This window comes from Petaurus breviceps, unplaced genomic scaffold, assembly GCF_028583685.1.
Source record: "Petaurus breviceps papuanus isolate PSGF00001 unplaced genomic scaffold, PetGlider_PUasm1.0 90444, whole genome shotgun sequence".
Taxonomy (NCBI): Eukaryota; Metazoa; Chordata; class Mammalia; order Diprotodontia; family Petauridae; genus Petaurus; species Petaurus breviceps.
The window spans coordinates 2,512,647-2,584,735 of record NW_027187256.1 but is presented as its reverse complement, the minus strand read 5'-3'; the positions used below and the strand labels follow the sequence as shown (position 1 = coordinate 2,584,735).

Sequence of the window (72,089 nt, the reverse complement as noted above, 5' to 3'; positions counted from 1 at the left end):
CCAACATTTCCCCCTCCCTCACTTTCTTAGGAAGTCATTTTCCTGACTTAGACTTTAAAACTTCTTTTTGTATTAATTCTCAAGTTTTCTAGAAACTGCAAAGGCTAATCGATTTGTGCCATGGGTAGCATTGCCCTTGCTTATGTTCTACCTGGTTTTCTTCCATCTTAAATCTCTCGCTCAAACACACACACACACACACACACACACACACACACACACACACACACAAAGTAGTTTACTAACTTCTCAGAGCTATTCTTTTTGAATTAACTTAATAAACATTTCTTAAGCTCTTACTCTCTATTTAAATTATTGTATGCTTCTTTAGATTTTCATTCTTCTTCTGACATTATCCCTTCTTGGTTCAGCACCTCATCACCTCAAACCTGGACTAATGAAATATCCTGATAATTGAATTCTCTGCCTTTGTTCTTACCCTTTCTGACCCATCTCTCAGATTTCAACCTGATCTTCCTAAAGCACTGGTCTGATGACATCATTCCCTTTTTAATAAAGTCTCTCTAGCCAGTGGCTTTTTTTAACTTCTATGATCAAATATAAATTCCTCTTTGGAATTCAAAGTGTTAATTGATCCCTTTCTTCTTTCTAGTTTTTTTATGCCTTATTCCCCTCCTCATACTCTCTAATCCAATGATACTGGTGGCCTTCTTGTTGTTCCCTGTCCAAGAAAATCCATCTCCTAACTCTGCATTTTTACTGGTTGTCTTTCATGCCTAAAATTCTCTACTCATCTCTGTCTCCTGTATTCTATGGTTTCCTTCAAGTTCCATCTGAAAGTTCACCTTACACAAAAAAGTTCTTCCTGATCCCCATGAGTACTTGCATCTTCCCAGCATCCCTTATGTCTCATTTATCCTGCAAATATCTTGTTTTTACATCATCGTTTTCATGCTGTCTCCCCCATTACACTTGAGTTGATGGATGTTATTTTTTCTTCCTTTGTATTCCTAGCATTTAGCTTAGTGCCTAGCATACAGTAGGCACTAAGTAAATGCTTATTGACTTTACTTGACTTGTTAACTTGAAAATAGAAGAAACAGCTAGGGACTAAAAAGGCCAAATGAATGAGAAAAGTTGCAAAGTAATTGATTTATTATGAAATTCAATATGATTATCACAATGTAATATTTATTTAAATGAAAATTAGAGTTAGGACTACAATCATGTTGCGTTTAAATCCAGACATATATCTCAGTTTTAACTTCATACATCTAGAGTTTTTTTTTTTAAGTCATTGTAATTTATGTAATTCACTATCAATGATATTGCACTTTTTCACACTTTGGGGGGAAGAAAGATTAAATTATATACAAAGGTGAGGCATAATTAGTACTATTGAGGAAGGAATTTCTGGGTCCTCCTATACATTTTGCTTTTTTAACTTCTTGAGGATGCGCTGACGAATCTGCTTGGTCTTGACACTATATACAATAGGGTTCATGAGTGGAGGAACAAGAAGGTAGACATTGGCCATCAGTACATGGACTATCGGGGAAGCATTCTGTCCATAGCGACGGATCATGGACAACCCAATCATGGGTGTATAGAAAGTGAGCACAGCACAGATATGGGAGATGCAGGTGTTTAAGGCTTTAATACGCTCTGACTTAGAAGCAATGCTTAGTACTGTGGCCAGGATGAGTATATAGGACAGAAGAAGCAATATTGAGTCTAGGCCCATGGAGAAGATGACCACCATGAGGCCATAGATACTGCTAATCCTCCGACTGGATACTGTCATCTTAATGAGGTCCTGGTGCAGACAAAAGGAGTAGGAGAGGGCATTGATGGGTTGGTATTGTAGCCTTTTCAAGAGGAAGGAAGCTGGAAAGACCAAAGTCAGTGCCCTTCCAGCAATAGCCAGCCCAATTCCAATAATTACCCCATTGGTGAGGATGGTTGAATATCGCAAGGGTTCACGGATGGCCACAAAACGGTCAAATGCCATGGCCAACAACACAGCAGACTCAATGATGGAGAACACATGGATGAAGTACATTTGTATCAAGCAGACATTGAAAGGGATCTCCCGGGCATGGAACCAGAAGACACTCAACATAGTAGGCAATGTAGTGGTAGATAGACCCAGGTCTGTCATAGCCAACATTGACAGAAAGTAGTACATGGGCTGGTGGAGTGAGGGATCTGTCCGAATGACAAAGAGGATGGTGGTATTTCCTGCAATGGAAATAATGTATACCAGGCAGATCGGAATGGAGATCAAACCATACATGGCCTCCAAACCTGGGAAACCTGTTAAAAGAAACCTAGGATAGAGGACAGAGGAATTGAAGACAGACATGATGCTCACTGGGATGAATTCTTTTCCTGAAATGAAAGAAGATCAAATATTACTAGGTCTCTACTTACTGATCCCTAGTGAGTATAGTGAACAATCATTATCATGATTTACAATCATCATACTTATTTATCATCACCACCACCATCATCATCAATAGCATATTGATCTTTATATCTCTATGTCCATAACTATATATCTTTATGTATATATATATATACATATACATGTGTGTGTGTCGTTCTCTCTGCATAAATGTACATATACACACATAAAAACATGCATATATACATCTTAATATGTATACAGTATCTAGCTATGTATCTATTTATAATTTGTTGCTGTTCAGTCATTTTCAGTCATGTCCAACATTTTATGACAATATTTGGGCTTTTCTTGGGAAAGATACTGGAGTGGTTTGTCATTTCCTTCTCTAGCTCATTTTAAAGATGAGAAACTGAGGGAAACAGGATTAAGTGACTTATCCAGAGTCACACAGCTAGTAACTGTCTAAAATGAGATTTGAACTTAAGAAGATGAGTTTTTATGACCTCAGGTCTAACTATCCATCCACTCTGCTACCTAGCTGCTATCTATCCATCCATCTATCTATCTATCTATCTATCTATCTATCTATCTATCTATCTATCTATCTATCTATCTATCTATCTAAGTATCCATATACATATATCTATCTATACATACACTTTTGATAGATACATACATACATACATCCTTATACGTATGTATGATGAGCCTCTTATAATAATGTAGCATATTGCTGGGCATTGTACTGTATAGCAAATACAGTTATTTAGTGTAAGAAAAGCAAGTTAGGGAGATAAGATATTAATGAATGAAATGTTTTGGATCTTCTTCTTTGCTTTATAAAGAGGAGGAAAGAAAATGCCCCAGAAGATATTGGTGGATGCAATAGGCAATAAAACTTGGGGCAAGACATCAGCACAAAGAATTTCCATGGCATTTAAATCATTTATGTTGTGATACCTGCTCACTCCCACAGCCCAGAGCCATACAAGGTTAATGAATAAATGGGCATGGAGTAACAACTGAGTAACAATCTGGTGTTAAAGTCCTTGAGTCCTGACTTGTGTAACCTTCAGTAAATCACCTCATATCTCTGGACCTCACTTTCTTTATTAGTGGAAAGAGGAGAGCAATTACTAGATATTAAATTATTTTCCAATTCTAATCCCTGTGATTAAATTAATATTCCTGAGATTTCTACACTCACAGCTTACTCCTTGACAGGAAAACCAAGAAGCTTGTATGGATGGAGAGTAAATACTTATGTGGATGCAAGATTTCCTGGCAGTATAAAATCTAGTACAATTTTTTTTTACTTTTGAAATTGACCAAATGATGCTATAGTATTTTCTGTCCCACCCACTAAAATATAGCTGTTTTTGAGAAATCATCTTTGTTCAAACTCCACCTCTAATGTGTGCTGGCTTTCTGGGCCTGGGTAAATTACTTAACACCTAATTGACCTGCAACAACTCTCTAAAACTGTATGTAGCAGATCATTTCAGATATGTATTGATAGAAGGAGTATTCTTACTGAGAATCCCCTACATCAATGAAAATCCTGGTCTGATCACACACACACATACACAAATGCAGCTCTTCTCACTCACACACTCCAACAAACCATCACCAATGCCAATGAAATTCTAAGATTGTCTTCTATATGTTAGCCTCTCATTTCTATTCTGAAATTAGGGCTGTGCTGGTAACAACTGGATCTCCAAAAATATATAGTAAAAGTACACATTTGAGACACTTTTAAATCGAATCTGCATTATTAACTTTTTCTTCTTCACTTTGTTAAGTCTAAACAATCAACAAAACAAGAAATCAAACTTTGATTCATAGTGTTTAGCAAATTTCAAATTCTATATGCTTACACTGAAAATTCAACAATCAACTCTCAAGAGCCTATAGGAGCTGGCTTTAGAACGCTCATTACTGAAGCCATAACTAAAGGCAATTCAGACTATTGATAAGACTACCCCTTATGTATTTTCATTCTTATTTCTTTGTTCCAGTTTTGTACTGAAGGTGTGGTTACCTTTACCTCCAACAAGTGTGATATGCTTTAGTTCTGGACAATATGTCCTTTGCACAGGATGCTGTTAATTTTTCAGAGAATCACACCGACTCATAACTGGAAAGGACTCCAATAAGTATTTAATCCAAGGCATATATAAACAAAAAGTATGTATAGAACATAACTGATAAGTAGAATGCTACCTTGAAGAATTTCAGTGATTTAGTAATTACTGCCCTTAAGGGTAGTTTACTGTAGGAAGCCAAAAAGATCTGATCTAGGATTCCTGTAATTCTTGATAGGCAGCTCCAAGGATGTCCCCTGTGATGTGGCCTTTCAAGCTGCTTCCTGATTCTTGTTTGTGATGCTGCTGCATTTAAGAGAACTTACCTGATTGCTGAGATAAAAGACTCTGTGCTAGGATTTTAGCCAGAAGGTGTTAAATCATTATTAGATTAGACACATTCTGTTATATCCAGTAAACTACCTAACTTCCTGAGCTAGTACAGGAGGTTACAGGAAAACTAGATTTACACTCTTTTGTCTCTTTTGCGCTACAAAAATCTTGTCCAAAGAATCAACAAATGAACTTCTATCTGGAACTACTCACATGGTTCGGTTCATTCTTTATCATATCTCTGCCCACACTTGGTGCTGGCACTAAGTGGCTCCCGGCTGTTAACTCTAACTTTTAACATCTTGCTCCTTGAACTCAAAGGCACAGAATAAATCACATGGGTAGGGTGTTTATAGCCAAGTTAGGTAACACAATGATCAAAGGAGACAGATCCCTCTTCCCCTTCTTAATGACTTCAAGTCATTTACTTGAAACCACATCCAAGAGTGGAAGGAAAACAAACAAAAAACTGGGTAGATGTGATTTCCCAACCTAATGTCAGTGATTTTTGAAAGTTTGTGGCAAAACTCCTAAAGGCCTAGAAAAGGGGGAATATCCATATTTTCAAAAGAGGAAGATAATGGAGTCTGTAAACTATAGCTAGTGAGACTGATTTCAAATTGTGGCCAAATTCTAGAACTGTTCAAAAAAATTACAAATGAATATAGTAGAAGTGAGTATACCATCATAAAATGATACACAACTTTTCTTCATCCCTTCTCTGCTTTAGATGTCCTATAGAGATAGTTACCTCAGACCTAGATTCTGTGTTAGGGAATTCTAAAGATTAGAAAACCTTATGAATGCAGATGAAATGAACAGGCATTTTCAGAGCATATTTTTCAGTTTAGAACTTTGAGCAAATGTATAAACAGAAACCACCAAATCTGCTGTGTAACATCCTTGCTTATGGAATCTGAGGAACCAAAAATTGTAGTTTGCCTCCCCCTTCCTACAGCGTTCATCTAATTGCTGTCTGGAAATCAGTTTTTAATAGTGGAACACTCTATATGAAAACAAAATCAAACAAACAAAAAACACCAAAAAAAATGTCTTTTGCTTCCTCACAGCTCACCCTTATCCAGAATCTGTGATTATTCCTTTAAAGGCTAGACATGAGACCTTGTCTCATTTTCTTCAAATCTCAGCTGAGATTTCTGCAAGAAGCCTGCCCTGGTCCTCCTTAACCTTTATCCCTTCCTTTCTACCGAGTATCTCTAATTTATCCTGTCTTTATATTGATGGAACACACTTGTTTGTAAGTTTTTACCCCCACTAGACTGGGAACAGGACTATTATTTGCCTTTCTTTGTACCCTCAGTGCATAGTACAGTACCTGACTAGGTCATTTAAAAATACTTTTTGATGACTTCTAATGAGAAGCACATTATGAAGGATCTTTAAGAGTATGAGGAAAAAGAGAACAGTATGGTACAAAGGAATAACTACTAGATGGGATGTATGAATATATTAGTTCTATTAGTAATTGAGTTGTGTGAACATGACCAAATCACTTTCTATGAGCCTTTGTCTACTCTCCTATAAAACTGGATGATCTGGGGGCAGTTAGGGAGTTGATAGAAGAAACTGGCCTTGAAGACAGGAGGACCTGAGTACAAATCTAACTTCAGACCCTTACTAGCTGTATGACTGTGCACAAGTCACTTAACCCTGATTGCCTCCCAAAAACAAAACCAAAAAAATTGTATGGCTTTCCTAAATGATGTCTGAAGTTCTTTTCAGTTTAGATATTGGAAAATTCTACACAGAGACATATACAATTTCCCTTTCTTTCAAGCCTAGCCTTTCCCCTCTCCCCAGTGACAATATTGCTGCACTCATTCTCAACAGCCTGATTTTTCTCAGGCCAACTGAGAATATCTTCCCCCTCCCAAGGTCTCTCTCAATCTATTTGATCCTTGAAAAATCAGTGGATCCTTAAAAGGCTTGTGTGTTCCACAAAACCTTTTCAGAATACTCCTGCCCATACTAATCTCTTTTATATCTAACCTCTTATTTGTACTACCCTGTAACCCCTCAGTCTAATATTAACCTATGTTTTTAATTCTTCATTCATTCACTCATCCATCCATCTATCCATTCATTCATTTATATTTTAATGTCACTCTTATCATTCCTCCTATAAGGGGGTGTACCATATAAAATGAGGGGTATAATGAACTTAATTCTAGTACAAAGATGATAATCATACCTTCGTTCATAGCCATTCAATTACCTTAAGATTTAAGTTGTCAAAAGGAAGCTGAGAAGAATGACTTAATTGGTCCCGATGACTCTAAGACAAAGACTGAGAGAAAGGACTTTTGAACTAGGGATGCCTATTGAACAGGAGGAGCTAGACTATTCCCATCTCACTCCAAGAAGCTACAGATCTCAGAAACAAGGCAAAAACTGCTCTCTAAAAGTATTGAGTTTCAATCTCCTCCCATTGGACAACCCATCACCAAACTACTTCCTTTGGACACTAAAGCGCCATCCCCAACCTTGCTAGAGGGAACCCAGGGTCTCCTCTTCACTCTGACCTGTAGGCCCACTCCCTGCTTCCATGTGGTAATAGGCTACCCTTTTGGGGGCAGACATTGTTATGGTCCTTTATAACTTCTGGGCTTTTCCATTCCCCTTGCTCTGAATTCTCCTATATCCTTTGTCTACTCCAGAGAAGGGGAGCTCCTTAAGAGGAGAATCTATTTTCTTTTTAACACAGTGCCTGGAACCTACTTTTTAATAACACTTAACATGCTTCATGATATACAAGATGCTTAATATCACACAACATGTTTTTCACTAATTCATATTATAATATAGCCCTTATTATTCTGTATCTACTAATCTTATATCCCCAACTAAATTTTAAACAGGATATCAGAAGTTCATCTAAGTTTTACTTATCTCTTCTGCAGTGTTTACTGATTCACTGACTAGAAAGCTTTTTAAACTTTCATACTCAAAGCTGGTTGACTCTAAATCTAGCTATTATGGCCAGGAAAGGACAGAAGAATCATACTCCCCTCCTTCCCACAGACAGGCATACAAATGGAACCACTCTAGGTGGCTTCAAGAAAGCTAGAACCGTATTGATTTATATATCTGACCTAAACTCCTTACAATTTGACAAATACCCATAGCAGGAAGAGGTGGAAGTATTTGTGGGCCTTTTCCTTAGTGGGAATAGAGAGCACCTAATCTCCTCCTACACATTAGGGTGCAAGAACAAAACCAAACCCTTCAGAAAATAAGAGCATATCTCAGACTCTCTTACAATCCATTTTCTTCCCAAAGAAGAAACTCAGCTCACAGGATTAAGTCATCACATATTTCTACCCAACAGACAGGATTGTGTTCAGTCAGTAGATTTCTTTCATGAACACATCCACAACCTCTCCTATTCCTTTCTCATTATAGATCCATCAATCAATTCTCATTCCTGCTACCCGCCTTGGCAGAATGAACCCTTCCCAAAAATCGATGAATGAGGACACTGGTTAAGGATCTCATGTTTAATTATCAGTTCTTGGCAAGATATTCTTCCTTTTTTATAAGTCCCAATCCCTGTCAGGATCACTCAAGTAACTTTGCTTTTGGGACTCTCCTTAAATGACAATGAACTTTTTACCCTGTGAGCACTCTGTATGTGGAGTGGTTACCATTTTAAGCAGGTTCATCCTAAGTTCATCCACATGGTCCATGGGTTCTTCAGTCTCCCTTGTCACAGAGTCCTCTCAAATTTTTCTTCTTTTCTCCAAATTAAAACCTGGCTCTACATCTCTACAAATTTCCAATCCTCTATCTAGTGTCTATTGCTGGGGCGGAAACAGGTTAAGGAGACAACTGTATACATAGTGATCTGACAGGAAAAAAAATCCTGATAAAATAACACATTACAGGTAGCAGGGATTTTGTTCACCAAATGTCTCAACAACTTCTCAATAAATATGGGTTCCTATCTATCATGTGCTCTGGAGCTGGGGGACAACATTATTTGTGCCTTGAGAATCACCATCCATTATCCAATCAGGTATATGGAAAGAATCCTCTGTCCCTTAAGGGATTCTACTCTCCTGCAGGGTCAGAACCTGACCCAAGACCTAAACTTTTTCAGTCAGCTTTGAGAGAAGAAATTTCAACCTGCTCCTAGAAAATATCTTCAACTCCCTAAGAACTCAGATGATCATATATTTCTTTTCCAAAAAAAATTTAGCACAAAGATAGTTTTCTTGACTGAGATGAACTCAGAGATGCATCAAGGGAAAATTTATGGATCCATTATCTGGTAGCTTAAATATGCCTTAGGGCTATATAAGAAGCATATGTAGTCTGCCTTTGTGAGGAAAAATAAATAAAATAAAAGAAATAAATATTTTGATGAAATAGACCCATTTGAAGGGCCTGTCTCCTGAAGTGTGGAAGAATCTGGCTTCAGTCCTTTAATGATATACAAGATGCTTAATAACACACAACATGTTTTTCATTAATTCGTATTGCAGTATAGCCCTTATTTTTCTGTATCTACTAATCTTATATCCCCAACTGAATTTTAGACAGGACATCAGAAGTTCATCTAATTTTTACTTATGTTTTCTGCAGTGTTAAGTGATCAACTGACTATAAAGCTTTGCACATATTCAAGGCTGGTTGAATCTAAATCTAGTAAATGATATACATCAAGCTTAATCCTTAATTAGCATGTGCGTGTCCTGGTCTCTTTTTGTCTATGTTACAAAAAAGTCAACAGGTACGGGGGGGGGGGGGTTGGGGTACAGAAAATTCCTTATGAAAGGGTTGAGGTGCTAAAGTGCCAGACATAGAGTTTAAAGGGTTCTGGGAGGCTGTGGAAGAATCACAGCCTCAGAGCATCAAATATCTAGAAATGGAAAAAAAGGTTTTTTTTCATCCAGTTCAATTCTCTCATTTAAAAATTGAGGTAATTGAGAGTAGAAGAGGTTAAGTATGTTGTCTAAAGTCATATATGTATCCAGCATCAGAGGCAGGATTTGAACCCACACCCTCTGATCCCAAAGGTGGTACCATGGGTAGAGTACTGAAGCTAGAATCAAGAAGACCTGAATTTGAATCTGTGAACCAATTGCTAGCTCTGTGACCTTGTGCAAGTCACATGATATCTGTCTGCCTTAATCTACTAAACTATAAAATGAGGTCAATAATAGCACCTACCTCCCAGGATTCTTATGTGGAAGTAATGAGAGAGAATATAAAGTGCTTAGCACTTTTACAGTGTCTATCACATAGAGATGCTTAATAAAATGCTTGTTCTCTTCCCCTTTCTTCTTATTCAGTTACACTGATCTTTCTCTCTCTTTTTGTATCCCTCTTTATTCTTGTGGGATTGAATGGGGCTAAGAAAATTGCCTTTCATTTATGAAATCTTCTCCTTATAACACTGGGCCACAGAATACAGCCCCACCCCTAGAATGTTGGACTGGGACTTGGGCTTAAATTCTGCCACTGGCTCTTATTAACACTGGTACTGTGGCCAAGCCATTTATAGCCTCCATGGAATGAAGTTTTCCATTAGTAAAATGATATATACTTTGATTAGAAGGTCGCTGAGGTCCTCACAAGTTCTGAATTTATTATTTTCTAAGATGTTATAATCCTCCATCAAAATAGTACTATCACTTTCACAGAGAACTTGCACCCTCTATTTGAGTCATAACTATCAGAGCTCTACCTCAGTCTTTCTGTCTCTGTCCCTTTGTCTCTTATCTCTCTGCCTCTGGATTGCTCTGTCTCTGTTACATCTCTCTCTCTCTCTCTCTCATATACACACACACACATTCACTCTTCTGACCCTATGTTCTCCATAAAACCCTCAACTTCTAAAAACAGCTTCTTCTGGGGGTGGCTAGGTGGCACAGTGAATAGAGTACCAGCACCAGCCCTGGAGTCAGGAGGACCTGAGATCTAATCTGGCCTCAGACACTTAACACAAAAACTAGCAGTGTGACCTTGGACAAGTCACTTAACCCCAATAGGCCTCAAAAATAAAGCAAAAAAAACTTCCTCATACTCAGAAGCTGGTTTGTTTATTCAGCATGATGTTTTCTTTTTGATCAATAGAGAATACATCATGTCAGAGCAGGCTAACCAGGACATAACTGGCCTTCCTGGAACTATGACAGGCCAGAGGGAAGCAGGAACGTGAGGGTGTGGCACACATTTCTGACCTTAGAAGAGGTCAGGCCTGTTCAAGTCACAAGTATCCTTACTATTAAGTCTATGTAATCTGCCTATAGCCTGCGTATCTATCTATCTATCTATCTATCTATCTATCTATCTATCTATCTATCTATCTATCTATCTAGAGAATATAGAATATGGAGAGGGAAATAAAGTGAGGAATCTGACTAACCTTTGAGAAATTTTATGATATATACACACACTCTATATGTATATAACCCTAAGTTTACCAGGAAGGACAGAATTTGCAGAACCTGATTCCTGCTTCTGTATCACTGTGTGTTCCTAGTGAGCACCATATCTTTTTCCTTTCCAGAAGTGTAATAAACACCTTCCTCTGCATGGTCTGTTTCCAAGTTCTCTCAGTGAGAAGGGATTTGCTATTTTAGGGAGTATATTATGTGGGTCTTTCTAAGGCCCCAAAAGGAAGCAGCAGGCAGTGGAAGCTTGTCCCAGGTTAACTCCCGGATCTCACTAGGAAGTCCTTTGATCCCCACAGCCATGTTGAAGGGCATCCCATGTAGATCTTCCTAAGGGCCTCCAGAGGGGCAGAGGATGTGGAAGCGCATCCAGGCTTCATGCCTGAACCTGCCTGGGAAGTCCTGTGATCCCCAAAAGCCTGTTTCTCACAGGGGCAGCGACCTCTTATTCTAAGCACTGTTCCTCGGCTTTACAAATATTATTTAATTAGATCTTCTCAGATGAGATTAAGTACTATATTATCCCCATTTTACAGCGCAGGAAAATGAGGCAGACAATGGTTAAGTGACTTAATTTAGGTCAAACTGTCTGAAGCTAAGTTTGAACTAAGGTAGGCCTGACTCCAGGCTCAGTGCTGCATCTGCTGCGCCACCCAGCGGTCACTTTGAGAATTGGTAAGCACTTTAAAAATGTTTCATTTGATCTTCACAATAGTGTTATAAGGGAAGTTCCAATATTAACCCCATTTTATGGAAGAGGAAACAGAGGTTGAGAGGTTAAATGATGTTCCTGGGCCCACATAGCTAGTCTGAGGCAGGATTTGAACTTAGATATGTCCTTCTTTTAAGTGCAGAGCTCTATTTGCTAAACAACCTATTGGGTATGCTCATATACATGCATATGTGTGTATACAAGTTTGTGATGCTATGTCCTTCTTTCTTATTCTTTCTACAGCTAGGTTTCCTGTGTACTTACTTATTTTTTGTGTTCCCTGGCCCTCTTTGTCCCCAGGGCAAAAGTTGTAAGTAGTCCCAAGAGGGCATGGGGTTCTTGGGGGTCAGGAAGTACTTTTCAGGTAGTTTAATTTAACAATTGGGCCTTTGGGGATGCTGGGGCCTTACTATAAAAACCTCCTTTCCTTGCCTGGGGAGGGATGGCTATATAGGGCCATTTTAGGCTGTTGGGGCTTCCAGGACTCATCTGGGCTGGAAAATCAATTCTCTAGTGAGTAGACTAGATTTCTTCTAAGGTTCCTTCCATTTCTAAACCTATGATTCAATGTCTATTGTACAGTGATAGGAGATCTCCTTGAAAAATGCAGAAACACCCTGAGAAGAGTAGGCTGGCAATTGGTCTAAGTGGCATCATATGGTCTGCCTTCCTATATTAGGATAAAGCCATTCTCTAAGCTCCTGGGAAATAAAAATTTACAGGTGGAAATCTCAGATGATCTAAGACATTAACACAGTTTTTGAAAAGAGCAGAACTCACTTTTTACCAACAATAAATATTCCCATTGAAGACAGGGAGGGAAAGGGCCAAAGTTGATTCATACAGGATTGATATGAGGAGCAGTGCTCACTGGATACAAAGTTCCCCACATCCAGCAGGTTACCCTTAGAGCCTATTAAAGGCTTCAGCAAGGCAGATTTCTAACAGATTCAGAATTCTAAGGGGGTGATATTCTTCACAGTCTCCCAGTTCTAGGTTCCAGTTTCCAGTTTCCAGTCTCCAGGAGGAGAGCACACCTGACTAGCTGCATCTTTTCTCCTTGATGATGTGCCTGTAAGGGATAATTCCTCTGCCAGGTCTCTTTCATTTTATTCTGAGCTATTTTTTTCTCTGTCTGTGACTCTTTCAGAGTCTCTCTCTGCACCCCAGTCCATCTCTCTGTCTCTCCCCCTCTCTTTTGCCATAGTCTAGTTTTTAAATCCATATAAAGGAGGCTAGTAAAGTTTATGAGCATCTTTGTCAGTGCGTCTGAACAATAGTTAGGATTTTCATAGAATTTTAAGTTTTGTGAAGTACTTTGCAAATATTATCTCACTGGATCCTCATAACAACACTTGGATGTGGATGCTATTATTATCCCCAGTCTACAGAGGAAGACAATGATACAAAGAAAGATTAAATGACTTGCTTAGGGTCACATTGTTAGTTAGCCATAGTATCTGGAGTGGAACTTAAACTCAGGTCTTCCATGATTCTAAGACCAAGAACCTTACCCACCTAGCTGAATGTCTGATTGCTTATAATAGTGAGGTTTTTGTTTTAAATAAAAGCTTATTGATTAATTTAGCAATATTAATAATTATACTGATTTAATATTTGTTAAATATTATATATATAATCTCAATTGATCATTATAATAATCCTGTGATTGGTACCATTATTATTCCCATTTTTCAAATGAGTAAACTGAGGTAGCAAGATGTTAAATGACTTGGTCAAGGTCATATACCTAGCAAGTGTTTGAGGTAGACTATAACTCAAGTCTTCCCACATTTCATCCAATATATCACCTATCTGCCAGTGTGTAGGTATGGGTGAATCTATGCCCATGTCTAAAAGATGATTTCTGTTTCTGGATATCAGTTTGTGAAAAACTAAACAGATGCTTTGGTGTACTTCTGAGCACTTTTGTGAATCTAGGTCTATTAGTGAAAAGCACCTCTGCTAGCATGTATAAATGTGAATATGTGAGTGACTGTGTTCATCTTTGAACATTGATGTGTGAGGTTCAGTGCTTGTATAGGAGGGTCAACATCCATGTCTGCATAAGAGTCTGTGTCTATGAGTCTCTGGATTAGGATCTGTGTACATATATGTATGGGCTTTGCCTATGTATGTTTGTGGGAGCTCCATATACATGCATGCATGTATTTGGAGCTAAATAGGTTTCAGTATATGTCTACTTAAAATTCCATTGGAGTATGTTTTAGACATAGTAGTATATGAATACATGTGTGTAAATGAGTCAATACTGTATGTTATTTATTTCTTCCATCTGACAGAAATGTGCCAAGGGTAGGGTATCATCTCCTCCTTTAGTTAATTCCAGTCCCATTCCCAAAGCCATGCTTGGGTTGCCCATAGCTCAGAAGGCATATGGGACTAATGTGACATTGAAAAGATCTTGGGGGGAGGGGTTGGGCGAGGTGACACTCTCCTTTTATCTGCTTCAAAGCAGTGTGGTCCAGTGCAAAGAGTGTTGGATTTGGAGGCAAAAGACCTGGCTTTGAATTCCAGCTCTAATGGGACCTATGTGATCTTAGGCAAGTTGGCCCCCATGTTCTTAGTTTCCTCATTTGGAAAATGAAGGGGGTTGGACTTTATGACTGCTAAAAAAAACTCCTAACACTAAACTTAGCATCCTTTAGTGAGTTTCTTCGTTGGGAGGCTATGAGAACTCTAGACTCACAGTGCCAAGATGAAGATGAAGAGAAACCTGCAGCCCCTGTGGAGGACAGAGACTTTTAAGTGTCCCTGGGGGAGAGGAAAGTTCCAGGACTTTAAGATATTGTTACTGTCTCTGAATCTGGCACAGTCCTTCTTGATACCAGGGACTAGAAAATTAGGAATGTCTTTCTTGGATCAGTGGGCATGGATACAAATCCCAAATCTGTTTCTGACTACTTGAGTGAACTTGTTTACATCACTTAATCTCTATTTTCCTTGACTCTAAAATGATGAAATTTAACTAATTTATCTCTAAAGTTCTGTCTGGATTTAAATGCTGTTATTTTAGGATAAATCCCTCTCTTCAGATGACCACACCCTCTCAATTTCTGTGTAAAAATGAAACAAAATGTATATCTCTCCTAGAAGCAAGAAAGTTTAACATTTACACTCCAGGGATTACTCGGGATCAGAGGCAGATGTTCAGTTTAACTGTGTTTATCTCATAAGAAACCTAAAGTCTTCTTTGTAGATACCTCAGGGTTGGATCGTTCCTTTTCCTTTATGTATCCCCCTTTCCACCTCTATGTCTTCAAAGTGATTATTATCACAATAATAATAGCAATAACTCAGGTTTCGATAGCTCTTTGGGTGTTATGAAACATTCTCCTCACAAAAATTCCTCAGTTAGGGAATTCTAAGCATTAAGATCCCCGTTTTATAGATAAATAAACTGAGATTGAAAAGGGCTAAATAAATCATCGACATTCACACAGTTATGATGAAGAAGGAATCAGGACTTGAATATTGGTCTTTGGAGCCTAAGACCAAGGTCCTTCCACGATGCCTTCCTGAGACATATGAATTCTATTCCTAATCCTCTAACTCCCACTTTCAACTAAGATGCATTTTCTTTATTTTTAAATCAAGAAGAGATTTTATTGATTTATCCAGTTTCCTTGTTATACATACAAGAATATTTTATGTTTTAGTTTACAACATTCATTTCTTTTTTTTTAAAGCAATTGGGGTTAAGTAACTTGCTCAAGGTTACACGGCCAGGTGTTTCTGGGTGGGTGCTAAGTGTTTGAGCCCGGGATTCGATCCCCAGGTCTTCTCAACCCTGTAGCCGGTGCTCTTACTCGCTGTGCTACCTGGCCGCCCCACAACATTCATTTTTTCTACAAGATTTTGAATTACAAATTTTCTTCCCATCTTTACCCTACTCACCAGCCCAGAACAGTGATCCCACTGAATACCCCTCCCCAAATCTGCTCTCTCCTATATCCTTCCCCACCCCCCCCTCCAACATTCCAGTAGGGCAAGATCCATCTCCATACCACAGAGTCTTTATATCTTATTTCCCAGTGCATATAATAATAATAATAATAATTTTTAAAAACATTTGATTTTAAAACTTTGAATTCTAGATTCTTTCCCTTCTTCCCTTGTCACCCACCCTTACTGGGAAGATAAGCAATTCAATATAGGTTGTATATGTCTAGTTATACAAAACATTTCCATAGTGGATAAATATTGTGAAAGACTAACTATATTTCCCTCTATCCTATCCTGTCCCCCACCTTGTTCTATTTTTTACTTTGACCTGTACATTTACAAAAGTGTGTTGTTCTTACTACCCTACTCCCCAATCTGCCCTGCCTTCTATCATCTTCCCTCTTATCCCTTTGCCCCTACTTTCCTGTAGGGTAAGATACCTAATTCAGTGTGTATGTTATTCCCTCCTGAAGCCAAATTGAATGCAGTAAGGTTGACCCATTCTTTTTTGCCTTCCTGTTTTTCCCCTCCATTGTAACAGTTTTGCCTTGCCTCTTTTATATTAGATAATTTACCCTATTCTGTCTCTCCCTATCTCCTCTCTTTATATTCCTCTCTCATATTTTAATTTTATTTTTAAAATATTATCCCTTCCTATTCAATTGATCCTGTGCCCTCTGTCTATGTATACTTGTAAACATATATACACACCCTCACATATGTATTCATATGCAAATATACCCTGCTACATATATATGTATACATGCACAAATATATATTCCTTTCAATGATCCTCATAATGAAAAAAAGTTTCATAAGTTACAATCACCATTTTTTCCATGTAGTAATTTTAATACTTCAACTTTGATAAGTTCCTTATGATTTCTTTTCATTGTTAACCTTCTCACGCTTCTCTTACTTCTAGTATTTGAATGTCAAATTTTCTATTCAACTCTAGCTTTTTCATCAAGAGTGATTGAAAGTCCTCTCTTTCTCTGAATGACCATATCTTCCCCTGAAACATGATACTCAGTTTTCCTGGGTAGGTGATTCTTGGTTTTAATCCCATCTCCTTTGACCTCCATAATATCATATTCCAAGCCCTTCAATACCTCAATATAGAAGTTGCCAGATCCTGTGTTATCCTGTTGTGTTTTCACAATATTCAAATTGTTTCTTCTTGGCTTCTTGTAATATTTTCTCCTTGATCTGGGAACCCTGGAACCTGGCTATAATATTCCTAGGAGTTTTCTTTTTGGGATCTTTTTCAAGAGGTGATTGGTCAATTCTTTCAATTTAATTTTGCCCTCTGGTTCTAAAATATCAGAGCAATTTTCCTTTACAAGTTCTTTAATGATGATTTCTAGATTCTTTTTCTGATCATGGTTTTAAGGTAGTCTAATAATTTTTAAATTATCTCTCCTGGATCTATTTTCCAGGTCAGTGGTTTTTCCAATGAGATATTTCACATTGCCTTCTATTTTTTTCAGTTGTTTGCATATGTTTAATAGTATCTTTATTTCTCATAAAGTCACTAGCTTCCATTTGCTCCAATCTAATTCTGAAGGAACGATTCTCTTCAGTGAGCTTTTGAAATTATTTTTCCTTCTGCCAAATTTGGCCTGTTAAGGCATTCTTCTCCTTATTTAGTTTTTGTACCTTTTTTGTCATTTGAGTTAGTCTATTTTTTTAATGTGTTATTTTCTTCAGTCAGGTTGCTGACTCTCTTTTTCTGATTTTCTTGCATCATTCTCATTTCTCTTCCCAATTTTTCCTCCACTTCTCTTACTTGTTTTTCAAAATCTTTCTTGAGCTCCTCCATGACCTATAAACAATTCACATTTTTCTTGGAAGCTTTTGGTGCAGGAGTTCTGAGTTCATTATCTTCCTCCCATTCCATGCTTTGATCCCTTTTTTTCCCCAAAAAAGGAATCTAAGGTTTGACTCCTGTGCTTGCTTTGCTTCCTTTGTTTGCTCATGTTGCCACTCAATTACTTGGATTTTGAGCTTTTTTGCCACTATAGAACTCTGCTTCCAGAGAGGAGAGCTTTGTCGCAAATCTCTGGGGTTTTCATAGCTGCTGGAGCCACTAGTTGGGTGGCCTCTCTAAAGCCTCCACAAGCTCTGGCACCTGATCACACACCCCAGGACCTCCACCCAAGACAGCAATCCAGATCTAAGCAGGTTGAAGTAAGAGCAATTACCCCTCTGAATGGTTGCTTGGTGCCACCATGATCTGCAGGCCCAGAGCTCTGAAGCAGCCACACAGCGGCGGCTGCATGGCTGCCATGCTTCAGGCACTTCTTGCCTTATCACCCTGGGGAGCTGAGGCTATCCCATACTCTCAGTCCCACTGTTCCTACAAAGTCCACACTGAGTCCATGTCTTTGGAATTTATGAATTGATAATTCTGTAAAAATTTCTCCATATTAAAATAGTTAGCAGATATTGAAGCTAGATTTTTTGAATTCTGTGCTACTGTCTCCAAGAGAAGTATTTACTACAATAGAGCTAGCATTTATATAGCATCTAAAAGTTTGCAAAGCACTTTATGTATACTCATAAGAACCCTATGACTTAAGTACTATTATTATCCTTATTTTATAAACAATAAATCTGAGGTTAAATGGAATTAATTAACAGTGTCAAGGAAGGAAGTAAACAGACATTACTGAGTACCTACTATGTTCTACAACTGTGTCAAATGCTCTACAAAATATTATCTCATTTGATTTTCATAACCCTAATAGGGAGCTGTTATTCTCTCCATTTTAAAGAAGAAATGAAGGCAAAAATCAGTTCAGTGTCTTGCCCAGGATAAGAAGTTATTAAGTGCATAAGATGAATTTGAACTCAGGTTTTCCTGATGACAGGCCCAGCACTTTAATCCAGTATGTTACCTAGCTCCTTGTATGGTGTAGAACACATGCGCAGAAGGCACCCTTTAACCCACAAAGACAGTACTACTGCTTGTCATGGAGCAAATTGATCCATCTAAACGCACTTGCTCAGTGACTTACATATTTCTTAGATAGCTTTCAAGTGCTAAGATGTCCTTTGTGACTCTAATTATGGGGGGTAACACCCTAGTCAAGGTAATTTTTCAATGCTGAAGTCTTTGTGTATGGTTAGGGATGGATCAGCTCATGGTTAAAGTTACAATTTTGCCTCTATAACCAGAGATAGGGATGACTCAGTGAGTGATGTACATCTGTTACCAGGGTAAGAGGGTCAGTTTGATAGTAAGACCTAATGGTTATTGAGGTACTTTACCCACTAACTCAACCTCAGTAGATATATCAGTTAATTCTGAGCAAGCCATCTTTACAACCACCTCTTTCTTTGTTTATTTCCAAGGAGGGAAGATTCTCCTGGCTTTTCAGCCTATAGTAGGATGTCAGAGCACAATGAAAGTACCTTCCACCCAGCCACCTTTATCCTCCTGGGCATTCCAGGGCTAGAGCATATCCATGCCTGGCTTTCCCTGCCTTTCTGCTCTGTCTACATTGTCGCTCTGCTGGGCAATGTCACCATCTTACTGGTGATTTGGGTTGAAAAGACTCTCCGTGATCCCATGTTCTACTTCTTGGCCATCCTGTCAGGTATTGACCTGGCCTTGTCTACATCTTCTATACCTCGGATGCTGGGCATTTTCTGGTTTGGAGTCCATGAGATCACCTTTGGGGCCTGCTTAACCCAGATGTTTCTCATTCATACCTTCACAGGTATGGAGTCAGCTGTCCTGTTAGCCATGGCCTTTGATCGCTATGTGGCCATCTGTGCCCCACTTCACTATACAACCATTCTGACAGGCAATGTACTGGCAGGAATTGGGGTGGCCATTGTTCTACGCCCCATCATACTCATGGTGCCTATCATATACCTGACCTATCGTTTGCCCTTCTGCCAGGCTCGTGTCATTGCGCATGCCTACTGTGAGCATATGGGCATTGCCAAGCTAGCTTGTGCCAATATCCGTGTCAATGCCATCTATGGACTTTTTGTTGCCTCTTTCCTTGTCTTGGATTTGATCCTGATTGGAATCTCCTATTGCTACATCCTACGTGCAGTCTTTCGCCTCCCTTCTCATGATGCTCGACTCAAGGCACTTAGTACTTGCAGTTCACATGTAGGAGTTATGTGTGTCTTTTATACACCCTCCCTCTTCTCCTTTCTTACTCACAGATTTGGTCACAATATACCCAGATATGTCCATATTCTTGTGGCCAACCTCTATGTGGTCATCCCACCCTCACTTAACCCTGTCATCTATGGTGTGAGGACCAAGCAAATCAGAGAGCGGGTCCTCCAGACCTTCAATGGCAAGTAGACCTTAACACCTTCCTAATGCTTCAGCAATAAGACACTACCAAGTGAGTGTTCAGTGTAGTCAAGTTCCTTGTTTCTTACTAGCTTAAGGTACCAGTGGATACCTTACTAGTAGCAAACGGATGTACAAATAACTACAAACCTAAGACCACAAAAGCCTGATTTTCCTTTCTTGGGGAAATTTTCTGAACATCATTTACCCAATGCTGATTTTTCCCCCAGAATTGAAGTGCTGGAATTCATCTACTCAGGGAATATTTGGGAGAACATGATTGTTGTGTTTCCAGTGCTTCATGTCTGATATTCTGACAGGGACAGACTATGGGGCTCTGTTTGGCAGTAAGAGTAAGTGAAGTAGCAGTTGGTTAATGGAAGTCATATCACACTGCCTGAACCAGTCTCAGAGGACAGAATGTATGAATGTAAGATTAAAGCAGATTGTAGATTTCTTTCATGGAAATAACTTCCTAAGAATTAGAGATACTAAAAAGTAAAATGGCAGATACTTAACACCCATACAAAATAACTGGCCGTGTAACCTTGGGCAAGTTATTTAACCCCAATTGCTTTAAAAAAAAATAAAAATAAATAAAATGGAATGGAATGGATTTTGTCATTAGGTAAATGATTTTTTTCCATTTATTGACAACTTCAGTCAGAGTTCAGAACTTTCAGAAGGATTTCTGCATGAGAAAAGATTAAGCCACTTTATCTCCAAGGTTCCAAGAATCTAGGATTTGATGTTCTTTGAAAACTGTTTCTATTCTTCCTAGTTATTGATCAATGGTAACACCTCAACTACAAATTCAAAATGTGATATTTGTAAAGTTTATCATGGGTATCTTCTCCATGTCCATCCTGTGGGCTTTTTTTCCCACATCCCCTAAAATGTTCACCACTGGGGGCTCACACAATATGCTCATGGACTTCTTTTTCTTCTCTTGGCTTTGTAAGGTAACTAGGAGAGCATGATGGTTCTCCTTCAACTATCATTGTTCTCATCAATGACCACAGAATCTTCTTTTTCATTCATCTATTTCTCGGACGACATCTTTTATACCACTTGGATTGCAGTCCCTTATAAACAAGAAATAAGTTGCAGATTAGATAATATGGCTGTCCCAACAAAATGCTGAGCCTACAAAACATGTATTCCAGATATAAATATTTATGTGCATTTATCCAAAGTTCAAAATGAAATGCTGGAAGTAACAAGGCATGTCTATGAGAGATCCTGGACAATAATAAGAAAGTAAAGCAGGAGGATGATGGTGAGCATGCCAGTGAGAAGCCTGAGTGTTTGCCGTACCCAAATTCCATACACATATATTAAGCCAAACAAAATGAAATGCTGGAATCATAGAATGGGAATTTCTCTTTACAAAACCTACTAGAATAAGGTATAAACAAGATTGTCTACTTTAACCAGGATTAAATAAAATAAGTCATTTTAAATAGCACTTAAAGAATTGCAATATACTTCCCTCAGAGCAACACTTTAAGGTGGCTAGTTGTGATAGTAATGGCAATTAAAGATTCCCCTGTATTGGCTTGGTTTTCAAACTGATTGTGTTAAAACCCAGAGTTTGTTAATCCCACCTGTGGGATGGGCTTGTTGATGTGAAAAGAAAGTCCTGAACTGGGAGGAGCTGGTGATGTAGATTTGGAGAGACACTAGAGAGAGGCGGAAGATCTTTTTTGGAAGCAGCACCTCGTGGAGGGAGAGAGAGACTAAGAGAATTGCTGGTGGCCGCTTTGAATTGCCCTGGACTTTTGAGACCTGCCCCCTGAGCTGCCAAGGACTGAGGAGACATGGCTGTTTTGCTGGTACTTTGTCTGTCTGTTTTGATGTTGTTTTGCCAGATTTGTCCACTGGTGAAAGACAGTCCTTTTGTTGAAGAAGTCCTGGAACCTGGCTGTTCGCTAAGAAGCCCTGAGACTGTCCTGCAGACAGAGAGTGAATACTGTCCACTGGTGAGGGACAGTACTGTTGTTGCAGGGGTCTGGAGACTGTCCTGCAGACAGAATGAATACTGTCCACTGGTGAAAGACAGTGCTGTTGTTGCAGGGGTCTGGGAGCCTTTCTGTTGGTTCAGAAGCCCTGAAGAAGGATTTTCTTGTTGTATGTTTACAGAAATCCTGGGAGAGGGCTTTGCTAATGTGTTCAGGGGTTCTAGGACTGTTCTACAGACAGAGGATGAATTCATGAAGGGACTGGCAATGTATCTTATGGCCTTGCTAAGCCTTGTCTCCCCAGGAACTAAGATTGCTGAGAACTTGCCTCGAGTCAAGATGAAGAAAAGACCTCCATTTGGGTATTAAGTGCTGTGTTTAAACTTGATGTAACTCTGGGGTAGATTCAATTGTGATCCAGGGGTGGGGAACTTTTGACCTTATTGTGCTCTGTGATTGACAAATGAAGGTACTTCACCTATGTTTGGAAATTAATCTCCATTTGAGAAGAGGGGCTTTGTGGTGGACTTAATTAAGGTATAGCCTAGGGGTGGAGAAGTATTTAGAACAGAGACTTTGTAATTGATTGAATGATTGGAAGGTCCTGGGGTGGGGTAGTCCTTGGAGATTATTTAATCACACTTAGTAAATGCTGTATTTTGAATGATGTCATGTTTTGATCTTCTCTGTTCTGGGTTTGTTACTGAATAAAATAGAGAGCACCTATGCTGGTATTTTGAACCTGGGAAGTTGCCTTTGCTTGGTATTACATTACACTAGTGAAAGTAATAATGTAGTTTTATACTGAGGCAAATGAAATTAAATGTTTTGTCCATAATCCCATAGCTAGAAAATATTTAAGGTGAGTTTTAAACTCACTAGATGAGCTACTTATAACTGTGGTGATAATTGATGGTGCTGACAGAAATGTACTTTTGCAGAGAGTGGATTGAAGTCTATTTGTATGTATCTGGATAACATCCCCCATTCTCCCCCCCCCAAAAAAAAAGATGTTTGATTTTCCTAGCTCAAGGAATGCTCCCCTTGAGAATTCCTTTTCTTAAGAGAAATTAGGGATTATAAACACCAGAGAAAATATGGTATAGTGGATATGAATTCAATTATAGTCAAGAGCACCTGGGTTTAAGTTTCACCTCTGACTGACTGTGACTGACAGAATAAATCCTGAACCTTCTCTTTGCTTTGGGCAACAACCTAAGCCTTATCTACTAAGTAGAAGACTAATTATGGATATTGTTCAAGGACATCTCAAATCTCTGTATAATAAAGAAATTTTAGGATTGGAAGGTAATCTAGAGGGAATCTAATCTAGTTTAGCCCCTAATTTAAGAGATAGGAAAATTGAGACTGTTAAAAACAACAGCAACAATAGATTTGTTTCAAGTCAAATAAGGGGCCAGGCCTGGATTCACACTTAGGTTCTCATATTTTAAATTCTGCATTCCCAAACCCCAGGTTAATTTTAAATACCTGGGATAAAATTATTTCTAATGCAATATGTCCTTGTCCTGTAGAACAATGTTGATTCAGGAAAACTGGTAATAAAGAAAATTTCTCCAAGTGTATCTTACTGTATAATTGACATGTGATATTAGAAACATGTTCCTTTCCATAAATTCTCATTAGGGAAAAAAGCATCAAGAGGCAAAGTTATATTGCCAAGGTGGGAAGATTATCCCCCAAAATATTCGGTGGACCATTTGGCAAGAGAAATATTCATTCAGTTTTCAGCTGGGCCCATCTCATATTATAGCTCTCCCTTCTGCCTCCACCCTACATGATGGCAATATATTATCTTCTACCCATCCTTTGTAATCCTGTGGGCATGTTGGAGATAGGTAACATACTGAGTATTTTATCCAAATATCTGTAGCAGCAAGCACCCCTGTGTCCCCAGGGTGGCTGCCAGCACAGGTTCTTGGATCTGCTTTGATAAAGGAAAGCAACTCAAAATGGGTTAACAAGCTTACTTTAATCAGTCAAACATATATCATTTACCTAGTTCAGGGGAAAAAGGTCAGCACCCTGAACTTCAGAGTATACAGACAGAATTATCAAGACAGAGAAATAGATCAAGCAGAAAGGTTTCCAAACTGTCCAACCATTACATCCATACAAATCACAGTTACCATCAACATCTGGGTTTTTCAAAGCCAGGGGGCTCTCAATAATGGCTTCCCAGAGTCTCATCTGATCAAATCACAGAACCCTTCTCAAAGTGATACCCAAAGCAAAGCCTCACATCAGGGATTATATAGCCTTCTCCTAGGTCAGAGAATGTGACCCTCTAGACCCACTGCCCAATCACACAGCATCAAGGTGTGGGCATTCCTGAAAACCAAGCCTCCTGCCACAGGTTCCATGTGACCACATTCAGCCTATTAGGAGGCATAGTATATTTTCAAATCAAGGAAGGTTCTCAGAGTCTCTTAAGCCTATCAAAGGGCCTAGGGGCAGGGAAGATCTTTAAGTTTGCATTTCCATTACAATATCACAGATGTATGTGATCATTACCAATAAGAAAACCAGAGACCAAGTACATATAATAAAAGAAAGGGAAGGTAGAATCACTGTTGGGAGAGTTGGTCCACATGTGTGTGTGAGTGTGTGTGATTCAGTGTGCTGGTGGAGCCTATGAAAGAAGCCCTGAATACTGTTACATTGGATAGGCAAAATGATTCAGTTGAAAAAATATTGAACTTGAGTTTGAATCCTGCTTCTGTCATGTATTACTTTTGTGACCTTGGTCAAGTCATTTAATCTCTCTGTGGGACTCAGTTTTTTTTTAATCTATGCACTGAGTTAGTTGGACTTGATGACCTTTAAGGTCTTTTTCATCTTTAAAGGTCAGTCTATGAATCTGTGACAGTGATGTTCTCTTCCCTCTTCTGTGGCCCCTTAGTAATGGCTTCTCTCTTAGCATCAACAATAAAATAACAAACCAAAAAAAAAAAAGAAGGATGGTATTCTGCAGAAGGTTCTTGTGAAAATACTTGCAGATTATTTGGAAGGGGATGGGTTTATGTGAAAGTAGGAAGTCTAGGCCTCTTCAGTTAACATGTATGCATGGCTTGATTTATTAAAGGTTCAAATTGAAATGAGGGGATTGAGAAGGCATCCTTGTGAGAAATCTTGATCAACAGTAACAGAGCCAGGCAGGAGGATGACAGTGAACATTCCACTGACAGACCTGAGAGGACAGTGTTTGGTGTCCCCAAATTCCAACTTTGCTACACTGTTTGTAGATATGTTTGCACGTAAACAAGTGTACAGCAATACTCATGTTTAAATACAAATGTATATAACTATATATATGCATATATAAGGCACACACATACAAATGTTTATATATAAATATGCACATGTTTGTGTGTATATATATACATACTTGTATATATACACATACACACATACATACATATATATTCATAGAATCATAAAAGTCAGACCTGGAATGGATATTAAAGAAAATAAAGATCAAGAATTTTTAACCTTGGTTCCACAGATCCCATGGATAGAATGCAGGAAATCAGAGAATTTAGAGGTGTGGTCCAAACACTGTGCTCTGAATTAAGCTGCACATTTCAGTCAATTATGAACATATGTAACAAAATTTCATTCTAAGAAGGACTACACAGACTTCCTTCCCCAGACTGCCAAAAGTTTATTTATTTATTTTTTTTTTTTCTGAAACAACAAATATTTAAAGACCCCGTGATCTAGGGGCAGTTAGGCGGCATAGTGTATAGAGAACCCGCACTGGAGTAAGGAGGATCTGAATTAAAATTTAGCCTCAGATACTTACTAGCTATGTGACCCTGGGCAGCTTAACCTTGATTGACTCTCAAAAAATAAGAAAAGAAAAAAGAAGAGAAGAAGAGGAAAGGAGAGGAGAGGAGAGGAGAGGAGAGGAGAGGAGAGGAGAGGAGAGGAGAGGAGAGGCAAGGAAAGGCCAAGGAAAGGCAAGGAAAGGAAGAAAAAAGAAAAACAAAGGACAAGAAATAACCTTGTATAATTAATTTAATCTCTCTCAGCCTCTTTCTATGTCTAGTACTTGAGGGCATTGTTTAGATGAGCTATAGCATACCTTTCAGTTCTAAATGTCTGATACCCAAATTTTCTTGCTTCTCGTATTGGCTTTTGGATATCCCCTTGGGTTGTAGTTATCACTTTGGTTCTCTTCATCAACCCCTGTGTCCATGAGCTCTATAATATCTTAAGATTAGTAAACTAAGAGAGTTTTCATTTAAAAAAAGGCCCCTGAAAATTTCAATAAGTCCACAGCTCACAAAATCACAAAATTAAATCAGATATCACCTAATTTCATCTTTACATGAATAAAGATCTCTTCTGTAACATACCTGACAAGTGGTCAGCAGGAATTCACAAGAAACAGTTTAATGAAAGGCTTCACAAAATATGATAATAGTGGGATTAAATAATATTATCCACCATATCTACATATTCTGGTCATCAACTGTCTGGTTTTCATTCCAAGGTTCTATTAATATGTCTTTTCTTGAAGCAAAAACTTTGGGATTTTGACCTTTAATACTATACGCAAAATTGAAATCTCTTAAAAAAAATACTACCTCCTTGAAATCTGTTTATTTCCATTGTCCTTTTCCAAAGAGTAGATAGATATTTAATCTTATCAAATTATTTCAATGGTCTTCTGCTCAGAATCTGTATAAATCTTTCAGGGAAATGGGACCAAGCATGTCTATTTACTAAAAGGAAATGAAGAAGACAAACATATCCTTGCATCTTGTATTCATGGGGAAATCTTATGGGGACAGTTAAGGTCTTTTATGGGCATTCTGTGTCGTTGTTTTCCTAGATTTCACTCACCCCAACATTTCATTTGCATTTGAATGTCCTAAAAAGTTTGTGTTTAAATTTCATGTTTAGGCATATTTAATCTAATTACTTGATGTATGCTTACAAATGTTCACAGTTAATGCATTTTCTTTTAAAAATCATTATTTTACATCACCCTTATTTCCATATATATATATGTATATATATATATATATATATATATATATATATATATAAAATATATCTCTCTCTCTCTTCAACAAACCATCCCTTGTAACAAAACTTTTTCTAAAGTTAAAAAAAAATAGTTCAACTAAATGAGTTAACACAACTATGTTTGACTATATGTCTAGTACCCCATGCTCACAATGCCTCACCTCTGTAAAGAGGGGAGAGAGAGATATTTTCTGCAATATTTTTCCCTAGGCAAAATTTGATTCTCATAATTATTTAGCATGCAGTTTCAGTTTTTTAGTTATTTCCATGTTTTGTGTAGTCATGTACATTATTCACCTGCTTCCTATTACTTCACTTTCTACGAATTCTTATAATTCTTCCCATTCTTTGTTGAAGGCTTCACATGCATTTATGGCACAGTAAATATTCCATTCCACCCATACACCAAAATTTGTTTAGGTATTACTCATTTCATGGGGCAACTATTTTGTTACCAGATATAATGCACAATACATAAATACAGGTAGTTGTGAATATGTTAGAGAGAAATTTGCATTCACTCTATTTAAATCTTCACAGCCTGAAATCTTTCCTCTGTTTCTTTTTCCAACATGCCCAACATTTCCCCCTCCCTCACTTTCTCAGGGAGTCATTTCCCTGACTTAGGCTTGAAGGCTTCTTTTTGGACTAATTCTCAAGTTTTCAAGAAACTGCAAAGACTAATCCATTTGTGCCAAGCCACTGCCGTTGCTTATCTTCCACCTGTTTTTCTTCCATCTTAAGTTCCCCCCCCTAAAAAAACCCCACAAAATAGTTTACTAACTTATTCTCAGAGCTATTTCTTTTGAATAAACTTAATAAACATTTCTTAAGACCCAACTCTCTATTTAAAATTTTTATGCTTCTTTAGATTTTCATTAAAATATATTCCCTTTCTTCTTCTGATTTATCCCTTCTTGATTCAGGGCCTCATCACCTCAAGCCTGGACTAATGAAATAACCTGATGCTTGAATTCCCTGCCTTAGGCCTTTCCCTTTCTGATCCATCTCTTAGCTTTCAACCTGATCTTCCTAAAACACTGGTCTGACCACATCATTCTTTTTTAATAAAGGCTCTCTAGCTAGTGGCTTTCTTTAATCTCTATGATTAAATATAAATTCCACTGTTTGGAATGCAAATTGTAACTTGATCCCTTTCTTCTTTCTAGTCTTTTTAAGACTTATTCCCCTACTCATATTCTCTAATCCAATGATACTGTCCTTCTTGCTGTTCCTTGCCCTGGAAAATCCATCTCCTAACTGTTATGGGAATGGGAATTTAAGATCTTCCCTGCCCCTAGGCCTTTTGATAGGCTTAAGAAATGGAGTATCTTTGATTTGAAAGTATACTCTGGGGGTGGCTAGGTGGCTCAGTGAATAGAGCACAGGTCCTGGAATCAGAAGGTCCTGAGTTCGGCCTCAGACGCTTAAATACACACACACACACACACACACACACACACACACACACACACAACTAGCTGTGTGACCTTGGGCAAGTCACTTAACCCCAACTGCTCTCCAAAGAGCAATATATATACTCTGCACCCTAATAGGCTGAATGTGGTCACATGGAGCCTGTGGTGGGAGGCTTGCTTTTCACGAATTCTCACACCTTGGTGCTGTGTGATTGGGCATTGGCTCAAGAAGGTTGTGACATTCCATGAACCAGGAGAAGGCTATATATACCCTGATGTGAGATTTTGTTTGGGGGCTCACTTTGAGAAGAGTTGTGTGATTTCACTTGATGAGTCTGGGCAGCCGTCAAGTCCCCCGGCTTTGAAAACCCACACGTTGGTGCTTCCCTCTCTGGTAACTGACTAGGCATGGATGCAATAGTCAAGGAGTTGTAAGCCTGTCTGCTGCTTGTAACTTGTTTCTATTTTGTTTATATTGTCTGAAGTTTGGGGTGGTGGACTTTTTCTCCTGAACTAGGTAAATGACATATTTTTGATTAAAGCAAGATTGCTAACCCATTTTGAGTGACTTTCCTTTAGAAAAACAGATCTAAGAACCTGTGTTGGCAGCCACCATAGGTATGCAAGTGTGCTTCCTGCTACACTAATTCTGTGCATTTTTACTGGTTGTCATTCATGCTTAAAATTCTCTCCCTCTCATCTCTGTCTCCTGGATTCTATGGCTTCCTTGAAGTTTCTGCTGAAAGTTCACCTTTTACATTAATACTTGCATCATCCCATCATCCCTTACATCCCATTTATCCTGCAAACATCTCATTTGTACATCATTGTTTTCATGTTCTCTCCCTCATTACACCTGAGTTGATGTATGTTATTTTTTTTCTTCCTTTGCATTCCTAGCATTCAGCTTAGTGCCTAGCATACAGTAAGCACTAAGTAAATTCTTAGTGACTTTATTGACTTTTTAACTAGAAAACAGGTAGGGACTGAAAATGCCAAATAAATGGGAAAAGTTGCAAAGTAATTGATTTACTATAAAATCCAATATTATTACCATAATATAATCTTGGTTTAAATGAAAATTAGAGTTAGCATTACAACCATGTTGCCTTTAAATCCAGGCATATATCTCAGCTTCAATCTCATACATCTAGAGGTTTTTTAAGTCATTGAAATTTTCATCATTCACTATCAATGATATTGCACTTTTTCATACTTTGGCAGGAAAAAAGATTAAATGTTATAGAAAGGTGAAGCATTCTTAGTACTACTGAGGGGAATTTGTGGGTCCCCCTATCCATTTTGCTTTTTAAATTTTTTTTTTTTTTTTGCTTTTTGGAGGTCAATTGGTGCTGTGACCTGCCCTGGGTCAAACGGCTAGTTTTTGTTTTAAGTGTCTGAGGCTGGATTTGAACTCAGGTCCTCCTGACTCCAGGGCTGATGCTCTATTCACTGTGCCACCTAGCCACCCCTTGCTTTTTTTAACTTCTTGAGGTTGTTCTGGTGAATCTGTTTGGTCTTGACACTATATACAGTTGGGTTCATGACTGGAGGAACAAGAAAGTAGACACTGGCCATCAGCATATGGACTATTCAGTAAGCATTTGTAATGTAATACCAAGCAAAGGCAACTTCCCAGGTTCAAAATACCAGCATAGGTGCTCTCTATTTTATTCAGTAACAAACCCAGAACAGAGAAGATCAAAACATGACATCATTCAAAATACAGCCTTTACTAAGTGTGATTAAATCATCTCCAAGGCCTACCCCACCCCAGGACTTTCCAATCATTCAATCAATTACAAAGTCTCTGTTCCAAATACTTCTCCACCCCTAGGCTATACCTTAATTAAGTCCACCACAAAGCCCCTCTTCTCAAATGGAGATTAGTTTCCAAACATAAGTAAAATACATTCATGTTATTTATTACATACATTAATGTGATAGTAATGGCAATTAAAGATTCCCCTGTATTGGCTTGGTTTTCAAATTGATTGTATTAAAACCCAGAGTTTGTTAATCCCACCTGTGGGATGGGCTTGTTGATGTGAAAAGAAAGTCCTGAAGTGGGAGGAGCTGGTGATGTAGATTTGGAGAGACAAGAGAGAGGCGGAAGTTCTTTTTGGAAGCAGCACCTCGTGGAGAGGGAGAGACTAAGAGATTGCTGGTGGCCGCTTTGAATTGCCCTGGACTTTTGAGACCTGCCCCCTGAGCTGCCAAGGACTGAGGAGACATGGCTGTTTTGCTGGTACTTTGTCTGTCTGTTTTGATGTTATTTTGCCAGATTTGTCCACTGGTGAATGACTGTCCTGTTGAAGAAGTCCTGGAACCTGGCATTTGGTTAAGAAGGCCTGAGACTGTCCTGCAGACAGAGAGTGAATACTGTCCACTGGTGAGGGACAGTACTGAGAGTGAATACTGTCCACTGGTGAGGGACAGTACTGTTGTTGCAGGGGTCTGGAGACTGTCCGGCAGACAGAATGAATACTGTCCACTGGTGAAGGACAGTGCTGTTGTTGCAGGGGTCTGGGAGCCTTTCTGTTGGTTCAGAAGCCCTGAAGAAGGATTTTCTTGTTGTATGTTTACAGAAATCCTGGGAGAGGGCTTTGCTAATGTGTTCAGGGGTTCTAGGGCTGTTCTACAGACAGAGGATAAATTCATGAAGGGACTGGCAATGTATCTTATGGCCTTGCTAAGCCTTGTCTCTCCAGGAACTAAGATTGCTGAGAACTTGCCTCGTGTCAAGATGAAGAAAAGACCTCCATTTGGGTATTAAGTGCTGTGTTTAAACTTGATGTAACTCTGGGGTAGATTCAATTGTGATCCAGGGGTGGGGAACTTTTGACCTTTTTGTGTTCTATGGTTGAGCAAATGAATGTATTTTACTTATGTTTGGAAACTAATCTCCATTTGAGAAGAGGGGCTTTGTGGTGGACTTAATTAAGGTATAGCCTAGGGGTGGAGAAGTATTTGGAACAGAGACTTTGTAATTGATTGAATGATTGGAAAGTCCTGGGGTGGGGTAGGCCTTGGAGATGATTTAATCACACTTAGTAAATGCTGTATTTTGAATGATGTCATGTTTTGATCTTCTCTGTTCTGGGTTTGTTACTGAATAAAATAGAGAGCACCTATGCTGGTATTTTGAACCTGGGAAGTTACCTTTGCTTGGTATTACATTACAACATTCTGCCCATAGTGATGAATAATAGACAACACGATTATGGGTGTGTAGAACGTAAGGACAGCACAGGTATGGGTGATGCAGGTGTTTAAGATTTTAACATGCTCTGACTTAGAAACAATGCTCAGCACTGTGGCCAGGATGAGTATATAGGACAGAATAAGCAATATTGAGTCTAGGCTCATGGAGAAGATGACCATCATGAGGCCATAGATATTGCTAATCCTCTGACTGGATACTGCCATCTTAATGAGATCCTGGTACAGACGAAAGTAATAGGAGAGGACATTGATGGGTTGGTATTGTAGCATTTTCAATAGAAAGGAGACTGGAAAGACTAAAGTCAGTGCCCTTCCAACAATATCCAGTCCAATCCCAATAATTAACCCATTGGTGAATATGGTTGAATCGTGCAGGGGTTCGTGGATGGTCACAAAATGGTGAAATGGCAAGACCAACATCACATCAGATTTAGTGATGGAGAACACTTGAATTAAATGCATCTGAATCAAGCATGCATTGAAAGGGATCTCCTGGGCATGGAACCAGAATACACTGAGCAGAGTAGACAATGTAGTGGTAGACAGACTGAGGTCTGTCATAGCCAACATTGACAGAAAGTAGTACATGGGCTGGTGGAATGAGGGATCTGCATGAATGATGAAGACAATGGTGGTATTTCTTGCAATGGAAATAATGTAGACCAGGAAGATGGGAATGGAGATCAAACCATGCACAACCTCCATACCTGGAAAATGTGTTAAAAGAAACCTAAGATAGAGGACAGAGGAATTGAAAATAGATATGATACTCAATGGCATCAATTCCTCCCCAGGAATGGAAGTAGAACAAATATTACTAAGTCTCTACTCATTGATCCTCAGTGAGTATAGTGGACAATAATTATCATAATTTACAATCATCATACTTATCATCACAATTATCATCATCAATAGCATCAATATCTCTATATCTCTATTTCCATATTTGTATCTCTGTAGCACCAAGCATGAGCACCCTCCAAAGTTCAGATTACAAGTATAGTAAACTCTATTTATTCAGTAACAGATTAAGGTAAACATTCACAGAATAGCAAAATACAGCTTTCACCATGTGTAACTCAATGATTTAGTAAGTCCTCAATTCAATCACAAAGTATAAAGTCAAAGCACTGCACCCCTGGATAGCTCCATCATTTAATCAATCACAAAGTCTCTTTTCTCAAGTGGAGATTAGTTTCCAATCATAAACAAAGTGCATTCATTTTGTCAATCACAAAGTACAAAGTATACAAGTTAAAAGTTTTCCTCCCCTGGATCACAACTGAATTAATATCATCTGTTAGCACCAAGTACACTCTCAAGGGATAGTGGAAAGCACAAAAGCCATCCACCCCTAGGTCACAACTAGGTTAGAGTATCACCACAGCATTCAATACCCAAGGAGAGGTCTTTTCTTCATCTTGGCCCGAGGCAAGTTCTTAGCAGTTTCTGTTGGTATCCTCTTCAATTCATCTTTTGCTTGTGAAATCAACTTACACCCAATAAGATCTGAGGCCTCTATCAACAAATGACTCTGACAAAGTAACATCAACACAGACAGACAAAATACCGGCACCACAGTCATGGCTCCTCAGTTCTCGGAAGCTCTGGGTAGCAGTTCTCAAAAGTCCTGGGCAGCTACAACTGCCCTTCAGCAATCAGGGAGGCTTCAGCTGGAAGTTCTCTCTCTCTCTCAGCAACTCTGGCCCCCATCAATTCTCTGTCACAGGATCCTTGTTCCCAGGAGCTCTCTCTCTCTCTCTCTCTCTCTCTCTCTCTCCCCCCTCCACAATGCTGTTCCCAGAAGTTCTTCTAGCCTCTCTCAGCTTGGGCCTCTCCCTATACATGGCACCAGCTCCTCCTAGTTCAGCTCCCTCTCATCACATCAACAAGTCCATCCCACTGTTTCCTTCAAAATACATCACTATTACGATCTCTCAATCTGTATGTGTCTTTCTCTCTGTATAAATGTATAAATATACACAGTATCTAGCTATGTATTTATTTATATTTTGTCGATGTTCAGTCATTTTCAGTTGTGTCCAACACTCAATGACAAGAGTTGAGGTTTTCTTGTCAAAGATCTGGAGTTGTTTGCCATTTCCTTCTCTAGCTCATTTTAAAGATGAGAAACTTAGGCAAACAGGGTTAAGTGACTTACCCAGGGTCACACAGGTAGTAACTGTCTAAAGCCAGATTTGAAGTTAAGAAGATGAGCCTTTATGACCTCAGGCTTAGTCTTCTATCCAGTGTGCCACCTAGCTGCTATATATCTTTGTCTAAGTATCTATATGCATATACCTATGTATACACACAGTTTCAATTGATGGGTACATATATACATACATACATACATACATATAATGAGCCTCTTATAATAATGTAGCACATTGCTAGTGTGTGGGATGAAAACCTTATCCAAAATTTAATAAAAATCTCAGAGGCTTCTCTAGGTAGGAACAGAAAGGATTTATTCAATTCTTGCAAGAAAGAGAGCATCACCTTCACCAGGACAAACAAGTGGAGGGAGGCTGGCTACAGAAAGCAAGAAATGTAGTAATATAGGCTAACACAAGCAACCCCTCCCACTGACCTTGCACTCATTGGTTGAGAGCTCTGCCTCACAATCCAGCTTGGCAATCTACCGAGATACAGGGGCCAGGAAACTAGGGAACCAATGAAAACCCGCAAAAGCATTTGATACCTTATTTGGTAGTGGGTAAAAGCAGGGGAGGGGTAAGTTTGCAAAAGCCAACTTAGGCCTAGCTGCAGCCAAAGCCTGAGAGTACAAAAGTGAATGTTAGGCGTATCTGTAGCCAGAGCCCAGCTTGAGTTTAGAGCACTCTCTCCATTTTAGGGTATGGGCTGAGAAGTTTTCATCTCTCTCACACACTAGGAATTGTGCAGTATAAAAAATATAGTTATTGACAGTAAAAAAAAAAAACAGTTGGGGAGAAAAGATATTAATGAATGAAGTGCTTTGAAGAAAGTTGTTAATTGATCCTTCTCTTTGCTTTATAGAGAGGAGGAAAGAAAATGCCCCAGAAGATATTTGTGGATGCAATAGGCAATAAAACTTGGGGCTCAACATCAGCACAAAAAATTTCCATAGCATTTAAATCCATTTATGTTATGATACCTGATTACTCCTACAGCCCATAGTCATACAAGTTTAATGAGTAGATGGACATGGGGTCACAGTGAGTACTAATCTGGTGTTAAAGTCCCTGGGTCCTGACTCGTGTAAACTTCAGTAAATCACCTCATCTCTCTGGACCTCTCTTTCTTTATCAGTAAAAAGAGGAGAGTAATTATTAGATATTCAACTACTTTCCAACTCTAATCCCAGTGCTTAAATTAATATTCCTGAGATTTCTACACTCACAGGTTATTCCATGACAGGAAAACCAAGAACCTTGTATGGATGGAGACTAAAAACTTATGTGGATGCAAGATGTCCTTAAAGTATATGATCCAGTACAATTGTTTTCTTTACTTCTGAAATTGACCAAATGATGCTATAGTATTTTCTGTCCCACCCACCAAAATACAGCTGGTTTTGAGAAATCATCTTTGTTCAAACTCCGCCTCTAATGCATGCTGGCTTTGTGGGACTAGGTAAGTTATTTAACACCTGATTGACCTCCAACAACTCTCTAAAACTGTAGGTAGTAGATCACTTCAGATATGTATTGATAGAGGTAGTTTTCTTACTGAGAATCCCCTACATCAATGAAAGTCCTCTTCTGATCACACACACACAAATGCAGCTCTTCTCACACACACTCTCCAACAAACCATCACCAATGCCAATGAAATCCTAAGACTGTCTTCTATTTGCTAGCCTCTCATTTCTATCCTGAAATTAGGGCTGTGCTGGTAAATGTATTACAACTGGATCTCCAAAAATATATAGTAAAAGTACACATCTGAGACACTTTTAAGTTGAATCTGCATTATTAACTTTTCTTTTTCACTTCTTTAAATCTAAAGAATCAACAAAACAAGAAATCAAGTTCTGATTCATGTTTACCAAATTTCAAATTCTAAATGCTTATACTGAAAGTTCAACAATCAACTCTCAAGAGCCTAGAGGAGCTGACTTTAGAACACTCTTTACTGAAGCCATAACTAAAGGCAATTCAGACTCTTGATTAGACTATCCTTTATGTAGTTTCATTCTTATTTCTTTGTTCTGTATTGTATTGTAGGTGTGGTCACCTTTACCTCCTGAAAGTCTGATTTACTTCAGTTCTGGACAATAACCTTTGCGTAAGATAGTTAATTTTTCAGAGAATCACACCAACTCAGAATTGGAAAAGACTCCAAAAAGTATTTAATCCAGGTCATATATAAACAAAAGGTATATATAGAACATAATTGATAAGTAGATTGAATAGCTTGAATACTTCCAGTGATTGAGAAATCACTACTCTTTAGGGTAGTTTACTCTAAAATTTTAACATCTTGTTCCTTGAACTCAAAATCAGAGAATAAATCACACTGATAGGATGCTTATAACCAAGTTAGGTAAGGCAAATGATCATAGGAAAGACTTCCCTCTCCTCCTTCTTAATGACTTCAAGTCACCTGATTTAAAACCACATGCTTGAATGGAAGGAAAACAAACAAACAAAAAAAACTGGGTAGATGTGATTTCCTAAGCTAAAGTCAGTAATTTTTAGAAGTTTGTGGCAAAAGTCCTACAAGCCTAGACGAGGGGGAATGTCCATATTTTCAAAAGAGGAAGATAATAAAGTCTATGAACTATAGCTAGTGAAATTGATTTCGAATTGCGACCAAATTCTAGATCTCTTTAGAGAAATTATAAGTGAATATAGTAAAAGTGGGTATACCAGCATAAAATTATACTCAGATTTTTTGCATCACTTCTCTGATCTAATTAGGTATTCTATAGAGCTAGTGGCCTCAGACCTAGATTCTATATTAGGGTATTCTAAAGATTAGAAAACCACATGGGTAAAGATGGAATGAACAGATGTTTCAGAGCAGATTTATCATTTTAAAACTTTGAGCAAATGTATAATCAGAAACTCCAAAATCTTCTGTGTAACATCCTTGCTCATGGAATCTGCAGGAATTAAAAATTCTAGCTTGCTTTCCTCTACCCAGAGCATTCATATAATTGCTATCTGGAAGTCAGTCTTTCATAGCGAAATGCTCTATTTAGTAGCGAAACACTCTATATAAAAACAAGGGAAACAAACCACCATCAGAAGTCTTTTCCTTCCTCACAACTCTCCATTATCCAGAATCTGTCATTATTCCTTCAAAGATTAGACATGAGAATAAGACATTTTCTCATTTCCTTCAAATCTCGGTTGACAGCTCACCTTCTGCAAGAAGCCTGCCCTGGTCCTCCTCCTCAACCTTTATCCCTGTCTTTCCATCCAGTACCCCTGATTCCTCCTGTCTTTATCTTGATGGAGCTGCTTGTTTGCCAGTTTTCCCCCCATTAGACAGTGAGCGCTATTATTTTTTTTACCTTTCTTCGTATCCTCAGTGCTTCGTACAACACTAGAGTAAACTGTTTAAAAATCCTTGTTGACGACTTCTGATGAGAAGCTTTGCTGAGTGTATTATGAAGGATTTTTAATAGATTGGGGAAAATGAGAACAGTATGGTACAAAGGAATCATTACTAGATGGGAAGTCTGAACACATTAGTTCTATTAGTAATGCAATTGTATGACATGACCAATTCACTTTATACGAGACTTTGCCTGCTCTCCTATAAAACTGGATGATCTGGGGGCAGCTAGGAAGTTGATGGAAGACAGTGGCCTTGAAGTCAGGAGGACCTGAGTACAAATCTAAGTTCAGACACTTACTAGCTGTGTGACTATGGACAAGTCACTTAACCCTGATTGCCTCCCAAAAAACAAAACAAAAAAATGGGATGGTTTTCCTAAATTATGTCTGAGGTTCTTTCCAGTTTGGATAATGGAAGGTTCTACACAGAGCCAGAAACAATTTCCTTTTCTTTCAAGCCTAGTCTTTCTACTCTCCCCACTGACAACATTGCTACACTCATTCTCAACAACTGATTTTAGTCAGGCCAACTCAGAATATCTTCCCCCTCTCAAGGTCTCTCTCACTCTAATTGATCCTAGAAAAATCAGCAGATCCTTGAAAGGATTGTCCATTCCACAAAACCTTTTCAGAATACTCCTGCACATACTAATCTCTTTTATGTCTAACCTCCTATTTGTCCTCCCCTATAATCCCTCAGTCCAACATTAACCTATATTTTTTAATTCTTCATTCATTCACTCATTCATCCGTCCCTCCCTCCCTCCAAACATCCATCCATCCATCCATCCATCCATCCATCCATCCATCCATCCATCCATCCATCCATATTATAGTATCACTCTTATCATTCCTCCTATAAGGGGGTATGGTATGTACAATGAGGGGTATAATGAATTTAATCCTAGTACAAAAATGATAATTGTTCATATGACCATTCAAATTGTTCAAATGACCATTCTTCATTGCCACTCAGTCACCTTAAAACTTTTCAAAAAGAACCTGAGAAGAATAACTTAATCAGGCCTGATTATTCTAAGACAAAATGTAGGTCCTGACTGAGAGAAAGGAATTTTGAACTAGGGAGGTCTATTGGACAAGGGAGGTTAGACTTCCCATCTCTATCCTGGAAGCTACAGACCTCAGAGCCAAGGCAAAAACTGACCTCTAAAATTACCCAGTTTCACTCTGCTCCAATTGGGCAACTCATCCACAAACTTCCTTCCCTGGACACTAAAAAGCCCCATTCCCAACCTTGGCAAAGGGAATCCAGAGTCTCCTCTTCACTCAGACATATAGGCCCATTCCCTGCTTCCCTATGGTAATAGGCTACCTTTTTTGGGGGGGAGACATTGTTATGGTCATTTATAACCTCTGGGCTTTTCCATTCCCCTTGCTCTGAATTCTCCTATATCCTTTGTCTACTACAGAGAGAAGGAGAGCTCCTTAAGAGTAGAGTCTATTTTCTTTTTAGCACAGTGCCTGGAACTACTTTTTAATAATACTTAACATGTTTCATGCTATATAACATGCTTAATAACACACACAGCATGTTTTTCATTAATTCATATTATAAAATAGCCCTTATTATTCTGTATCTACTAATCTTATATCCCCAACTAAATTGTAAACAGGAAATCAGAAGTTCATCTAATTTTTACTTATCTCTTCTGCAGTGTTTTCTGATTCACTGACTAGAAAGCTTTACACATACTCAAAGCTGGCTGACTCAAAATCTAGCTATTATGGGCAGCAAAGGACAGAAGAATCATATTACCCTCCTCCCCACAGCCAGGCACACAAATGGAACCACTGTAGGTGGCTTTAAGAAAGCTAGAACCATGTCGATGTATACATTTGACCTAAACTCCTTGCAGTTTGACAAATACCCATAACAGGGAGAGGTGGAAATATTTGTGGGCCTTTTCCTTAGTGGGAATAGAAAGCATAGGTGCTAATCTCCTCCTACACATTAGGGTGGAAGAACAAAACAAAACACTTCAGAAAATAAGAGCATATCTCAGACTCTCTTCCAATCTATTTTCTTCCCAAAGAAGAAACTCAGCTCACAGGATTAAGTCATCACATATTTCTACCCAACAAATAGGATTGTGTTCAGTCACTAGATTTCTTTCATGCACAGATCCAGATCCTCTTCTATTCCTTTCTAATTATATATCCATTAACCAATTCTCATTCCTGCAGAATGAACTTTTCCCAAAAATAGATGTATGAGAACACTGGCTAAGGTTTAATTATCAGTTCTTGGAAGCATTTTCTTCCTTTTTTAAATCCCATTCTCTTCCAGGATCACTCAAGTAACTTTCCTATTGGGTCTCTCTTTAAATGATAACTAGCTTTTTACCCTATAAGCACTCTGTACATGGAATGGTTACCATGGTAACCAGGAAATGTTTATCCACATGGTCCATGGGTTCTTCAGTCTCCCTTGTCACAGAGTCCTCTCTCAAATTTTTCTTCTTTTCTCAGCATTAAAACCTGGCTCTATATCTCTACAAATTTCCAATCCTCTATCTAGTGTCTATTGCTGGGGCAGAAACAGGTTAAGGAGGCAACTGTATCTGTAGTGATGTGAAAGCAAAAATTAATCCTGATAAAATAACGCATTATAGAGAGCAAGGATTGTGTTCACCAAATGTCTCAACAGCTTCTCAGTACACATGGATTCCTATCCATCAGTTGCTCTGGAGTTGGGCGACACCACTGTTTGTGCCTTGAGAATCTCTATCCTTTATCCAGTCAGGTATATGGAAAGAATCTTCTGTCCCTTAAGGGACTCTACTGTCCCTCAGGGTCAGAACCTGACCCAGAATAGCCAAACCAACAGAATCACAGCATTGTAAGAGATCTCAGGAGCTATATAGCTTGACCCACTGTTGAACATGATGCCTTCTATAACATGTTTGACCAGCAATTAACCAGCCTTTTGCTTCAAGTCTTCCAAAGGGTGAAATACTCAATTCTATTTCAGGATAGATGTAGTTTGTTAGGAAATTATTCTTTATTTTGAGCTCAAAATTTCCTCTTTTCAGTTTCTTACCCAAAGTTCATAGTGTTACCTAGTGGGACTACACAAAACAAATTGAATCCCTCTTCCATGTGGGTTCACAGCCCAGTCATTTCCTTTCAGTCACACTCCTTATATTGACTCCACCATCATTGTGGCCCCAAGCTAGATAACTTCTCTGCTTCCTTTCCCTACCCAATCCCAGCTACCTTTCTTTTTGTGTTGTCTTCCCAAATAGATTGTAAGCACCTAGAGGGCAAAACTGTCCTCCTTTTTATTATTTATATGCCTAGTGCTTAGACCAGTGACTGAAAACTAGTAAATATGTAAATATTTATTGAACTGAAAATTGATTTGAAGGGGCTGCCAGGTGGCGCAGTGAGTAAGAGCACTGGCCCCTGCAGCGGGCGACCCAGGATCGGTTCCGGCCTCAGATACTTGGCACCCACACAAAATAACTGGCCATGTAACCTTGAGCAAGTTACTTAACCCCAATTGCTTTAAAAATAAATTATTTGAATTGAATTCTATAATAGCAAAAAATATTACTGTCAACTTGGAGGATCTCCAATTTAAAACCCCACGGGTCAATGCATGACTCCATAATCTTGATCATCTTTAGCAATGGTTTAAGAGAATCCTGAAGAAAATTAATTTAGACAAATACTATATGACCCCCTCTAAGAGAAATCTGTGAACCATCCCTGCATTTAACCCTAATTTTCTTGTTTCTTCTCATTTTATTTATACTAGGAATGCCATTAGGAATTGAGTTTAATCCCTCTGGTACTATATAAATTTATTAGTCATTGGAAAAACTTTTTATATTTAGATTCCCAAATATTAAATAAAGTTATTTGTAATAAATAATAAAAAAGTTAAATAAATGATTTTACACAGTCTAAAATTTTGTGATTTTTACAAAAGTTTTACTGTTTTCATTCTGCCACTGTTTATCAGGAGTCAAATGCACAGGAGTAAGGTAAGAAGGTACCAATTGTAGGTTACCATAACCAGACAATCCACTTGCCTAGTGACTGGCTGGCTTGTGGTTAGGTTTTCTGTACTGAGTGAGGATAATCATCAGGTCACAGCTAGAGTCCATCACCAGAAACATATTGAAAGACTTCCCAGGATGCAGAGCTTCCCACAGCTTTTGCATATCCTTACAAAACCCAGAGTCACCTATTGGTTGCAATAATGTATCAGCAAAACATTTTCATAGTAATTTTAATGAACATAAATATATTATATACAACTTTATATGAAAGTCATTTTATATGTTTTTTTAATATAACAATCATTCTCTAGGTTCTTTCTTCCTCTCCTTACTGTGGCATAGACATACATGGATAGGACAGTGTGGGTGAGGGGTTACAAAAAGTGAGATAGTCCCTTCCTCAGTATGTCTCCTCCTCCATTAGCAGCTTTCCCTACCAGAGTTCTTGGTAGGGATAATTGAGGAATAAAATAGAGCAGTATCTATTCAAAAACAAATAATCTGGGAAAATTAAGACAGGTGACTAAACTGTAGACCATAAAGTCAGTGGCAGCCAGCAAATGGATAAGAAATTCTCTAAGAATGAAAATAAATATCTCCCAAGGAAAGTAAGAAAATAGAGTGTGGCACGTGACAAAAGGAAAAAAGGATGGAGAGCAGAGAAATTGACTCTGGGAACTGAGGATGGGAGTCTTTTGTTAAGATTAGAGCAGGAGTTAGGAAAATTATCCACTGAAGAGAAGAGAAGAAAACACAGATCCATTTATTAAAAATCCAAAGTTAACTCCATGTACCCTCTACTTTCCTAATTTCCATGATAGCATTAGTGAAACTTCTTCAGGATTTTTGGTTCGAGTTGAGCTAATTGTCTTTGGAAAAAACCTTGCGAATTATTTCATTGATCGTACCCCTCCCATACATAAAAGCATACTGCTTCTATCTCTCCTTTGTCTCCCCCATCATTTTGATGCTTTGGTTTGCATACACATTTTCTAACATCCTCTTTCCTGTGTCTTTGGAACCTTGCTCTGTCTTTTGGGCTTCACATCTGCTCTATATCTAAGTAAAAAAAGGCATATGACACAATTTCACCCAGCTTCCTCCTTTGGACCATGGGGCAGTTGGATTTAGAAATTCCAAAATAAGACCCTAATCCAATTACCTCCCCCAGTTATTCCCCTTTCCCAAGAACCCCAAAAGAGGAGACAAAGGTTCAACTGCCTCAGACACAATATCAATAACCAACTATATTCCCTATCCCCAAATCTAGCTCCCTGGTGATAATAATTTTCAGCAATCAAGGGGTTAGCTTAAGAGATCTGGTTTCTAGTACTCTTGCTCCTCCCTTTCCCACGTGCCTGGCTCTTGGGTGGCCCTATGTGAACCTCACACCCTAGAGAGCTATTCCTCCAGTATAAAGCCTCCTTCTTTGACACTGTTGTAGTGTTGTTTACAGAGACCTGGAAAAAATAACAGATTCCTTTTTGCTACCCGATCGGTGAGTTAGTCCCTAGCCATAGGAGCAGGCTCTGTTTCTCCAAGCACCTATTTCTCCAAGAGTAAAAGAGGGATCATTAAGGGGAAAGTTGAGAACAGGCTAAGTGACAGAGTATCCCATTATAAGATGGTACACTTGGACATTTTTTAACATCAAGTAAGAGTACAGAGAATGGAGAAATCCTGCTAGTCTCTTTTATACAGAATAGGTCATGTGATTCTCAGTTTAGAAAACTATTGTTATAGTAATTATATTAATTTATCATTATACATTTTATTTATTATATATAATGATGATAAGACTTGGCATTTATATAGTACTTTAAAGTTTACAGAGCACTTTTTGAATATTATTTCATTTGATCCTCACAGTAATTCTGTGGGGTAGGTGCTATTATTGTTCTTATTTCATAGATGAGAAAATTGAGACCCAGAGGGTGGTTAAGTGACTTGACCAGGGTCAAAAAGATAATAAACTTCTGAGGCAGGAGTCCAAAGTTCTGCCCCTTTGTTTCTTATTCAGAAGATCAATAAGAGCTTCATCACCACTCCTCCCTAGCCTTGTTTTGAAATATTTTCCTAGACTTTCAGAGGTATCTAATTTGTTTCACTTCTTCTGAATCTCTAACTTGAACAGATAGATTTTCTTTCCTGGCAAGCACACTTTTCAGAGTCTATGCTTTTAAAGTGTGTTTTCTTATTTTTGGATTCAGATCAGTTCTACAATGTCTCTGACATCTAGTGCAAAGGACTTGAATAGAAATTTCTCGTGAGTGGGCATCCAGCTTTCACTTGAAGACTACCAGTGACTGGGAACCCACTTCTTTGCAAAGTAGTACACGATGCTTTTGGTTTGCTCTTACTGAGAGCAAGATTTTTCTAGTATTAGTTAAATCTTTCCTTGTCTTATGAATCATCCTGACCTCAATAGTTATCACCTGTCTCTTTCTTCTTTGTTTCTCTTTGACTCTATTTCTTTGTTTCTCCTTCACTCTCTTTTTCTTCATTTTATTTTATCTTTGTATCTCTGCATCTGTCTGTCTCTTTGTCTCTTGGGTTCTGTTTTTTCAGTCTCCCTGTTTCTCTTTATCTCTTTCTCTTTCTGTCTGTCTCTCCCTCTTTCTTTCTGTCAAATTTAATCTATAGGGTCATCAAACTTCAAAGGCAGCAGGAGTAACTTGCTATCACTATCAACTTGTTGTCTTTACAGATTGTTCTTGGGCTGAAGTAAGTATATCCATCATTAGGACTGACATAATGACCAGAGTAGTCAAATCAAGAGACTTAAACTAAAATGGCCAGATTCTCCAGATTCAATACATTCATTACTGATAATAAGTACTAAGAAAGGAACCATCACAGTGGACTTCGGTGGTCAAGAAGGGCTTCATGGAAGAGGCATGACTTTTTATGAGTGTTGGGCAAGGTATGAATATGTAAGGAGGAAGGCGAAAACATTCCCAGATGAAGGAAATAGAATGAACAAATGTGTGTGTACGTGTGTGGAGAGGAAGATTCCTAAGACAAATGCTTAATTCTCATCACTATTATCATGGTGTAGTTTTTTTCAGAACTATAAGGGGCTGATGTTGGAGCTGTCAAGCTGAGACTTGATAACTCAAATATTTTGTAAAAGGGATTCTCATAAGTTTGGTATTGCTCTATAGATAGCTTCTGAAGACACTTGAAGATTCAAAAGTTTGGTATTCTAAGATTCTTCCTCCACGGTGAGCTAAGTACAGAATGGAGAGGTGGTATTGAGAATAAGGAAAAGATGATTTGTGGAGCATCAAGTGTCCATTTATAGAGAAATGTAAAAGATCAGCATTTGCAGTTGCTACACCAGGATAATGGTGATGGGAATATTATAAATAAGCACTAATGCAAGGCAAAGTTTGAAGACAATGTGAGCGAAAGCTGGTGAGTCTCTAGTATAGCAAATACATAGCAAATGATCAGGGAAAGGGCGGATCTAGATGAAGTTCAAATAAAGAAGAAGGAATTTCAAGGACAAAATCCAGAAGTGTTCAGACAAGTAAAAAAGATAGTTTTGTGCAACTTAACATAGCTAAAGCCCAGCCTATTTATGAATGTTCCTAATCAGTGTCTATAAATATACAGCAAAGTATTAAAAAACTGCCTAGTTTTCTTTCTTAGCTGAGTTCCCTGGGGTTGTAATGCTAGTTAGTGTTCACACTTAACTCTTCTGGGAATAATGCTACTGGGAAATCCTAGCCCTGCACCATTTGGGAATCAATTCCTTTCATTTTCATTGTATTAAGGTATGTTTTAGAAGGATCCCTTATAGAGATTGGGTATAATGCCACTCCACAATGGTACATAAAGCCATTACATCTTGAAATTATTTTTCTTTTGAAACCAAGTCCACTGACTTTCAAGACAAGGGCCTCTTGTAGTATACCATGTTCGAGTGTGTCCACTAAAAGCATCACTTGATTTCATAAAGTTACTGTTGCTTGAAGGTACCTATTATAGTCAGGGCTTTTTTCACTTTCCTGACCTGGAGAAGAGACAGTTTTCCACATTCTCTTGCTCAATGACTAACACTTTGTCACCAGAATTAGGGAGTAATTCTTACATCAGGATTATTGTTCAGTATGGGGTCAGAGTAAGGACTTAGAGTAAGGTCTATGTCTTTGGCCAAGGTTAAGGGTCAGTCCACAATCAAAGATATATGGGGCTGGGGAGAGAGGTATGTCTGTGATTAATGTCAGCCTGTCTAAAACTCCAGCTATAACCATGTAAGGACAGTTGGGTGGCACAGTGGATAGAGTTCTGGGCCTGGAATCAGGAAGATTCATATTCCCAAACTCTAAATCAGGATTAATGTACTACCTAACTGGGTGATCGTGGGCAAGTAAATCCTGTTTGATTCAATTTCCTCACATGTTAAATGAGCCGGAGACAGAAATGGCAAATCATTCCAGTAACTTTGCCAAGAAAACCCCTAATAGGGTCACAAAATGTTGGAGATAACTGAAAAACTACTGAATAGCAATGACACAGCCAGATAATTGGTTAAAATGGGGTTGAAATTAAAAGATGCATAATAAATGCCACTAAATTTCCCTTCTTATCTCTAAGTCGAATCAAGTCAACAAAAAATTATAAATTATCTACCATATGCCAGGTACTGGGGATACAGACAGGCAAAAGGCCTTCTCTGTTCTCAAGGAGCTTCCATCGCAACAGAAGAGACAAAATACAAACATTTTACAGATAGGCATTACTACAAACAAACTACAGTTTTCTTTTCTACAAGGTGACTTACCCCTTCATGGTTTCTATATATTGAGGGTAGGCATAAGAGATTAAATGGGAACTGTTTGCGAGTTTTGTAGAAGCTGCAGATGACAGGCAAAGGCCAGCAGATGACAGAGGCTATGTCCAAACATTTAACCCAAATTTTGCACTAAGGTACTGGAAAACATACCATGAAAGAAAAAAAAAAGAAGAAAATCAGATTTATTCTACGTTACAAAGGGAAAACCAAATAATTTTACATAGATTTTCCAGATTGTGGGGCGCCATGCCCCTAACCCATATGATGTGGAAGGAAACACTGTATATCCAGGATAAATTAGAGATGATCAATAGAAGGTAGGAACTGGAATTAAGGGAGATAAGGAAAGCCTTCTTGTAGAAGTAAGGAAAACCAGGTAAGCTAGGAGGCAGAGACAAAGAGAGAGAACATTCTAGGCACTGGAGCACAATCAGTAAAAATGCATGAGTTTGAGAGATGAAATGTCATGTTTCAGGAAACACAAGGAAGCTAGTGTCACTAAATCATAGAGTTTGTGGTGGATAAGGTATAAGAAAATTGAAAAGTAGGAAAGGAATTGGGAACATAGAAAATACCTTCTTTGTAATAACACTTTGGCTAACCATTACACAACCATCTTTATTTATTTATTTTTGTCTTTTTCCAAAGAGGGACAATTTCTCCTGGTCTTTCAGCCTATGGCAGGATGTCACAACTTAATGCTACTACCTTCCACCCAAACACTTTCATTCTGCTGGGCATTCCTGGGCTGGAGGATATCCATGCCTGGTTGTCTTTACCCTTCTGCTCCTTCTACCTGGTGGCAATTTTGGGCAATGTCACCATCTTACTAGTGATATGGACTGAACAGACACTCCGTGATCCTATGTTCTATTTCCTGGCCCTCCTCTCCACAATTGACCTGGCACTCTCAACAACTTCTGTGCCCCGCATGCTTGGCATCTTCTGGTTTGGGGCCCATGAGATCAGCTTTGGAGCCTGTATGACTCAAATGTTCCTCATCCACAGCTTCACTGGCATGGAATCAGGCGTCTTACTTGGCATGGCCTTTGATCGCTATGTGGCCATCTGCACCCCTCTTCGCTATACAACTATCTTGACAGCTCAAGTGTTGACTGGCATTGGGGTGGCTATTGTACTGCACCCTGTCTTGCTTATGATACCTGTTATCACCTTGGCTTACCGCCTGCCCTTCTGCAAATCTCGTGTCATTGCACACTCTTATTGTGAACACATGGGCATTGTTAAGTTGGCCTGTGCCAACATTCGTATTAATGCCATCTATGGCCTCTTTGCTGCTTCCTTTCTTGTCTTGGATCTCATCCTTATTGGTGTTTCCTATGTCTATATTCTTCGTGCAGTCTTTCGTCTTCCTTCTCATGATGCCCGACTCAAGGCACTGAGTACCTGTGGTTCACATGTAGGAGTTATGTGTGTCTTCTACACACCTGCCTTTTTCTCCTTCCTCACTCACCGATTTGGTCACCACATACCTCCATATGTCCATATTCTTATTGCCAACCTCTATATGATTATCCCACCAGCACTCAACCCTGTCATCTATGGTGTGAGAACTAAGCAGATCCGGGAGCGAGTGCTCCAGGCCTTCACTGGCAAATAGATCCTAGAACCCTCTTTTTTTTTAATTAACTTATTTATTTTAAGTTTTCAACATTCATTTCCACAAAATTTTGAGTTACAATTTTTCTCCCTGTCTTTCCCCTATACCCCACCCTAAAACAGCAAGCCTACTGAATACCCCTTTCCCCAATCTGTTCTCTCTTATATCCTTCCCCATCTCCCCCCTAACTTTCTAGTAGGGCAAGATGGTTTGCATACCCCAGTGCCTGTATATCTTCTTAAACCTTCTTAAAGTCCACGAGAGGGCCCTGCAGAGTGCATTGCACTAGTCTAGAAAATAGCCCAGGCCCCCTGGTAGAGCACTTGGTACTTGTTCCCAATTTGAGTGACTAAGATAGCCAAGCACAGCTAAACAGCCATGGCTCTGCAGGTCTGAATGGCCTTTCTTGGCCTTCTAATGGCCTGCTACAACTACTACTAATAGCCAATATTAATGAAGTATTTACTGTACTCTAGGTACTGTGCTAAGCATTTGACAATTATTACCTCATGTAATCCCCCAACAAGCCTAGATTGTAGTGGTTGATCAGTTGTTCAGTCATGTCTGACTCTTCATGACCCCATGGACCATACTACACACGGGTTTTTCTTGGTAATGATATTGGAGTGGTTTGCCCCTTCATTTTATAGTGGATTAAGGCAAACAAAGGTTAAGAGACTTGCCCAAGAGCTAGTAAGTCGAATTTGAACTCAGTTCTTCCTGACCCCAAACCCAGTGCTCTATCCACTGAGCCACCTAACTGTCTCCCTACAAGCTTAGGAAATAAGGTGCTATTGTCAACTCCATTTTACATATGAAGAAACAGAAGCAAACAGAGGGTAAGTGATTCAGGCAGGGTCACATAGCTAATAATTGTCTGAAGTCGAATTTTAACTCAGGTCTCCCTAACTCCATGCCTAATTCCACCTAGCTACCTACTAGTATCTAATAACTTAGCTACTGCATATCAAGTACTTTTGAGCTTCATGATTTTCATATGGCTAAGAGCCCTAGATCTACATGGATTGTGAATATTTACAAAGAGACTATTCATTTCTTGGAGGATTACCTCTTACTTCCTGTAAGGGACAGAAGATGGCCCACTAATTGTGAGTAGAGGTCCAATGGACTACACTGGGAGAACTGATATTTTCCTGAATAGTTTTGAAAGGAGAAGTTGCTTAGTAGAGATGATCCTGATGCCAGAAGGTGGAAGTCTGAGTGGTGAATCCAGAAGGACCATCAGCTCAATTTTAATTGACACTACATGACCTGAGATGCCAGTTGTGAAATTTGAGTATTCTAGAATTTGATGTGATTATGAAGGGTGATTCTAGGGGTTAAATGTTTTGATAACCACTTACCTGAAACATTCTACCTGTGCTTTAGGAATAAATTATGAGAGAAGTAAAATTCATCTCCAGTCTCTGTTACCTTCCCATTTTGTATGAGTCAAAACATGTAAAACACTTTGCAAAATTGTTTAAAAAGTTCTGCAAGGACATAAACTGTACCTTGTTGCTTCCTTCTTTAGTGTCTATTAGACAGTCAATAAAAAGTCAGTAAACACTTATTACATGCTCACAATGTGTCAGACACTATTCGAATTTTGCAGATATAGGGAAATGTTAAAAAAACAAAATAAAACAGTCCATTCTCTTAAGAAACACCCAGTTTAATGTGAAAGACAATATAAAAACAATTTGTATGTACAAGCAATATACAAAGTAAGTTGTAAATGATTAATGAAGGGAGGCACCAGAATTAAAAGAGGTTGGAAAACGTTTTTTATAGAGATGAGATTTTATTTGAGATTTAAAGGGAGCCAGGGCAGCTAGTAGACAGAGATGAGGAGGGAGAATCTTCTAGGCACGAGGGACAACCAGGGTAAACACTGAGAAAGGGAGTATGTTGTGAAAGGAACAACAGGGAGGCCAGTGTCATTGGATGGCAGATTATTCAGGGACTGGGGGAGGTCGTGTAAGTTCTAAGAACACTAGATAGCTTAGAAAGGGTTTTGAAAGTCAAATGAAGGATTTTATATTTTATTTTGAAAGGGAAGAAAACACTGCAGTTTACTGAGTAAAGAAGATGGGGTGAGTTTTGTGTGGGGGGGAAGTATGTGGGTGTCTGTGTGACCCAGTCAGACCCATGCTTTCTGAAAATCATTTTGACAGGTGACCATGTGTTATCACATTCCAGGGCTCCTATCAAGTGGTAAGGTTAAAAAAATTCATTGGAGGGATTGGAACTTAATGTGGAATGTTCATTAACAATATATGCATGGGGTTGGGTAGGTGGTGCAGTAAATAGAAGACTGGCCCTGGAGTCAGGAGGACCTGAATTCAAATACGACCTCAGACACTTAATACTAGCCTTGTGAACTTGGACAAATAACTTAACCCCAATTGCCCTGCCTTCCCCCCTTCAAAAAAGAAAAAAAAAAGGATATACATACAGAACATATATATATATATATATATACACATATATATATACACATATATACATCCTTAAGGATATAGAGATAGACACATATACATGTATATAAACAATGGGATTATATGTTTACATATATGAACAGAGTTAGAAATTCAAATGAATGAATCTCCTCCTGAGAAGCAGAAGTAAATGGGGACAGATACTTCCTGGTTTTACACCTTGTAGGCAACAACAAGTTCCACTGACATAGATTTAGACACAGAAAGGAATTTAGAGGCTACATGTAGTCTAATCTCAGGAGATCAGAAAAAGTAATTGGACCAAAATCACATAAGTAGTATGTGTCAGAAATGGTATGTTAACTCCAGTCCTCTAATCCCCAGTACATCTTTCTGTTTCATTACTTCTTTTTTCATAAAATAATCTCATCAAGGTTTAATTATTTTGACCTGAGTCTAAAAAGTTGTCTTATAGTGAAGAAGGTGGTACAGGAGATAAAGATCTGGGCTTGGAGTCAAGAAGACCCAAGTACAAATCTTGACTTATATACTTCATAGCTTAGTGACCCTGGGCAAGTCACTTAACTTCTCTGTCCCTGTTTACTCAACTATATAATAAGGATAATGATAGCACCTACCTTAAAGAGTTTTTGTGAGGATCAAGTGAGATAATAGCTGAGAAGTGTTCAGTATTTTGTCTGGCACGTAGTAAGTCTTTACGGAGTATTTATTGCCTCCCTCCTTTCAAGGATGAACCTCTAATGGAGGGGCTGGATTGATCTGAATTTGCAAACCATAGAGGAAGGATCTTCATCTGTGGGAGGCTCTAGATGTTTGATGACTCCCTGACTCTTCAGTCCCCATAGAACCTGGGACGTAAGATGCATTTGTTTACCCATACCAATGCTGGTGAGGAAACTGGTGCTGACAAGACAATTATTTGACTAGAAGAGGAGCTGTTTCTGGAGCTCTAACCCAAACTGAACACCCAAAGGTTGTTCTTCAGCTCAGTTCAATGCCTTATCCTTGAAACAGATCCCCACACAACACAAGCCTCTTCAGAGACAGACTACTAGCACAGCAGGAGGGGGTGAAGGAGTTAGAGGTTAAAAACACTGAAGTATTTAGACATTAACAGATGAAGGAAGGACCATGTGGAGCCTCCTTGGTGGGATCCTTTTAAGCACAAGTTGTACCTTCAGACTTGAAGTCAGGCAGATGGTTATAATGAATATTCATGGCATTACACACCCAAGGAATCTAGAACAGTGACAGCTCATATATTTTCCCCATGTGACAATAAAAGTACTCATTACATGTTTTCATACTGATTAGAAGTAGAATTAATTTGAGGAAAACTTTGATATACAAAAAAAACAGTTTCATAAAATACATACTTTAAGGAATAACTCTTCACAATGCAGAAGAAGCCACTTCCTTTTATATTTAATACTAATACATTTTTAATATTTTAAATAGAAATATATTTGTTTATTATATGTAATAGTTTAATATATATTTATTTATTTTAATATATTTAATTCTTCATACAATATAATAATAGAGATTCATTTGTAATATAACTTTTTTTCAAAAACACATCTATTATGTCAAGTGAAATATAAACATGATAAAGAAACACACAGTACGTATTTTCTTATGGGGGCACCTATGATCTCTCATGGACAGTTGCTCAACTATCCCAAGATGTATTCAGTTTCTTCTCTCCCAAATAACTCATAAGAAATAGCAATAACCACATCCACCCTTCAGTGGAAGGTAAGGTAGTGAACAAATATTTATTAAGTACCAACTATCGTTTTTTAAAACATTTCACTCAATTCTATGAATAATAACTTTTTTTTACTGTATTTCAGGTTTATAAAATATTTTTCTCACAACAATATTTTAAAGTTGAGTATTCCAGCATTTCCATTCTATAGTAAATTGAAGCTCCGAGAGAAGACATTTGTGAAGGGACCTATAGCGAATAAAAGTTTACTCAGATCTTTTGACTAAATGTCCAGAATCCTTTCTTTCTCATTTATTCCAATACACTATGCCAAGTGGCAAAGTAGGTATTTTCATAATCTTTACTGCTATTTTCCACACTTAAGCCTTAAAACCTTCACTCAGAACCATTCCCTCCTTAGAGATAAAACAAACTATTCAGAATCTAGTGGTTGTTTGTGAACTTGGTACCTCCCAGGACATTTTCATTAATTTAGCATTGAGTTAAGGACCCGGGACCCAGTCTTTCACTAACTCCAACATTTGATCCTATTAGGGGCACTTCAACATATTTATTCATTCATGCATCCTCGAATATCTCTGCTTCTAATTCTCTCAGTCTTCTCATCATCTTCATTCTGCATCTTCTCTCAATCTGTTACACACAGGAAATGGTTGCACCCTAATGTTTTCCTTAAATCCTATAGTCTGACCAGATCACTCACCCACTCCAGAGGCCTTCTATTGCCTCCAGGGTAAAATCTAAACTTCTGTTTAGTTTTTCAAACCTTTTATAAAGTGTGCACAGCCTATCTTTGCAGCGTCATTTTACATACCTCCATCTTTCACACTCTGTAACCTAGCCAAACTAGCCTGTCTTCTCCCACAACCCTGCCCCATACTCCATTTCCCCTTTTCATTCCTTTGACCTGGATATCTATTACTAGAATGTACTTCCTCTTCACATCTGTCTCACAAAATCCCTCCTTAATAAATACTTGTTTAATGATGCATTAATTTGTTTTCTTTATCTTATTATTCTCCATAAGGTTTCAATATCCACAGTTTTGAAATTTCTCTGATTATAGCCTCTTGTCTTTCTAGCAGTCTTTGTACCTAACTATTCCTCAAAACTATTCTCCATCCTCACAATGATCTCAAGTCATTGCAACCATCTCTGATTTCTAAACTATTCATCACCTTATCTCTGCTCTCATGTTTATCACTTCAAAATCTCTATGTAATGTGCCCTCTGGGCTCACTCTCCCAACTCATACTAGACTAGTGGTGGGGAACCTAAGGCCTCAAGTCCACATATAGCCCTCTCAGTCCTCAAGTGTGGACTGAATCCAAACTTCACAGAACAAACAAATCCCTTTAATAAAAGGATTTTTTCTTTTAAAATGGGAATCAGTCAAAAAAAGTAGAACCCAAGGACCTAGAAAGGCCACATGTGGCCTTGAGACCACAGGCTCCTCAACCCTATTAGTCTATCATACATATAGAAGGGAGGCTAACTACCACTTCCCTCAAATTTCTATCATCTGGCAAATCTGAGCGGTTGAGGTCTTATAATACCATTGCTCATGAGTACTCATCCACTGTTTTATCTCAATTTTGATCAATCAGTTAACATCAATTGACAAAGGAATATTTACTGATAGAAAAACCAGTATACTAAACGACCCATCAAAACAGGGAGGTGCACTCTCCCCTAGAAGTGTGTCCAAGATTAAAAGGATTCTTAAAAACATGCCTTCTAAATTGTGGCTGCATTTTCCTTGCACACACAAGGTCTCTGGGGATAATGGGCTCTGTATTGAGGCACAAAGGCACCAAGGCACTCATGGAGAGTACCAGTTGGGCATGAGAGGCACTTCTATAATACTGACCCTGGGGATTCTTTTTCTTTTTTGTAGGAAATTTCAACAATTTTGTGCTGGAGTGAGATGCTCTGGGTGTCACTCCTTATAAGGCATGGTGTTTCACATGATGGATTAATTCACTACTGGGCTGAAGGAAGCAGATCTCTTAGTTGCTATACTAGTTCACTGGACTCATTATGTATTGTTACAGACTCAGGGACTTAAGTAACCAGAGGTACCTAGAATGTCTTGGATAGATTTTCCATGTGTTGCTTCTTGATCCACACCCAGTTTCCTCAGGAGAAAAGTAAGATGATCTGTTACTCCTAATTCTTTGAGGACTTGTCCATTTTTCTGTGATCCACAAAGTCAATGAAGCAGAAATAGAATGAGGAAGAAATTTGATTTTTTGTTCCTCTGCCAATTTGAAAGCCATTCTGCTCTTCTTATAATTCTTGGTTCATACATTGTTAAAGCCTAGCTTGCAGAAAACATAACTTTGCTGACACATGAAATGAATGCAATTGTCTGTTAATTTTAACATTCCTTGGCATTGCCCTTCTTTAGGATTGGGATGTTAGTTGATCTTTTCTAATCCAGTGGCCACTGCTGAGTTTTCCACTTTAGCAGCATCATCTTTTAGCATTTTACAAAGTTTAGTTGGTATTTTTAGGCTCTACCTCCTCATAAGGTTTTGGCTCTCACCATTGCCTCCCTCAATCTGCCCTCCCTTCTATCAGTTATCCCAATTATCCCCCTTTCCTCTCCTATTTCCCTGTAGGATAAAATAGGTGTTTACACCCAAATGACTGTTATTCCCTCTTTGAGTCAATACCAATGAGAGTAAGAGACAAATGTTGTCTGCCACCCCTTTGCATCTTCCCCTCTACTGTAAACACTCTCTTCATGCCCGTTTTTTTTTCTCTCCCTCTCTCATTTGATTTTTTAAATCTCTTTTTGAAATCTTTCAGATTTTTTTAAATTTTGACCTGAGACCAATTCAGATTCTTTTTTATCGACTGTAGATGTAGCTATTTTGATTTTGTTGTCATCTTCTAAGTTTGTGTTTTTATCTTTCCTGTCACTATAGTAACTTTCTATGGTTTGGTTCTTTTGTTATGATTGTTGTCCCTTGCTCATTTTTTCCCCCAGCCCACTTCTTGTTTCTTACCTTTGTTAAAATTGGGCTCTGTTCTCAGGGTGGAGGGGATAATGTCCCAAGCTGGAGGTTGTTGATTTTTTAATGTTGTTTTCAAAGTTCTGAAGGTCTGTAAGTTTCAGTTCTTCCACGATGGTATGATAGAAGAAGAGGTGTGGTCCCTGCTGTCCCAGACTATACACTGTTCTGTGTGTGGCCACAAGAACTTTTTTCTGTCCTTGGAAGTGTGACTAGGGTCACTGTTGTTGTTAGTCCATCACTAGTGTGTTAGTGTTCCTCTTTGACTTTTGACTGCAACCCAGGACTTATATATGAGCAATGCAACATAGCCCTGTATGTAGTGCCAGCAAAGGATTCCCTGTAATGTTCTTCTGACCAGTTGTCTGCTCCTACAATCTATGGGCTGAGAGTTCCAGAAGTCACCTTCAGTCACCCCCCAAGGCCAGTTATTGGTGATGGAGTGCTTGGGATCTATGTTTGTAAAATCAATTTGTAAATTCAATGTGTAATACCAGTTTGTAAAACCAGTCTGTAAAATCACATTTCCCCCTCCCCAGCCTCAGACCATTAAGTCTGCCCCTTCCCCCTGCCAGCACTCTGCCCAGCAACAACTCATGAATTGTTTATCTCTGCTTGGAACAATAACTAGGTACACCTATGAATCCTTCACTAAACCATGTATAAACATTTTAGCTTAGGCAAATTTTATCTCCCCTATTAAGTGGTCAGCTGCCCCATGAATCCTTCAATGCCCTACCTATAAGTTAACTCCTGAGCCAATTATACACATACTGAGTCTCTGTTAGCCTTGGTTCCCAACATCCATCTTGTCAAACATGACACTGATGGGTGGCAGACTAGGCACTTCTCAGTCAGCCTTTGACTGATAGCTGACTTGGTGACTTTTCAGACCTAAAACCACACCTCCAGGTAGCCCCTCCTTGGGCTATTTCCCAGTGAATTATGGGCAATACACCTGCGCAGTTGACATTAAAATGCATGTTCCTTTAAGCACTGACCACTCCTTAACTCCTCCCTAATTCCACCCTTACTCACCTAGTTAGCATAATTGACATTTAATTTACTACCCAAACTACTTAAACACTATGCCTATGTCTTCTTTAAGTTTGCAGGTCCCCTAAGGACCCTTGCCTGCTGTAAAGCATACAATAAACTTTTACAATCATGACTTCAAGACTGCTTGGGCTGAATTCTTTTCCAAACTGAATCACAGGCATTCTGGTCTTTGATAAGGATCAGAGTTCCTGTATAACCTATTGCCATCCCCTCAACAGTTGGCTTCCAAAGCTATGGCCTGCCCCAGACTGCACTCTACTCTCACCCCAGTTGGATAGACTTTTCTTATTGACCTTCTAAGGTATGTTGGGTTGGAAAATTATTTCACGTCATCCTTTTTTTGTTCTGCCACTCCAAAATTTGTTTTAAGGTATTGTTTTAAAGTTGTTTGGAGGAGAATTTGGGAAAACTCAGGCAAGATCCAGCCTTCATTCCCCTTCCGTCACTTTAAACACACATTTCATAGGTCACTGAGTAAAAATTCATCATCTAGTGGACTCCTGCTTTGCTGTACTTGATGAAGAGAGTCCTTCAACACTTGTTACCTAGTTTTTTTTCTAGAATGATAAACATTACCATCTTTGGTTACTCTAGAATACCCAATGATAACCCAGAGTTGCCCACAGATAATACAGAATCAACTAGGATGTCTGAAGCCATTTACATGATTTGTAAAATTCAAAAATTCACAAGACATGATTTTCATTATTCTCTGCCCTCTTCCTCAGTAATTGAGCATCATATAATATACTCCTTTTAAAAAAAACTCTCAATTTCTTCAGATTTTCCTTTTTCCCTTCTTCATTTTTACCCTCCTTCACTCCCCTCAAAGGCTTTTTTCATCTACTCTTTTCTTTCCTCAATGTTCTTTCCTTGTTTGCTACCAATTAATTCCCCTCTTACCCTTCCCAGTCTTTTACTCTTCTATCCTCTCAAATTCCTTCTCCTTCTTTCAAAGCCAATTCTCTTCCTGATCTCTTAATACACACTCTTCTCCTTCCCTCCATGAACTCCATTCCTCCCTTTTGCTAACCTCTTCTCTCCCTCTTCCCCAAAATTTCCTTCATAAAACTTCTACTCCTTTCTTTCCAGAAAATTCTATATGATCTCTGCAAATATTTAGGACTCCTCTCATTCTTCCCAGTGATCCCTCACTGACATCCACTTCATATTCATTCCCACTGCAGTCTCTTCTGTGACTGGGATGGTGGAAAGAGTAAGTCAAATTCAAACAGTGGCTTTAAATCACAATATTGGGTCACAGCTCCTTAGTATATACCTCTCTCGACAGCTAAAGGGTTAATGCAAAGGGAGAAAATCCCTAGTATTAAGAGTCTTTCTCCCTCCCTCCATCTGTCTGTTTTCAATGCCCCCAGGAATTCCTGACCTAAAGTTGCTTGCTCTTTGTGTTACTAGATCATCAGTATAAAGATTCTCTCTTTGAGGTGGGAAAGCAGAGGGATCCAGGTCACTGAGAGATGCCACTGTTCCCTCCTCCCCTTATAGCTCTGAAATAGGTGAGTTGGTCTCAGATCCCAAATCTTAAATTTTTACTTTGCAACCTAAGGAAAATTAGGGAATGAAGAGAAGATGGGGGAGGGAGACAGTACAACAAAATAAGCAGTGCCAATGAGGGCAGTTAAGAATTAATCTTGCTGATGAGAGGGGGATAATCTATAGAGATGTCTGCATGGGTATTTAGCCAGAGCTGCACCAAGCATAATAAAACTGACTCATCAGTTCTTTCAGAACTGCCTAATACAAGAGGGATTCTATTTATTCTGTTAGTCTTAGTTAAAGGGTAAGACATGGAGCAATGGTTTTAAAGTATCTGGAGGTATATTTTGATAAGAAATAAGAGAAAACTCCTTGAAATTTGCAACTGCTTCAATGTAGACTGGGCTGACTTGCAAAGTAGACAGATCCTCTTGACTGGAAGACTTACTTGTTATGTAATCTGTGCCAGGAATTCTTCCAATGAGTGTGAGCTTGCACCCTTTGAGACAATTTCCAGCTCTGCTTCATTAACATTCATTATTCTATGCATTTTCAAAATAAGTAGTTTCACATATGTGCTCCCATTAGGTTATCACAATCACATCATATCTGCCCATTTGGTCAGCTATGTGGCAAAGTGAATAGAAGGTTGAAATTGGAGTCCAGAAAATCTCATCTTGAATACTGACTTACTTTACTAGAGGAATGTACCTGGGCAAGCATCTTTCACGTTCAGTTTGTAGATCACTTTTTTAAGATCAGAATAATGATGCCACCAAGCTCAAAGAGATGTTTTCAGAATTAAATAAGGTAATATTCTGAAAGTACAATATAAATTTTAGATATTATTATATATCTGTCTCTCATTATTTCTATTTTTATGTTTCTGTTTCCCCTCTTCCTCTTTCATTTTTTTTCTGTATTAGGGGACATTTCAATGAGGCATTCATATGATTAAGTGAATCATTAAGATGCCTTACATAGAAAAAAAAAAAGAAACAATGCCCCCTTCAACAAACAAACAAACAAACAAAAAACTTGGTACTGAAGCCAAGTAAAGAAAAAAACTTGGTACTGGGGAAAACAGATTTTTAAATTAGCTGTGTAATAAAACTATCCTTAATTATTCTAACATTATCCTAAAGGCATATTCAAAAGTACCCTGAGATTGACAAATGAGGGGAAAATAGTTTAGTTTCGTTTATCTTATTTTATAAAGAAAACAGAAAATGTTCAATGTTCAATTCCTAATTTTTTGTTAAGAATTTATTTCAGTAACTCAAAAGACTCATGGTTTTTTTCAGTCACATCTCTCTGTATAGAGGCTGGTCCCAACCTCCTAAAGAATAACTAATTATTAAGGAATTGCTCTGATCCCTAAATTCATCACATGGTCAGTAAACATTTTCTATTGAATCTTTTTCATTTAGCTAAATTTTGCCTCTGGGACTGTACTACAAGCCTCTCCAAATTGGTATCACCTGTTAGAGCTTGTCTTTTTATACCATTCTGGGAAACAGGTGACATAGGTTTCTAGGCATTAGTGACATGGGAGAAAACATCAGAAATATAGACTGGATTAAGGGAAGATATGTTAAATTATGGGGGCGGTTGGTTTTTAAATGTGTAAAAATACCCATTTGATAAATATTGATTGGAAGTCTGTTACAGAATAACATGAAACTAAGAGGGAGTGAGGAAATTAAAAATTCTGGTGAGGCAAAAGGTAATCCACACTAGGGTCAAGGGTATGGATGGCAGAAGACTTTAAAAGAGAAGAAAGGAAAGATGAATGTTCTGGATGTAATACCTGAATGTCAGCAGGGCATTTGACCAAGTTTTTATGATCTTCTGGATAAAGTAGAAAAGGGTGAGCTTGTTAGAAGTGCAATTTGGCAGATTAAAAACTGGCCAAATGACCAGAATCAAAGAGTAGTGATTGCTGGTCTGACAACAAAACACCTGGAGTCTCCTCTAGTGGAGTTCCCTTGGGATATCTTTTTCGATCTAGGCTGTTCAACATTTGGAGAACAGCTGAGCATAAATGCAATGATGGTCAGATGTGCATTTAATACTGATTTGGGAGGGAGAATAAGCATATTGGGTGATAGCTCCAGCAACAGAGAACTTCGCAAAGGGTGAGAATAATGGGGTAAAAGTATTAAGATAAAATTTAATAGGGAAAACATAAATCCCTAAGCTGAATTCAACAATCTCATAAGTCAAATGAAATCAACAATCACAGGGAATAATGCATGGGAAGTTGTTTATGCAAAAAAAAATGCCAGGGGATGTTTAATGGACTGAAAGGTAAGTATAATAAGTCAATAGTGTGACCCAATCACAGAAATGCCTCTTTGCATTTAGGATACATTAAAAGAAATACTCTCTTCAGAAGGAAGATAATTCCATAGTGCTATGACTTAGAACATCTGTAGTATTGCATATATACATATAGTATAACATAGTATTACATATATACATATAGTATAACATAAAACCTCAGTTATATGCACCCCATTTGCTTAATTTTTAAAAATTTATTCATGTATGTCTGTATTTTTCACCAATAATTTTCTGTTCTAGGCCCCTCCCTTTTGAATTCTACCTTGTACAGCCATCACCACTAAAAACATCAGGAATAATTAAGTAATACTGATTTAAAAAAAAATATCTGACAGCATAGGCAACATTCCACATAGTAGTACCCCATCTCTCTATTGACAAGGATTAAATATACTTCATCTGTGACAAAGACATTGCAATTGATGATCACAATACTTTTTTTATTTGATTTGCTACTTTTAGTGATATTTTCGTGTGCAACACTGTAATCATTGTGTATTCTACTTCTGATTAATTTGATGTGTATCGATTTATATATATATACACCCCCTTTTTGAGGGGTATATCATTTAATATAGTGCTTTGAATGTAGTGAAAAAGTAATTTCATTAGGAGGAGTTTATGTGCTAAGTAATGTAAGTTACTTTATCCACGTTTATAGATAAGGAAACTGAAGCTGAGAGCATAAAAGATTTCCAATTAATGCCTGAGAGACTAAAGCTAAGGTCTCTTGACTCTAAGTATAAAAGTCTTCTACTCCTCTTCTTCCTCTTTCTCCATTTCCTCCTCTTCCTCCTCATCCCTCTCCTCCTTTTTCTCCTCCTCCTCTTCCTCGTTTCTTCCTCCTCAATAATAACAATCAACACAGCACTTTAAAGTTTGCAAAGAACAACACATTTTATCTCATTTGAAACTCATAATAATTCTGAGAGGTACATGTAATTATTATCCCCATTTTACAGATAAGGAAAATGTGGCAGACAGTGGATGACTGACTTGCCCATGGCCACACAGCTGGTATCTAGCACTGTCCATAATGTCTCTCTTCTCAGACATGCACATTATTAGGTGTACATAACATTTGTTAACTCATGGAATGAATTGCTTCAGAACTAAAATAAAATGTTTTAATTCTCCCTTGTTCCTTTAGGAAACTTCTGAATTTGAATCTAGTTGAAATAATCGTGGTCATTTGCAACCTTCTAAAGGATGTCTTTTTCCAATAACACTAGTTCCCACCCCTTTTCCTTCTTGCTCCTGGGAATTCCTGGTCTGGAAATCTTCCACATCTGGATTGGTTTTCCCTTCTGTGCTGTGTATCTAATTGCCCTGGTGGGAAACATCACCATCCTGACAGTGATCCAGACAGAGCAAAGCCTCCATCAACCCATGTTCTACTTCCTGGCCATGCTGGCCACCATTGACCTAGGCTTATCCACAGCTACCATCCCCAAGATGATGGGTATCTTCTGGTTTAACTTGGGTCTGATCACTTTTGGGGGTTGCCTCACTCAAATGTTCTTCATTCATATGTTTACTGGCATGGAGTCAATTGTGTTAGTGTCAATGGCCTATGACCGCTATGTAGCTATCTGTAACCCTCTGCACTATAGCTCTGTCCTCACCAATAAGGTTGTAGCCTTAATGTGCCTTGGGGTACTGTTAAGATCTTTTTTTGTCTTCCCTTTGTGTTTCTGGTCTTAAGGTTAACTTTTTGTGGACACCACATTATCTCTCACACCTATTGTGAGCATATGGGCCTGGCCCGCCTGGCCTGTGAAAGTATCAGGGTCAATATTATCTATGGCCTTTGGGCCATTTCGATCTTGGTGCTAGACATGGTTGCCATTGGTATCTCATATGTGCAGATCCTCCGTGCTGTCTTCCGCCTCCCTTCTCGTGATGCCAGGCTCAAGGCACTTAGTACATGTGGTTCCCATGTCTGTGTTATCCTGGCATTCTACAGCCCCGCTCTATTCTCCTTCATGACACACCGATTTGGCAGGAATGTACCCCGTTACATTCATATCCTCCTGGCCAATTTTTATGTGGTCATTCCACCCATGCTCAACCCTGTTATCTATGGGGTCAGAACCAAACAGATTCGGGAGAAGGTGCTGAAAGTATTCTATAGAAATAGCCCAAAGTCTGGAATAGCTTAGGTTACCCCCTCACCAAGGAGGTACAAGGACCATTTCCAAATGAACTGCATGAATAAATCATAGTAAGTGCCTCCATATTGGAGGTTCTTCAGCATGGGCTGTTTGACCCCCTAGGCAGGAATGTTGTAAAGGGGACTTCTAGTCTAGTATAGATTGCACTAGACTAGAAAATCTGTGAGGTTATTTCTGGAGCACAGATTATATGAATCTGACATGTCATGACTGGTTTTGTGAAGTTTCTAAAAGATGAGGATTAAGGTAAGTCTTTTTTCTAAACTCTCTGTGGAATTAGTGACTATGGGCATTTCCAAATGCATAAATTGTGAGTAATGGGGAATTATGTAAGCTTCTGGAGATAAAACTATGTACCCATTGCTTTAATGTGACATAAAATAGAACTTCATAGATTTAATGACCTAGAATTTCTGAAAAAAATTCAATCATATATTTTTGAAATTATGGTTGTGATTCCTTATAAAGAGAAAAGAAATTGTCTAAATCAGAAGAATATGTTAATTATGAAAGACCAATGTCAAGAGACCTTTTTCTAAATCAATGTTATATATAGGATATCTGTATTACACAAAGTTTTTGATGTAATTGTATACAATGCCATAGAATCCTTGTTGTTGTTTGTCCTTCATTTTCAAAGAGGACCATGTCATCAGGGAGGCAATGCCATGACATGCATATGAATTGGATTTGAGTGAAGGAGGACTTTGCAAAGTCACCAGCCTCACCTTTTACTCTGGATCCATCTGGGTCCAGTGGGGGGATACAGATCAGGATGATTGGAGATGGCCCTGGATGCAGTGGGAGACCTTAGCCTTTTTAAGCTAAAGTCTTTAAGAGGTCTCAGTTTGATTAAAGCAGTGCCCATTCAGTGATTGAAGTTAGGTAGGAAGTGAGGCAGAGAATGGCCTCTTTACCTAGTTAAAAAAAAAATCAATCTGAGAAGAGAAGACCCTCAGGGTTTCTGGCTAAATTAGAAACAATTGCTATTTACATTCACTCTGAGCCAATTAAGACCTAAATGATGAACAAGTGGGGCTTGGTCTAGGACTTATTGTTGGCCCATCAATGATAGATAGAATGATTTGAGTTTAAGGTACAGTCCTTAAGGGGGAAAAATATTTCAGACATCACAATGTATATTCCTTTGGACAGAGCATCCAGGTAGGGTATGATATCCTATGTGGACAAAAGAAGAGGAGAGGAGAGGAGTGAAGAGGAAGGGAGGGGAAGGAAGAAAAGGGGAGAGGGAAGGAAAGGGGAGAAAAAAGAAACTGAAAGAAAAAGAAAGGGGCTGTGTTGCCCAATTGGATAATTCGTGTTCCGTACCCAGTGGGGCAGCTCTTCTTTTACCCACAGAGGTTGTTGTTTGTCCTTCTTTCTTGAAGACGATCATGACATCAGGGAGGTAATGTCATGATATACATGTGAATTGAATTTAAGTGAGACAGGGCTCTGCAATGTCACCAGTCTCACTTTTTTCTCTGGAGCCATCTTGCTCCAGCAGTGAGATATAGATCAGGATGACTACAGATGGCCCTTCATGCAGTAGGGGACCTCAACCTTTTTTTGGAAAAAAAAGAATGAAAAAAATGGAAGAAAATGTGAAATATTTTATTGGAAAAACAACTGACTTGGAAAATATATTGAGAGATAATTTAAGAAGTATTGGACTACCTAAAATTATAATTAAAGAGACTGGACATCATATTTCAAGAACTTATAAAGGAATACTTCCCAGATACTTTAGATCCAGATGTTAAAATAGAAATAGAAAGACTCACTTACACCTCCTGAAAGGGATCCCAAAATGAAAAACACCAGGAATATTATAGCTAAGTTCCAGAGCTCCTCGGTGAAAGAAAAAACTTCAAGCAATGCAATGCCAAGCAAAGGCAACTTCCAAGGTTTGGAATACCAGCATAGTAACTCTCCATTTTATTCAGTGACAAATTAAGGCAAAATATTCACAGAAAAGAGAAAATCAAACTACAGCATTTACCAAGTGTGGTTCAATAATTTCCAAGTACTACTCCACCCCTGGACAGTACATTCATTTAGTCAATCACAAAGTCTCTCTTCTCAAATGGAGAATAGTTTCCAATTATAAACAAAATACATTCATTTGGTCAGTCACAGAGCACAAAAAGGTTTCCCACCCCTGGATCACAACTGAATTACAATTATCATCAGTTAATACCAAGCACCTTCTCAAGAGGGGAGTGGAGAACATAAAGGCCATCTACCCCTGAGCTACAACAAGGTTAAGATATCATCACAGCATTTAATACCCAAAGAGAGGTCTTTTCTTCATCTTGAGATGAGACAAGTTCTCAGAAATCTCTGTTCCTGGGGAGACAAAGCTTAACAAAGCCACAAGATACATTGCAAGTGTCCTCATCAATTCACTCTCTGTCTGCAGAACAGTCTCAGGATCCATGAAAACATCAAGACCATCTTTCAGGATTCCTATAAATGTACAACAAGAAAATCCTTCTTCAGGGCTTCTGACCCAACAGCAAGGTTCCAGGACCTCTGCAATAACAGCATTGTCCTTTACCAGCAGGCAAATCTGGCAAAACAACAACACAGACAGACAAAATACCGGCATCATAGCCATGCCTCCTCAGTTCTTGGCAGCTCTCAAAAGTCCTGGGCAGCTCCAATTGGCCCTTAGCAATCCTCTCTCTCTCTGCCTCAATGATGCTGCTCCCAAAGGTTCTTCTGCCTCCCTGTGCTTGGGCCTCTCTCTAAATCCATGACACCAGCTGCTCCCAGTTCAGCCCTCACTCTTCACGTCAACAAGTATATCCCACATGTGGGATAAGCTCTAGATATCAACACTCAACCCGAAAACCAAGCCAATACAGTGGGATCTTTAAATTCCATTTCTATTACAAGCAACCAGGGTGAGGGTGAAACAATAACAAGAAAAGAATTCAGATACTGTTGAGTCACATCCAGAATCACACAGGAATTAGCATATATTATATTAAAGGACTGGAGTTCTTTGAATATGATATTACAGAAATCAAAAGAGTTAGGATTACAACCAAGTATAAAATACTTAGCAAAACTAAGGGTAATCCTTTAGGGGAAAATGTATATTTAGTGAAATGGAGGGCTTTCAAGCATTCCTGATTAAAAAAATCAGAGCTGAATAGAAATGTTGACATTCAAATATAAGATTCAACAGAAGGTTAAAAAAGTAAACATGGAAGAGTAATGATAAGAGATTCAATATTGCATTCCTATATGGGAAGATGAGACATGCACCTTCTAAGAACTTTATCATTATTAGGACAATTAAAAGGCATTTACATAAATGAGTGCATGGTTGTGAGTTAATTATTTTGGCATGTTATAAAAAAATGAAAGGATTGAGAAAGAAGGATGTACTGGGAGAAAGTGGAAGAGAACAGTAAAATGAAAAAATTTTTTCTCACATAGAAGAGGTACCCAAGAAAGAGATTTTATAATGGAAGGGAAAGAGATAGCAGTGGCAGGAAATGTTTAATTCTCACTACCATCTGAATTGGTTTAAAGAAGAAAAAATGTGTGTATGTGTGTATGTATATGTGTACATAATAGGAAAGCAGGATGGGAAGGAGATAAGAGAAAGGATGAGGTAATGAAAGGGAGGGCTGATTAAAGAAGGCAGTAGTTAGAAGTAGTTAAAATAAAAATTGGAGTTGGGACAGAATAAAAAGGATGACAAAAAGAAACAGAAGAAAATGTGATATATAGACATAAACAATTAGTAATGGTGACTAAAAATAAGAATGGGGTAAGCTCACCCATAAATCAGAAGCAAATAGCAGAATGAATTAGAAACAGAATCCAGCAATATCTTGCTTAAAAGAGGCATATTTGAAAGAAGAAAACACACACAGAGTTAAAATAGAAGACTGGAGAAGAATCTATTTCAGCTAAATTTTAGAATGCAGCAGTATCAACCATGATGTCAGACCAAGGGAAAACAAAAGTAGACCAAATTAAAAGAGATAATTAAGGAAACTTCATTATGTCAAAAGATTCCAAAAACAATGAGGTAATAAAAAAATACAGCAAGTTTCTCTGATAAAGGCTTCATTTTTCAAATACATAATGAGTATAGTAGCAAGTCAAATTTAAAAAAATTATGAGCCTTTCTTCATTTGATGAATGGTCAAAAGATATAAATAGGCAATTTTCAGAAGAAATGGAAGCTATTGTAGCATGGGAGACAAAAATGTTCTAAATCACTATTCATTAGATAAAGGCAAATTAAAACAATTCTGAGGGACAACTTCACACCTATCAGAAATGACAAAGTCTGCAGGAGGTGAGGGAAAATTGTCTAATAAATTATTGGTTGAATAGTGAAATGATCTAACCATTCTGAAGAAAAATTTGGAACAATGCCGACATGGCTATAAAACTAGGTATACCCTTTGACAGCAAAGAGATCAAAGAAAAAGGAAGAGAAGGTATATTTAGCAATAATATTTGTAGCAGCTTTTTTTGTGGTAGCAAAGGAATGGAAATCAGAGGATGCTCATCCATTGGAGAGTGACTGAACAAGAAGAGGCATATGATTATGATGGAAAACTACTGTGCTATAAAAAATGATGAGGAAGTTTAAGAAAAACAAAACAGAATATGACCAGAGCTATATGAACTGATACAAAATGAAATTTGAAGGAATAGGGGATTATTGTGTTTGTAACAGCAATGTTATAATAATGAACAACTATAAAATACTTTGCTACTTTTATTAATACAACAAATCAACATGACCCCCAAAGACTCATATGTAAAAATGTTATCCACTTGGGCAGCTAGGTGGCGCAGTGAATAGAGTACTGGCCTTGGAGTCAGGAGGACCTGAGTTCAAATCCAGCCTCAGACACTTAACACAAAAACTAGCCGTCTCACCTTGGGCAAGTCATTTAACCCCAATTGCCCTCCAAAAAAGCAAAAAAAAAAATCTATCCACCTCAGAGAGAGAACTGATGAATTCTGAGTGCAAATTGAAATATAATTATCTAAACCTTCATTTTTCTTGTGTGATTTTTTGAAGTTTAGCTAATGAGGAAATATGTTTTGCATAATTTCTCGTGTATAAGTGATGCCATAGAGGACTTCTGGTGCCAAGATGATGGAGTGAGGATGGAACCCTCTGAAATCTTCCTAAATTTCCCTTCAAACAACTAAAAAAAATCTCATAATTCATCTAGGAGCAGGGAAGCAACTTAGCACCATTTCAGGAAAGGTCTGTCTCCCTGGGGTGGGAAGGGAGCACAGCTCAATAGCAGCAGCTGCCAATCTCATTACAGGGGGCTTGCAGCAAGGTTCCAAGCCTGGGGTAATCTGTCAGCAAGGTCCTGCCTTCTTGCAAACCAGTGGTACCATAGGCAAGTGAGCAGCTTGTGTAGCATAGCAAGGCTCCACCCTTCCACCTTACCTCTAGCACAAGCCAACAGACAGGCCTTGATCCCATTGCTGACCAGTAGTAAAAGCCCACCCTGGAGCTAGTGAGACCTTGCCCCTGGGATCTAACAGAAGAGAGACCCAATTTCCATAGTAACTTAGAATCAGGGCCCCATCCTTGTGGCTGGCCAGTAACAAGATCCCTCTTTCTGGTCCAGCAACCAGAAAGATTCTGTTGCCATAGCAACCCAGCAAGGATGCCCAACCCCTGGAGAAAGCCAGGAGCAAAAGTAACAAACAAAAAAAGCAAGTGAGGCCAAAAGAGAGGCCCCACCATAAATGGAAAGAAAGTCAGAAGGGCAACCTAACTTACATTTTAATTTTATTTTTTTTTATTTTTTAGTTTACATAATTCATTTCCACAAGATTTTGAGGTACAAAATTTCTCCCCATTTTTCCCCTACCCACCACCCCAAAACAACAATCCCACTGATTATCCCCTCCCCCAGTCTGCTGTTTCACATATCTTCCCCCATCCCTCCTCATACTTTCCAATAGAGCACAGTGGACCTCTATGCCCCAGAGCCTGTATATCTTATTTCCCAGTTACATACATATAACAACATATACATATATATATATATATACACACATATATAAAAATTTGATTTTAAAACTTTGAATTGAAATTTCTTTCCCTTCCTCCCTTGTCACACACCCTTATTGGAAGATAAGCAATTCAATATAGGTTGTACATGTGTAGTGATGCAAAACATTTCCATAATGGATATATTGTGAAAGATTGACTATATTTCCCTCCATCCCATCCCACCCCTCACTTGTTCTATTCTTCACTTTGATCCTGTCCCTTTTCAAAAGAGGGTGCTTCCAACTTCCCTCCCTCCCTGGCCTTCCCTCTTTTCCATCATATCCCCTCCCATCTGCTTCCCCCCTAATCTCCTGTAGGATGAGATATGCTGTTTAGTGTGTATGTCATTCCCTCCCTAAGCCAAATTCAATGAGAATAAGGTTGACTCATTCCCTTTTGCTTACATGTTCTTCCCTTCCATTGCAACAGTTTTCCCTTGCCTCTTCTATATGATAAAGTTTACCCCATTCTGTCTCTCCCCATCTCCTTTCATTATATTCCTCTCTCACCTCTTAATTTCTCCTTTTGAGTATCATCCCTTCCTATTAAATGGGTCCTGTGCCCTCTATCTAGTTTTACATGTACACATATATAAAACATTCACATATGTATTTATATTCCCATATACCCTCCTATGTAAACATATATCATTTCTATTCCCTTCAACTATTCTCATACTGAGAAAAGTTTCCTAAGTTACAATGAGCATTTTCCCATGTAGAAATGTAAATAGTTCAACTTTGATAAGTTCCTTATGATTTCTTTTCCCTGTTTACCTTCTCATGCTTCTCTTGCTTCTTGTATCTGAATGTCAGATTTTCTATTCAACTCTGGTTTTTTCATCAATAATGATTGAAAGTCCTCTATTCCATTAAATGACCATATTTTCCCCTGAAACATGATACTAAGTTTTGCTGGGTAGGTGATTCTTGGTTTTAATCCCAGCTCCTTTGACCTCCAGAATAGAATATTTCAAGACCTTCAATCCTTCAGTGTAGAAACTGAAAGATCCTATGTTATCCTGATTGTGTGTTCACAATATTAAATTGTTCTTATCTGTCTGCTTGTAATATTTTCTCCTTGATCTGGGAACTCTGGAAGCTGGCTATAATATTCATAGGAGTTTTCTTTTTGGGACCTTTTTCAGGAGATGATTGGTGGATTCTTTCAACTTCCATTTTGCCCTCTGGGTCTAAAATATCCGGGCAATTTTCCTTGAGAATATTTTGAAAGATGATTTCCAGGTAATATTCTTTCATTTGTTTGGATCTGTTTAACAGCATCTTGATTTCTCATAAAGTCATTAGCTTCCACTTGCTCCAATCTAATTCTGAAGCAATAATTCTCCTCAGTGAGCTTTTGAGATTCTTTTTCCATGTGGCAAATTCAGCTTTTTAAGGCATTCTTCTCATTGACTTTTTGAAATTCTTTTGCCATCTGAGTTAGTCTGTTTTTAAGGTGTTATTTTCTTCAATCAGGTTGTTGACTCTCATTTCATAATTTTCTTGTATTGTTCTGATTTCCCTTCCCAATTTTTCCTCCACTTCTCTTATTTGGTTTTTAAAATCCTTTGTAAGCTCCTCTATGAACTGTAACCAGCTCATATTTTTCTTGGAAGCTTTTGGTGCAGGATTTCTGACTTCATTGTCTTCCTCCTGTTCCATGCTTTGATCTGAAGTCCCTCCAGCTGGCAGCTGGCTGTGGATACCCTGAGGCTAAAACCTCTGGCTCATGCAAGGCTGGGCTTGGCTCCCAGTGGGCTGCACTGGCTTCTTCCTCTCAGCCTGTCAGGCTTTCTTCAGAGGTATGTTAACTTCTATCTGTCGTTTTGTGGGTTCTGTAGCTCCAATTATTTTTGAGTAGTTTTTCACATGAATTGGAGGAGGTGGGAACAGTAGCACCGAGGAAATCCTGTGTCTACACTGCCATCTTGTCTCTGCCCCCTGGAAACTTTCCTTATAGAGAAAGCAAGAACCTATGCCAAGGAGCCCAGTGAAAACTAGCAATAAGACCCAGAACCCCAGCACAAAATCTTGGAATAGTGCAAGACCAGACCCCAGCTCTCACACAAAAACACTAAGTCACACACACACACACACACACACACACACAAGATAGAGGAAAAAAATTGAGCATTTTTTTTTTGTAAAAGCTTGACTATAGAAAGTTATGATGGTAATAGGGAAGTTCAAAGCATAAACTTAGATAAGGACAATAGTGTCAAAATGGCTACATGTGAAGCCTTAAAGAAAAATGTAATTTGGTCTCAGGCCCCACAGGAATACCTGTAAGAGCTTAAAGAAGGATTTGAAGAAGCAAATTAGAGAAGAAGAAGAAAAATTGGGAAAAGAAATGAGCGTAATTCAAGAGAATCATGAAAAATATCAATTTCATGGGGAAAACGTCCATAGAAATTTACCAAGGAAAATAACTCCCTAAAAAATAAAATTGACCAAATGGAAAAGGAATTATAAGAACCCACTGAAGAAAATTCTTAGAGCTGGAAGGGACCTCAGGGATAATTTAGTTCATTAATAGATGAAAAAATTAAATCCCATAGAGCTTAAAATGGTTATAAAATTTAAAACCACCATCTTGTCTCAGTCCCCACCACTTTGTTTTCCCCATATAAATGTTTAGTCCAGATTATTTTTAGAGAGGTCCTTTTTGGAGTGCTAAGTAATCAGCTGAGACAATTCAATCAGTACAATGTCAGTAAACAAGAGTATCTGGCTGAACTGAAATATTTAAAACACAGATATTTCTCAGCAACTGATGGTACTTTTCCAAAAGGATCATATATTAAGAAATAAAGGAAATAACTGTTGAAAGAGAAATTCAATAAATGCATCTTTTTCATGTCATGACACAATAAAATTAGTAAAGAAGAAAGAAAATAATCATAAGATAGACCTAAATGATGAATAATTAATGACATCTTGGATAGTGGTTGGGTCGAGTAAAAATCACAAAAATAATAAATAATTATGTTAAGATAAAAGAACCATGCCAACAAATCAAAACTTTTAGGTTACATAAATATGTATATATATGTATATATATATATATATATGAAAATGCATATTAACAAAATAGAAAAATTAGTGTCAGTGATTCGAGCATTCAATTTCAAATATCAGAAAATAAACCAATTACCAATATAAAAAATTCAAGAGAAGTAATTTCAAAAATTAGAAGACAAAAAGGAGTACCTCAACATTAAAAAAAAAAGATGTCAGAACTTATAAATGAGAGATCTCGAATGAATTTTTTTTTACAAAAAGCAAGTGTGCTGTAATTTCAATTTCATTTTCCTGGTTTGAAATTTGAGGTGAAAAGCAGAAAAAAGTAGCCAACAAGACATGTTTGTAGGTAAAGGTAAAGACCGTTGAAAACACTTCTGAATGGGACCAGAATTCAAGAAAACCACTGCAAAATAACTTGAAGACATCAAAAAAACTTGAAGACATCAAAACATACAAATTCCTCTGCCAGTTTTAGTCATCTGTGTGTGCATGAATGTGTTTGTTATACCACCATAATAACCATGTAGTTCCTTTTATTAATTTCATCCAAACCAATTCAATTAAATTCAGTAAACATTTCTTTTTTTAAAGTATTTATTTACTTTTACTTTACAACATTCAGTTCCACAATCCCTTGACTTTCAAATTCTTCCCCTCAATCCCCCCCAATGGCAGCATACAGTCTGACATAAGTTCTACAAATACCTTCTTATTAAACATTAGTCAAGTTGTAATGAAGAATTATAACCAATGTATTGAACAGTGAGAAAGAAGGAACGAAACAAAATACAAAAGAGAGCAAGTAGTTTACTTCAATCTTCATTCAGATTCTATAATTC

General features: G+C 38.3%; 3 protein-coding genes and 2 pseudogenes across 3 annotated transcripts; 3 read left to right on the top strand and 2 right to left on the bottom strand.

Annotated features, from left to right (window-relative positions):
- Positions 1–1,353: 1,353 nt before the first annotated feature.
- LOC138177666 (olfactory receptor 51G2-like) lies at positions 1,354–2,474 on the bottom strand. Its single transcript, XM_069108878.1, has one exon. It carries the CDS (start codon positions 2,324–2,326, stop codon positions 1,385–1,387), a length of 942 nt encoding a protein of 313 aa, XP_068964979.1. The 5' UTR covers positions 2,327–2,474; the 3' UTR covers positions 1,354–1,384.
- Positions 2,475–19,282: 16,808 nt separating this feature from the next.
- Positions 19,283–20,218, top strand: LOC138177665 (olfactory receptor 52J3-like). The gene has a single exon (XM_069108877.1). The coding sequence runs from the start codon at positions 19,283–19,285 to the stop codon at positions 20,216–20,218; it is 936 nt and encodes a 311-aa protein (XP_068964978.1).
- Positions 20,219–30,107: 9,889 nt separating this feature from the next.
- LOC138177790 (olfactory receptor 51G1-like) lies at positions 30,108–32,884 on the bottom strand (annotated as a pseudogene).
- Positions 32,885–46,937: 14,053 nt separating this feature from the next.
- Positions 46,938–47,873, top strand: LOC138177664 (olfactory receptor 52J3-like). Its single transcript, XM_069108875.1, has one exon. It carries the CDS (start codon positions 46,938–46,940, stop codon positions 47,871–47,873), a length of 936 nt encoding a protein of 311 aa, XP_068964976.1.
- A 13,325-nt stretch (positions 47,874–61,198) lies between these two features.
- On the top strand, positions 61,199–62,151 carry LOC138177789 (olfactory receptor 52E2-like; annotated as a pseudogene).
- Positions 62,152–72,089: the final 9,938 nt, after the last annotated feature.

Bases quoted from the DNA above. Each gene is read 5' to 3' on its own strand.
- LOC138177666 (XM_069108878.1), bottom strand. From the start codon at position 2,326: ATGTCTGTCTTCAATTCCTCTGTCCTCTATCCTAGGTTTCTTTTAACA.
- LOC138177665 (XM_069108877.1), top strand. From the start codon at position 19,283: ATGTCAGAGCACAATGAAAGTACCTTCCACCCAGCCACCTTTATCCTC.
- LOC138177664 (XM_069108875.1), top strand. From the start codon at position 46,938: ATGTCACAACTTAATGCTACTACCTTCCACCCAAACACTTTCATTCTG.